The 69,629-nt window shown below is 49.0% G+C and overlaps 2 protein-coding genes and 1 long non-coding RNA gene across 4 annotated transcripts; 2 read left to right on the top strand and 1 right to left on the bottom strand.

The window, feature by feature from the left end:
• Window positions 1–53,504: 53,504 nt before the first annotated feature.
• Window positions 53,505–58,514, top strand: NEFM (neurofilament medium chain). Its single transcript, XM_050325828.1, has 3 exons — window positions 53,505–54,597; window positions 54,876–55,000; window positions 56,420–58,514. Exons 1-3 carry the CDS (start codon window positions 53,536–53,538, stop codon window positions 57,747–57,749), a joined length of 2,517 nt encoding a protein of 838 aa, XP_050181785.1. The 5' UTR covers window positions 53,505–53,535; the 3' UTR covers window positions 57,750–58,514.
• Window positions 58,515–62,380: 3,866 nt separating this feature from the next.
• Window positions 62,381–67,197, bottom strand: NEFL (neurofilament light chain). 2 transcript variants are annotated; one of them, XM_050325838.1, is made up of 4 exons: window positions 66,106–67,191; window positions 65,222–65,346; window positions 64,034–64,353; window positions 62,381–63,008 (listed from the first exon to the last, which is right to left on the bottom strand). In XM_050325838.1, the coding sequence occupies exons 1-4, from the start codon at window positions 67,156–67,158 to the stop codon at window positions 62,824–62,826; spliced, it is 1,683 nt and encodes a 560-aa protein (XP_050181795.1). In that variant the 5' UTR covers window positions 67,159–67,191; the 3' UTR covers window positions 62,381–62,823. The 2 variants fall into 2 exon arrangements, with proteins under 2 accessions (XP_050181795.1, XP_050181794.1); XM_050325837.1 differs by lacking the exon at window positions 62,381–63,008 and adding an exon at window positions 63,270–63,811 and having other exon boundaries at window positions 63,959–64,353; window positions 66,106–67,197.
• LOC126645444 (uncharacterized) lies at window positions 63,635–63,941 on the top strand. The gene is made up of 3 exons (XR_007630123.1): window positions 63,635–63,708; window positions 63,753–63,811; window positions 63,856–63,941. It is a non-coding gene; the product is annotated as an uncharacterized LOC126645444 (long non-coding RNA).
• Window positions 67,198–69,629: the final 2,432 nt, after the last annotated feature.

Here is a 69,629-nt window from a genome sequence, read left to right as displayed (position 1 = left end):
GAGCCACGGGACCCTTCCCTTGCTCCCAGCCCTAAAGAAAAGTAGTTTATGGCTGGTTTGGGGCTGGTTTTTTATTTATTTTGCTGTGATGCTGCTCCTCCATCTGCCCCAAAATATCTCTTTTTTTTTTTTTCCCTGTTGCTTTTCAATCCCTGAATTTATAGAATTAAAGATTTGCAGAGTGGTTTGGGTGGGAAGGGACCTGAAAGCTCACCCAGTGCCAGGGGGGGAACACCTTCCACTACCCCAGGCTGCTCCAACCTGGCCTTGGGCACTTCCAGGGATGGACAATCCACAACATTCCTGTTCCAACTTCCCACCTTCTTTCCCCTCCCTCCATCCCTACCCTGCAACACCTTTAGCCCCCTTTGCTCCCCCCAAACCCAACCCTCTCAGGGAACATCTTCTGGGGGGACTTCTTTCCCCCCTGGGCTATCCCAACAGCCCGAAATTCCCGCCGATTCCTTGGAATTTCCCCTCTTTCCCCGCAAATTCCACGCTGGCCGTTAGAGGGCAACGGGGCACGGACACGCAGGGGCTCCCACTCGCCGTGGCATCCCCGGCATCGCCCGCAGGGATCGATCCCCCAATTCCAGCACCCCCTTCCCGACCTCGGGCTGCGGGTCCCGGGGGCACCGCCAAGGGCATCGCCAGGGGTGGGGGAATTGGAGCCCTGGGAAGATTTTCAGACACGGAGGCACCAGCCAGCTCGTAAACAGCCTGAACCCGACCCTCCCGACGTGGCAGCACAGACAGGACGTGCTTGGGGCTCTTCGAGGCAAAAGAAGGTTTTTTTGGTTTGTTTTTTTCTTTTTTTTTTTTTTTTCTTTTAATCGATCCGGGTTTTACTGCCCAGGAAATCGAGTGTTGTCCCACCGGCCCTTCATCAACGTGAATCACAATCATCAGTACGCACTTGAAATTAAGCTTTTTTTTTATTATTATTACTTCCCTTCCGTCTTGTAGCAGGGCGTAAATCACCGCCTTCTGGGCAAGGAAGTGAATAAAAGGCTTCAGGCTGGACCCACTGATGTGCAGATCAGTGGGAACTCCTGGGAATATTGAAGATTTCCCTGCTGACAGTGCCTGAGAAGTCAGACCTCGCTGGTTGTCTGCCACCAAACTGGGCTTGGTGGTCTGCAGGGCTACAGAAGCAAATGGTTCTTACTGGGGCAGCCTTTGCCACTGGCTGATAATTGAGGAATCATGAGATGTGGAATATCCTGAGTTGGAAGGGGCCCACAGGGATCATCCAGTCCAGCTCCTGGCCTTGAGGAGGGGAATAATCCCACCCTGTGCTGAAATGTGAACCTCAGCCATCAGCCAGCACCAGGGGCTGAGAAACGCCATCAGTCATCAGATTATTGATTGATTAATTAATATGGCGTTGCTAAAATGCTTCTAATCCTCCTCTGGTGCCGAGGAAACAGGAGGCTCTGGGAAGGGAGGGGGGTGGTGCCAGCATTTCTCCTCTCATCACTTTAAACCCCCCACCAGAAAAGTGGCAGAGAGATTAACAGGCTGTTCCTGACATTAGAGCCATAAATAATTCCACAAAAGACACGGCCCTGGCCTTTAAGAAGGTCTCAGGGAAAAACAGGGGAGGCTGAAATATTGATGGATGTGTCTGTAAGGGCTGTTAGGAGAAAAGGGAAGTGCTTTCCGTGGGATTGGTGTGAGCCCCCAGCACCAGGATGAGGAGGGGGGAACCTTGGCCTCGTCCTGACAAAATAGATAGGAGGGCACAGCTCCAAGGAACAGCATGAACAACAAAAACACCACCACTCCAGCAGGACTTCAGGAAATGGGGGCCAAAATCCTCCTTAAACAGGCAAAAACTGTGGTGAAAGCACGGAGAGCTTTTCCAGCAGGAGTCAGAACAGGTGAGGACGGAGCTCAGGTGTGTTCACCCCGGGCTGCAGAGACAGAAAACATCTTCCTTCCACCTGTCAGTGCATGGAGAGAGAAATGAGCCTCTCTCTCTCCCTGCCATCCCCTGAATCTATTTTTGCCTGTCCTGGAGTGCACTGCAGAAATGTGTTTTCCATGTTCCATTTCCCAGCCACGTCCCCAGGTCCCACTGGTGGGCACATCAGAGATGGTTCTACATCAGCCACGCTCCCAAAATCAGGCCACCCTAAAAATCCCTCCCACCCAGCCCCAGAACGTGACAAGGCCCCACCAAAGGCTTCATGGAAAAAAAAAACCCATGAGATGCCTCGAGTAGAGAGGGAACAACAACCTTTGATCAAAGGTTGGGCTTGATGACCTTGGAGCTTCTTTTCCAGCCTTAATAATTCAGTGATCCTATGAAAGGGTCCTGGTTTTGTGGGTTTTTTAAGCTTTAATGGCAGGAATGACTTGCACATATATATAAAAAACTCTGCTGCTGCCACCTCTCAACACCCAGGGAGTGATGCTTTGCTGGGGTTGATCTTTGTTGGACAATCCCTAAACTGCAAAGGGAAAATAACAGGTCCAAGTCCTTAAAAAAAAAAAAAAAAGGGAGGGGGGAGAGAAATTATTGTAACATTTGGGTTGGAAAAGCCTTCTAAGACCATCAGGTCCAACCATTCCACCACTGTCCCATGTCCCCAAGTGCCACATCTTTTAAACCCCTCCAGGGATTGGGGATTCCATCACTTCCCTGGGCAGGACAACCCTTACCACGATGAATTTCCCCCTAATATCCATCTTAAACCTCCCCTGGCACAACTTGAGGCCGTTTGCTCTTCTCTTACTGGGGAGAAGAGAAGCCCCAGTGGGAACCCTGAGCCTGGTTCATCCCCCCACCCCAAGTCCCCAGAGCTCTGGATCTGCTGTGAATTTTTCCTGCTGGGATCAGCTGTGTGTGCTTTGCAGGCACGTCCTGCATGGGAAAAAAAATAATAAAAAAAAAAAAATCAGCCTGAAATATTGATGACCCAAGTGCAGAGAACAAGATCTCCAAATGAGGACAGGCAACCTCAGGCAGCCCTGCTGGAATCCACTGCTCCTCTTCTGGCCAAAGTACAGGTGAGTTCAGGGAGGATGAGCTGGCCCAGAGGTGCTGGGAAGGACAACCACTGGATTGCAGGTGTTGGGCTTGTGGGGACACATCAGGAGCCTGGCTTAGTTAAACCTTCCAGGCTGGCACTGGAGCTTCTCAGCCTTTTTAACACCTTTGTGCCTCATTCCTAAGGCGAACTCCTGCAGGTCTGAGCAGGACAAAGCCCACAGGAAAGGGGGAGGGAAGGAGAAAGGGGTCTAATGGTGCACTTATCAATACATCTCAGCTTCTGTCTAGACACCATAAACCACAGACTTCCCCCTCTGCCTGATAAAACCCGACCCCAGACTCGACAGATTTGATTTAACCCCGGGTGGAAACTCAAAACCTCAGCCAGAGAGGAGCAGAGCTCTGATTCCACCCCCACACCACGGCTTTTTTCGTGTTCCTGATTCCACCCCTCCTCCCCTTATTCATGGCACCGCTTCCCTGCCTTAAAAACCACCCTGCCACGGCTCTGGAGCCGTTTACTTCATCACTGCCCTCGTTAGCAACGCTGCAATCAGGAGAGCGGTGCCTTCTCATCACTTATTTAAGATGTGCCAGGCAGCACAGAACATGAAATGAAATACATCCCAAATTATGACCAGTGGAAAAAAAAAGGGGGGAGGTCGAAATTACATCTCCTGCCCACCTGCAGAGCATCCTCCAGCACACGGAGGAGCAGCAGAGAAGCTTCAATATTAGTTTAAGAAAATTCATGGGCCGGCAGCTGCAGAAATAAAACCTGCTGGCAAGGTGTAGCTCCCTGGGGAGGAGAGGTGGCACCTGCTGGGTTTGTTGCGCCCATGTCTTGCTGGGAAAGCCCTGATGGGATTTTTGGGGAGAGGGAGCTGCCTGGGAGCTGCAGAGCATCGTTTGCTCCGAGGGTTTGGCGAATTATTTACTCAAACCACGCAGCAAAGGCACAGAGGGGGAGGTTTAGCAGAAAGAACTGGGCTGCAGCAACCTGGGCCAGTGGGAGCCGTGTCCAGAGTCTCCAGGAGCTCCAGGAAGGGCCACCAGAATCAGGCAAAGAGCAGCAGGGGAAGCACAAGGCTCTGGTCCCACCTCAGACCTCCAACCAGGAGCAGAAACATCTGCAGGGTTTGATTTGTTCCCTCCTGGCAGCACCCACAGCCCAGTTCCATCCCTGTCCCTGTTCCCGTGGATTTAACCTTCCCAATCCCTGCCTGTCCCCCAGCCAAAGCCTGTTTTGCTATTTTTACTGGAACACTTAAAACTCCACTTTCTGCCTGAGCCTGTGTTGAGCTGCCTGCTGGCCAATAAATACAATCACACTTAACTTAATGGGCAGGACACCAAAGCCCAAAGCTTTTATTTTCATTAACCATCATTAGAAGTGGCATGTCTTTTATCAAATCTGTCTCCAATATTCACTTTATTAACAAGTCCATCAGCCCCAGACTGCTTAATGCAGTCTGCAAGGACGGGCAGGGAATTGATATTAAACACTTCAGCAGGTGGGGACAGAACCTCCTGTAAAAAAATAAATGTATTCAAACCCTCCTTTGGAAAGGATCTTGAAAGGACACGAAGAGAAATTAATAATTCAAAGTATGGGGGGGAGGGAGGGCTTATTTTGCAAACAGGAAGAAGAAATGACCTATTTTGGTTAAAAATGAAATAAAATACTAAAGGCTCCCCAACCCCCCACACGTGGTAAGAGCAGGGAGTTCGATTTAGAGTTGCCACCATTAACAAAACCCTTTTCCTTGGCAAGTAAAGAACTGCCAGGCTGGGGGGTTTGCCTGGTGTTGTGTTCACCTGCAAGGCCAGGACAAAGGATGCTTTTCCATGAGCTCAGCTCTTTGGGAATTGCTGAGCTGCACCCCGGGCAGTGCCGTGACCTTTGGAGCCCCCCCCTTAAACAAGCTGTCAGTAAAAGGGGTAATTTTCTGTGCCATCAGTAAAAGGGGTAATTTTCTGTGCCATCAGCTTTTGAACGAGGTGCCAGTGGCATTTTTTTGGCTGGAAAAGAAGACTTTTCGTGCCTCCAAGCAACAGAAAAGGCTGCAGGGAGGTTTTTTTGGTTGGAGTCAGGGAGAAAAGGGATGGAGCATCAGCACCAGGATTGTTTTCTGCTCGGTCACCCCAGGGAGCTGCAAGTATTAATTTATTGGGGGTGATATTAGGAAGTCTCATTTAAGCCCAGAATGGATTTCCCAGCTTGCAAGGAAAAGTCACTGCAGGATTTCACAGAACTTCCCTCCACCTTCTCCCTGCTTTTTCTGCCAGGACAGGGAGAAGGAGCAGCTGAACATTTTGGGATGGGGATGGAAGAGGAGGGGTCCAAATAACCAAGCAATTTAACAAAAATTCTTTAACACCACCCGAGATCTTTTCCTTTTCAAGGCACCCAGGGAGAGGCAGCATTTCAAGGCAATCTTGTCCTTCTTACACGAGAATAAAAAAAAAAAATTACAATGTGACCTCCAGGCACGCTCCTCTTATGTTAACCTGCTTTATTTTCAGAAAGGCTGACTCTGCAGAAAGCTTTGTTGGAACATTCCCAGAGGGAATTGGAGATTACACTGGGACAGCTGAAATGTCCTGCTGCCAAGACAAGCAATTAAGAAAAACTAACAGAAAAAAAAAAAAAAAGAAAAAAAAAGGAGGGGTGGAAAAAGCATCATCAAGAAACTTCGTGTCAAGGTTAAAAATAACAGATGGATTAAATGGAACCACACTCCAATTACCTCCTTTAGAAAAATTTATGGCCCTTGATTCCAGAGGGGAGAGGGATGAGAAACGACCCAGACAAGCACAGCAGGCTTGTTTGCCCATAATATTTGCTCTGTGTTCTGCATTAATCAAAGGCCTGTGGGCACCCAGCAGACAAATGGAAGCGTTTCCCAACACCCCTGTTCAAAAGGCCCCCTTTAATTGGCAGCAATTTGAGTGCAAAGCTCTGCCAGGCAAGCCAGGATGAAAAAACCACTTTGCAGGATGAAAAAGCCACTTTGCTCACAGGTGCCAAGGGCAGCCTGGGCTGGGGGGATGCCCTGGGGTTGGTCCCCCCACCCTGTAACTGCTTCCTGGGCTCTTCTTGGAGGGTGGGAGATCCCTTTGCCCCCAAAACGGGCACCTGAGCCCTGCAGGAATCCCACCTGAGCCCCGGGGAATGCAGGAATCCAGCAAATGCAACAGCTCAGAGGCAGAAATTCCCCTGTACTGGGGGGTGTGGCTGGAAATCAGCCCCTTTCTGAGTCACAGGCACTTTTCCCTGCCTGTGGAATGATAAATGTGCCCTCTCACATCACTCCCTGGCACAGCTGACGAGGTTTTCACCTGTGCTGGGCTCCCAAATGGAAAATCCACGGGTTGTAAGAGTTCCAGGCCCCTGGCACTGCCTGGGGTTAGTCTGGGGGTTGCTTGGTTTGGTTTTAATTTGAGGGTTGGAGCCAAATGATCTTCAAGGTTCCCTTCCAAAATATTCTGGGATTCTGGGATTCTGGGATCCAAATCCCAGCTGGGCTTCTCTTGGTTCTCCCCTCCAACCCCACCCCAGCCTGGAGCACACACTGAGGTTTTGGTCTGAAATGGAAATTTCTCAGCTCAGTGCAGTGCCCTGGGGTGGGTTCAGATTTAATTACCCACAATCTCATCTCCCCCACCCTCAGATCCTCCTGATCCCAACGCCCTCTCCCCCCCAGCCCTGCAGACACAGCCCTGCACCAGCCAGGCCATGCTCAGCCTCTGTCTGTCCCCCAAAAGGACAAATGACGTCACATTTCCACAGCCTTCCCACTCTCAAACACTACCAGAACAGCATCTCCTCCTCTCAGAAGAGGGGGACAAAAAAAAGAAACCTGCTGATGTCAGGAATTAACATGAAATACTCCACGGACAAGGGAAGGTACAGATGTAAATTAATTCTGAATAATGTATCATAAATCATGGATTACCCCCTGAATTTTCTGCATTGCAGCTGAATCCTGGCTATAACTCACTGCACTGCTGCCTGCAACTCCAGCTGTTCACTGAATTATTAATATTCTTAATGGGCTTTAGAAACAACATTTTAATTAGAAGTTAACGACCATCAGCCAAATCTGGATTCTGAAAAACACACAGGAGCTTTTCCAGGCTCCTGAACCAGCTGTGGGGAGGATTTACCCCGGAAAGGTGAAGGATGACAATTCCCAGGGACGTTGGTAACGGCTCAGACTGGCAGGGAAGCCATCCCAAATGTTCCAGCCCCTTAGTAGGACAGCACAGCCTCGTCCTACATTCCAGCACTCCTGACAAGCTCTTGAAGGTTGCAGGGATGAGTGTGAGACAGAAGGTCCAGCCTTCTGCACGGGGAGAGCGGAATAACAAGAGCTGGCACCGCGGCCCAGCCCCAGGGAGGACGTGGTTGTGTCAGGATGTTGTCAAATACGCCCGAGTCGCTCTCCCAGAGTCCCCTCTCCCTCGCAGGCAATCTGGCAGGTTGTTAAAATTCCCAGGCAAAGCTGACCTAACACGTGTTCAGGCTGTGAAATCACATAAACTCCCCCCTCCTTCCCTTCCCTTCCCCTTCCAAGTGAATTCTTACACTCTGTTATTGCCATAAAGCCAATTAAACTTATTGACTAAACATCAACCTGCAGGTCCCCATCACGGATTTCACCAGGCTCAGGTAGTGTTGGCTCTGAGAAATCTTAATTACAGCCCAGGGCAGGGAGGATGGATTTGTCCCCATGTTCTGGTGGGTGGCAGGGAAGGTGACAGCCTGCAGAAGGAATGTGCAGCCCATCGTTTAGTTCTTCAGTGCTGCCTCAGCTCCACACTCTGCTGCTTGAACAGCCCCTTTGCCTGCAAAAAAAATGGGGGAAAAAATAAAATCATTCCTGCTTGGAAGGAGGCTGAGCCTGGGTTGGTGCAGCTCCTGGAGAGGAGGGCAGCAGGACCACAAAGATTAGGGGGGAATGTATCACTTTGTTGGATTTTTCCCCCTTTTAATTTTTTTTTTATTAAAGAGATCAAGTGATTTCTCCAGTAAAGGCTTTCTTTCCTTGCCTCAGTTGAAGCCACCCAAAGTGGGCAGTCACTCAGCTGAAAAATCACTTTAATTCAGAGAGTTTTGGCTGAGATTTTTTTTTACTCCCAGTTCTGCCTCTCTGTGAGCCAGCCCAGCCAAATGTCAGCTCTGGATCTCCATTGATTAATGCTCTGCTCCCACGGCTAATTTTAGCACGTGGTAAAGGCTGGTAAACACAGCGGGGATATTTATAAAACAACACCTTACAAACAAAGGCTTTGTGTATTTACACAGCAAAGGACACACGGGGTGGGGAAAAAACCAGATGATTAAATGGAGGGGTCTGAACACACAGGATGCTCGATAAGGAATGATGGAAAATCAAATTATAGCCAGGAATTAAAGCAAATTGTATTCCCAGCCCTCCAAGATCCCACCTTCCCACCCAGCCCAGGGCACTGAGAGCCACGTCCAGCCCTTCCTTGGCCAAATAAATCCACTGGAAAACACAAACCAGACCGACCAACCAAAGCTCCACTGCAAACATTTGCCTCAAACAATAATCTTAAATTACCATTTGTGTTTCCCAGCAGCTGTGGGACAAAACCAACCCTCAGACAAGCTCATTTCTCCCACCCCCCCAGCTCTGCTCCTGCTGGATTTTCAATTTGCACACTTTTAATAACCGGACAAGGATCCATTGGGAAAGAGTTAAATCACCTGCCATTAGTTACTTATTGATTTACCAGATGGAGCAGCAGGGCATGAGGAATAGACTTTTTGCTTTCCACTGGCCCATAAAATTGCAGCAATAATCCAAAAGCAACGTTGCTTGGAGCTTCCTGGAGCTGTTCTGGAGACTCTCCCCCACCTCACCCCGTCGATGAGCAGTTTAAAAGAGAACAAATACTCATTAATTCCCCACTTAGCAGCTGCCAATGCTAAAGAAGAACATCCAGGGATATACATCTCTCCTAAAGTGACCAGAGGAATCACTCCTGCTATCAAAGGGGGGGGGGGCACAAATGAAAATTAACTGAGACAAGCTGCTCCCCCTGAATGAGATTGTTCATTACTCAACACAAGAGCTCTTCATTTTTTCATATCAAAGGAAACCCAAGCGCTGCATAAATCTCCATGCTGGTTCCAATCTGTGCCACTGACACAGTAAATTAAAGCTCCTTTACCCTTTTCCTTTATTATTTCAAGATCCTTCCTCAAACAACAACCAGCTGTTTCCCCCCTCCCCTCCTGTCAAATAAAGTTTCTTCATTGCTATTTATTGCTATTTTCCATCTTTTTTTTTTAACCCGAGGGAGTTGTACAACCGTGCCCTGGTGAAAAAAAAAAACACCCAACACATCATTATTAAACATCCCCAGCACTTAACATGCACTTTATGGGGCATGAAAGTTGCATAAAGCAGTACAAGCAAAACGAGTGTTGAACATGTTGATAACTTGGCTGGGAAGAACATCAAACACTTAATCAGGCGATTAATAATTACACCAAGCTCGGAACATCTCCCTCAACTGAACTCCCTGCGCTCCCTCCTTTTATCTGCCGAGGTTTTAGGGGGAATTTCTTTCCCCTTGCAGAGGTTTGGGCACTCCTTTTTTTTAATCTGCATTCAGACCATTTCAAGGGAGTTTTGTTGTTGTTTTTTTTTTTTTTTTAGCCCCAGTTTCCTGATACTTTATTAATATTATTAATAACAAAAATAATACTAGATAATAATTAATGCTAAGAATGCTACAGAATGGAAATAAGAATATGTAATGGAAATAATAATATATAATGGAATTAAGAATAAACAATGGAGTTAAGAATAAACAATGGAATTAATAATAATAATAGTAATAATAATAATAATAATAGATCAGTGACTATTCTCAGGACATGAGGATACAAGATCATGTCTGACTGGAAGTCCCCACCCCGTTAAAACTCCTCAGCACACACAGGTTTTTCAGGCCACCCCCAGCTCCAAGTGTGCCCTTAAAATGAAATTCCATCACATGTGCAGCCTCCTGGTCGCCAGGGTTATAAACCAAACTGATTTTGTTAACCATTAACAGCTCCAGGGTTTCACAAAATCATGGGATCATGGAATGGTTTGGCTTGGAAGGGACTTAAAGCCCATCCAGTGCCACCCCCTGCCGTGGGCAGGGACATCTCCCACCAGCCCAGGGTGCTCCAGCCTGGCCTTGGGCACTCCCAGGGATCCAGGGGCAGCCACAGCTTCTCTGGGAATCCCATCCCAGCCCCTCCCCACCCTCCCAGGGAAGAATTCCATCCCAGTATCCCATCCAACCTGCTGGGAACTGCCAGGTGACCCGGGCTGCTGAAGCCACTGGAGAAAGGGAACGTTCACTCAGCACCTTCTCACCCCATCCCAGAGATAAACCCGCTCAGGACACGGAGGAATGCAGCAGATTCCAAGGAAACCAATTAATGAAGTGTTCCTGGAGGTCTTCCAAGGTTATCAGGGGGAAAAAAAAATAAAATAAAAAAGAGTCAGGACTAAGAGCTCATTCAAAGACAAAGCCTGGCTGGAGTTTGGAGATGTTATCATCGCTCGCTTCCTTAATGAGACAATATTTGTCTGGATGGAACAGGGAGTTCCAGGCAGCCCGAATTTCCCTGTGAGCAGCTTTGGGATCAGTCACTGCGACAGGAGAGCGAAAATCAGGGCTCAGAGAACCCTCTGGGCTGCACAGAAATGGAATCTGGAAGTGCCCAAGGCCAGGTTGGAGCAGCCTGGGATAGTGGAAGGTGGCCCTGCCCGTGGCAGGGGCTGGAATTAAATAACCTTTAAGGTCCCTCCCAACCCAAAGCATTCTGAGATCCCCTGATTATTTCATTTTTATTTTATTTTCCCTTTTGCCCTTGGGTTTTTGGCCACCCCAAAGGCACCACTGGCCAAAGATCATGATGTGAAGAGGTGGAGTTTGGGGAGCAGGAACCACGAGCAGGAACCCAGACAAGCCCAGATCTGCCCCAGCTCCTGTCCCAGCCCCAGCTCAGGCACTGAAACAGATAATTTATTTAGGATTTTTTTGGATGAGGCTCCACCAAGACAACCAAAGCCCTGGAAGTGCTGCTGGAGGATGATGTGACGCTGCCCTTGAATCCACGGTGCAGAGGCCAAGCTTCACATCCCCTGTTCCACTGGAACATCCTCCTACCAGCGCTGCAGCGATGACATCAGGGTGTGATGTAAGCCCAGATTAATGTCACCTTCTCCTTGCCGGGGTCCTGCTGCTGGCATTGATTCTGGGCCCATTTTAAAAGCAGTTTTACAACTCCAGCTCTCCCGGAGCTGACGGAGCCCTCTGCTCAGGGAACGAGTCCAGAGAGGAAAAATAACAAATTCCCTCCAAACTGAAGTATTTTCAGCTCTAAAAAATGCAAATAATTCGCACACTCAGAGTCTTCTTGGTTGCAAGAAGCTCTTCTGTGGAGTGGCTGAAGCAGGAGCAGCTCCAGAGGGATGATGGGTTCAGCACCGTGTCCCTCCTTGGAGTGTTAGGAGCGTGCCCATCGGGAATGAATCTGCTGGGAACAGATTCCCTCGTGGGCTGCCACTCCACACACCTTCCAGATCCACAGAGCTTGTCCTTCAGATTGATCAGAGCCCATCCCAGCTCCCTCCTGCAGCTCCAAGGGGGGGGTTTAAGAGCATTCAGCCCAATTCCAGATCCAAATCCCAGATTCAGCCCTTGAACAGCACAAACTGCTTTGCATTCGTCAAGAGGGAAGTGCTTTAATTGATGAAGGAGATGGAGAAGGAATTAACAGCCACCCAGCAATAAAATCAAACACAAAGACTTCCCAGCAGTGGCTCGGAGCTCCAGGTGAGCCCAGGCCCTTGGTTTGAATTGCCACCCTTAACCAGATGCTGCCAAATTAAATAATCCATATTCATAAACAATATTCATGCAGATGCCCCCCTTGTCCAAGCTTTTGTGGACCCATCCCTTCCATAAAATTCCACACCCAAGCCTTCCATTGAAGTGTAGGAATCTCAGCTTCTCATTCAAGGACTCCAAGTCATTAAAGGCAGTTTCCCTGTTTTGATCTCGGCCTTCAGAAGCCACATCAAGGTGCCAACTTTTGCCCTTCCTGCATTCCCAGCCCCGCCGTGGAACGTGCAATGCATGGTAAAAAAAAAAAAAAGATAAAATAAGATATGTTAATAAAAGTCTTTTACAATCATATTCAATGCTTTTATTCCCCCCACCACGCCCCATAATCAGAAAAAAAAAAAAAGTGGTTTTAGCATTAGCATAATTTCCTGACTCATCTTCAACTGCCATCTTTTTCATGTGCCACTGCAATTTCCAGAAGAGGGGGAAAAAAAAAAAGCAAGAATAAAATTAATGTATTGCATTTCTAAAGGCAGAGAAACTTCAAAATATTTGTCTTCTCGTGGCACAGGAAGGTTATGGCTTTTCAGAAGGGATGTTTAATAATTTTATTACCCTGCCCTTCCACAGAACTCTGTATTCCAACAGACTTCAGCACTCGGGAGTTATGTCCCAATTTGCTTCTCTAAATGTCATTTTTTTTGCTGCATTCAAAGCCCTGGAAAACGTTCAAATCAGGAAAAACAATAAAGCAAAGTACTTATAGGAGCTGCCTCCTCCAGAGACAGAATGTTTTGCCCACGGGGAGCTAATGGGACTCTGCAGGGAACAAAGGCCCCTCTGGACACCATTCCAAGCGTGTCACCCTTCAAGTGACACCACGGCACTGGCCAGCCCTGGCCTTTGATTAAGGAACAGCCATCCCCTCTGGCTTTGATTTATTATTTCTCCCACTCTCAGCATGGCCCCAGCTGAGCCTGGCTCTGCTAATCCCCACCCAGCAGCAGGGAAAGGGACCGGAGCACCTCGGTAAAAACTCAGCGAGCCGGAATTGTTTCATAAATTGACACAAAGTCACCCAGTTCCTTCCTCAGCTCCAGGTTTAAAGTTCATTTAAGCCCTGATTTAGGCACCCCAGGGCTGGTTTCGTGGCCCATCAGTGGTGATTTGGGGTCACTGGAAATGCAGAGCTCGTCAGGGAACGGGAACCACGGAGAGGTTTGGGTTGGATCCAGGTTGGACCTTCCACCGGTCCAGGTTGCCCTGAGCAGCTCTTGCCCCCTTCCTGCACCAGTTCCTGCCTTTCCCAGTTTCTGCTCTGCTTAAAGCAGCAGCTCTCAGGGTTTAACATCCCCACCTCACCCCGTTTTGGGGTGGGGGTGTAACACAAGCTCCCGTTCCACGGGGCACACAAGGAGAGCTTGGAGGCTCCCACCTCCCTTCAGAGTTGTGGAACACGACTATTAACAACACCCTGAGGGCCACATTTCACCCCAGGGTGGTAAATTGAGGTTAATTCCAGTGGATTGCACCGATGTGTGACTGGGCTTAGAGCTGGGGAGCTCGGGTTTGGTCCTACCCAAGGATACAGCAGGCAGAATTCCAGGGGGACCAGGATAATTAGAGTACTGCAAAAATAGCACAGGGAGGGAAGAGAGAGCCCTGAGGTTGGGGAGGGAAAAAAGCACAGGAAATTGGAGAATTTGGAACTCTATCTTAATATACAGATCTAGGAGGAAAAGAAAATTAAAGTGTGGGCAGGGCCTGTTGGTGGGGAGAGCAGAAACAAGGAGTATTTTGATAGAGATTTATCTATTCAGGGCATTCTTTTTTTGTTTAGGAGTAGACAGAGGAGTTGTTGGAGAATTTCAGGCAGCAAAGGCACCAAACTCTGAGCCTGGGCAGCCCTTCTGCTGCTGAAAACCCTGATCAGCAGCCTCATCCCTCCTCCCTGCATCACCATCAGCTCTCAGCCTCCTTCCTCTGCTTCCCCCAGTGGCTTCCTGACCCCAGTCAATGCTGCATTAGCAAATATTCATCAACCAGCACCCCCACAACCTGCACACGAGGCAGGGGAGCTTTGCTGCTGCAGGGAATGGCACTTTGACAAGCCCTGCCTTGTGAAGGCATTTTAAGAGTTCTTAGAACCGCCGGTGGAGAGTCATTTCTTTCCTGGTACAAAGAAAGGGAGGGGAGAGAGTGGGGGAGGAAAGAAAAACAACTGCAGCACCGTTGGTCGTGGGCATCATCTGCAGGCTGATGTCAGATCTGCTCATGCTGACCTAGATGTCCCAGTGGACTCTCTAATTCACGCTGCAGATACTGCAGAGAGATGGGTGGGGTTTTCTATATGGGGAGAGGGGAAAAAAAAAAACCCACCACACAACCACAAACCAAAAGTCTAGTGGAGAATAAAGGGATTTAAAGATATAATCACCCCACTGGCCAGCCAGGGAGACGCTGTGCCTTTGAAGAAATGCACTGAAATTAGACTTACACCATGCAGATTGATTTGAAAAGTCATTCTGCAGACAGGTTTTTTTGTGGGGTTGTTTTTTTGTTTGGATTTTTTTTTTTTTTTCTTTTTACTTCTGTTTCACATAATTCAAAATTAATTGGTGCCATTTAGCAAAAAAGCAGAGACAACAGAGCAGGAGAACGTGGTTTAGCAACCCCAGGCATTCACCTTCTGGAAACTCTCCTGGAGTTTGAACCCAAACTTGCTCTTACTGCATTTTTAGTAGGTGGGGTTTTTTTGGTTGGTTGGTTGGTTGGTTTGTTTTAAAACAAATTTTGGGGTTTAGCAACACAGAAATGCTGCATTTTTGGGGTGGGGGTTGGAAAACAAAATGCAAGCAAAGAAACAGAAATAGAGAGAACACCCAGCTAATCAAGTAAAAATGCCAGTTTAAGGTGACACAACAGACCTCACAAACTCCAGCCCTGGAGGAGCTGCTTGGGGTTTGTTGGGATTGAGGCTTTTTCCTGCTCCACTGCAGGGGAAAAAAAAAAAAAAAGCTGCTGCTGGAGTGATGCAGCAGGTCCAGAAAGTGGGCAGAGGAAACCAGGCTGCAGCTGCACCTTCTGCCCTCACACAGGGCGTTCAGATGTCGAGTTTTGGGATTTCTGCAACGTCCCAACCATCCCCACGTCCCAATCCGGCCCTGGGAAGTGCCACCAGAAACATATGGAGGGAACAGATGGGAGGGAACTTCCTGTGAGCCAGAGGAGAGAGGGGAGAAAAAAACCCCAACCACTAAAGATAAAAAAATAAAAATATTAAACCCACTTACGGACAATTTACACTTCAATCGAATCCAGAACAATCTGAATTCTCCAGGGCCTCAAAAATCTCTCCATGCCCTGGGCAGGACAAGGGGCAGGGCTCAAGGACACATTTTGAGGACCATTCCTGGCTCTCCATCCAGGAGGTCTGATATTGTCTCAGGGACAGAGCCAAAAAAACAAAGTGACGTAATTAGAAAGGTGACTTAGCCAGGCACAGAACTCCCTGGGCCACCCAGCCCCTCTGATTCATTTATATTTGCACACCCAAATTAGCAAACCACCTTTGGATCTGGAGGACTGACAGATCTGCACCTCATAAATAGTTTTTCTAAAGATGCACACGTGACAGGCTCCCTCCATCCACCCCACCACGAAGCAAACTCAGCTTGAAGACCCTCTCAGGAGTCTTTCAGTGCCTCTCCCTCTTGGCACTCCCATCAAAAAAGGGCATTACATCACCCGTCTGGATGCTCTGAGCCATCAGCACCCACCCCGTGCATCCCAAAGCCCTGCAGTGCCTCCTGAAAGTGCCTCTGAAAAATATTCCCCCTGCTCCCTCAGCCCGAAATGAATCGCCTTTATTGGCAGGATGACTCAGGGAGCCGAGTCAGCCTCGTCTCGTCTCCATCTCCCTGCATTTGCAATGAGATTCCCCCTGATTTATTTTATCTGCAGTAATTAAGGCGCTTCTCCCTCGCTGCCACGGCGCTGGCAGGGTTTAAAAATAACCCCAGAAAAAAACCAGCAGGAGGCTCGACGGAGGGATCAGCAAGAAAACTGCTCCGGTGATGGGGAGGGGGGTGTTAAAATGTCACTTTAATACCCACACACGGCAGTTTGTGCTGCTCAGGAGCCCCACCCTGCCAGTGGAACCTGCTTGGTTTTGGGCTGCTGACCCTCAGCATCCCCTCAGGCAGGCACAGGCAGCGCCAGGAGCCCTTCATGCAACAATTGCAGCATCAACAAGAGCCTTCAAGGTGCCTCCTGAAAAAAAAAAAAGATGCTCCTGCACTGGGATTTCTGCAGCGTTACAGGGGCTCTGTCCTTGGGCAGCAGAGCTGCTGCTGCTGCTGCTGCTGCTGCTGCTGCTGATGATGATGATGATGCTGATGATGATCAGCTCTTTTCCTTTGGGAAGGCACACTTTTTGCCCAGTTTTGCCCTGCTGCTGATTTTTGCCCTTATTCCAGCAGTGGTTTTTTAATCCTTCAGGTGTGCAGTGATGGGCTCGGTGCCCCCAGGCCGTGATCAGAAACGGATTTATTACAGGGAGGATTTTCGTCCTAATATCCCACCTAAATCTACCCTCCAAAAGGCTCTGGATATGTAAATAACCTGTCAGTGAAATCACTCAGTTTCTGCTGAGTGATAGAGAAACTAATGCAGTTTCTGCTGCATTAATTGCAATAATCACCAAACTAATTTTTTTTTTTTTTTTCTGAGAGCAGAAAGTGCAGAGGCTGGAGGGGCAGCCTGGTTTATCCTGTACCTGCTGCATCACTCCAGCAGCATCTCTGGGCTGCACAGGAACAGAAAAAACCTGTTACAATAACCACACCAACCTCCATGGACTGATTATATTCTGTGTAATATCTTATATTCTATATAATATATATATATATCAAGGTTATTCTGTCACTGTAACGTTATCACTTGATGATTCTGGCGGTTTGTTAATGTTATTTTTCCTCTATATTTTTTCCCCTCACCATACAGGGCTGGATCCCACCAGTTCACCCCTCTCCTTCCCGGGAGAAGAGGATTTATTCCTCTCAGCCTTTTTTTTTTTTTTCCCCTTCAGTCCCTGCTCTCCGCCACTTTCCTCACTCTGAAAACTATTTCAGGCACTTAACAACTGAGCTAATTAAGGGAAGGCTCCGCGCTGCAACCTCTTGTGCTGATGGGAGGGGTGGGTGACTTGCAGGAGCTCTGCTGGGAGCGTCGCAGTCTCTGCAAAATAATCCCATTTTCCTGCGAGGGAAGCACAGGCTCGCTGTTCGCTGCCGGCCAAGGGCAGGGCAGGCTGTCAGAAAAACACGATCAGCAGGACCTGAACAATAAGCACAGCCTGGAACTGCAGGCTCACGACTAACAGAGCCTCCCAGCCCAGGGGAAGGGGCAGAGGGCTTGGTTTGGTTTTCAGACAACTCATGGGCTGCACCCCAAGCGTCTCCAGGAATAAAGTGATTTATAAGGCTCATTACGAACTCCTTCGCTGCCCTGCAGCGTTTACACCACAGGAATGTGCCATCCTGCTGATTTATTCCCAGTTTCCTCCCTCCCTCCCTCCCTCCGCGGGCTGAACAACTCGCAGAGCATCGGTGGTACCTGCAGGCTCCACCAGCTCCACCTGAGCAGGGCAGGCTTCTTATCTGATGGGGATTTTTAGGAGCCTGTCCACTAACCACGCTCCCTCAGAAGATGCACATCGTGTTGCTGGGACAGAAAGCCTGAACAGAAAGCAAAAAAAAAAAAAAAAAAGAGACAAATTCACACCATTTCAGGCGGTCCTGACTCAGCAGCAGCACTTTGTGTGCTCCATTTACTGTGCAGATTCCAGCCCTGGGTTAGCTCCATCAGTCCTTGTGCTGGCAGGCAGAACAGACAGGGAGGAAATGCCCACTTAAATTATGGGATCACATCCCGAATTACCCTCAGGGGTTGTTTTGTCCCCAAACAGGGGGCACAAACGGAGTTCGACCCCGGCTGGGTCATCCTCTGTGGCCAGAGCGGTGATTTCAATCTGTTCATGGAGCAGGAGCAGGGCTGAAAGGCCACTTTTAGCTCCCAACCTCCCCCCCTCCAGCCAGGAAACTGGGAGCTGAAACAGGAACTGGGCAATAAATGGATAGCTGAGAGAAATGATTCGATAAAAGGGCTCCTAACAAAGAGCTCTGGGCTGTGTTTTCATCAGTCAGCAGCTAAACGGGGATTAGAGCACTGGCAAACTGAAAGATGCCCAGTGTGTCAGCAAACAACCTCACAGGCTGCTGGAGGATCATATTATTATTATTACCATCTTTTCATTCCAGCAATTAGTTTGATACATAGAATAATTCAATATCTGCAACTCTGGAAGACAACTGTCTGTCTTTCCCTTTCTCCTCTTTTTCTTTTCCCCTTTGCTCCCCAGTTATCTTTGCTTGTTAATTTACAGAGCAATAAGCCCCAAAATTACCGGGATACAAGGAAACATTCCGTGCAGGGGAGGGGTTTGCAGTGAGATTTGCCACCTCTTTTAGAAAATATTCCCCAGCCACGAAAAACTGGTGCCTCTGGCAGCTTCCACAGCCCTCCAGCATCAGCAGAGCCCAGACAACAGCAAGAATTTGGGCAGCAAAATCTCCAGAAGTGTGGGAATTAAGGCCAGAGGATGTCATAGAATCAAGGAATGGGAAAGATTATTTAATTCCAGGCCCTGCTGGAGTTAAATTCCAACCTCCCACTAGCCCAGGTTGCTCCAGCCTGGCCTTGGACACTCCCAGGGATCCAGGGGCAGCCACAGCTTCTCTGGGAATTCCATCCCAGCCCTTCCCCACCGTTTTGGTGAAGAATTTCCTCCCAACATCCCCCTCCCCTCCCCAAAACCCATTTTCTGCCAATTTAAAGCCATCCTGACTCCACAGGGAGAGGGTGAAGCAGTTGCTCCCAGCCCTGTTTGCAGCAAAACAACACCCAAAAAAAAGAAAATCACTTTGTCACTTGTAGTTTCTCACTTCCCATCCCCAAAAAAACGAGCTCTGCTGGAATGAGCTGCCAGGGCAGTCCCTGGTGCCCAGTGGAGCTGCTGCCAGTCCCCCAAAAAAAACCACTTGCCTATATTTAGCCCCTCACCAAAGCTGCAGGTGAGGCAGCTCCCAGATTCATTCCCAGCTCCCTGCAGAGCATCATGCAATTTTTATAGCATTTTTATAGTTGCCTTTAGTGCTCCTTCCACTTCAGGGCTTTGCAAGTGGTTTTAATCCTGGCACTGCACATCTGCAAACCCTCCCCATGAAGGTTCCTCTCACGTGGATCAACCTTCCATGGGATGTGTAAACTCCCTGGAAGTGCAGGGAGAAGCAGCCTCCGGTCTTTATTTCAAATTCCCGTTTTTAAAGCCTTCATTTGGTTTTCCTGGAGTGGTTTTCTTGATTAATCTTAATTAATCCACTGAAAAAAAAAATGAAGTAAAGACTCTGTGCTGTGAAAGGCATCCCTTAAATCAGAGGAATGATGTGCCCACATCCCCAGATCCTTTGAAATCCCATCATTTCCAAAGGAATTCTGCATTTTAAAGAGCAGTTTTTTTGAAAAAGGCTGATGAGGAAGTCACAGAGCAAGGCTTTCTTTCACCAAGAATTCAGCACCAGCCAGGAGTTAAGGCTTGATCTGTAGAGCTTCAGGCCTTGCCTGCATTATTTTATTCAAATTCAGCGATGGTGTTAATTGGCACTGTCAGCTGCACTGACTTTAATTGCACAGTGCCAATTAACTCCACGAGCTGGCACCCCCATGCTGGGGATCCAAAAAAACACGAGAGAAAACAAAATTAGGGTTGGCTGATCTGCACTGGGAAAAATGTGCCTTTTGGATGAAGGCTCTGGACACCTAAAACAGTGGTTTTGTGGGACACTGAAGTGACCTTGAAGTCTTTAAAAGGCCAGATTTGTGTCCCCAGCTTGGATTGCATGCATTTGGAAAATTGTTGGTTCTATTTGAGGCTGTAAAGCAGACTGAAGACATCCCTGGCATTTCTCTGTGCTTTCTCTCCCCAGCCAAATGAAATTACACCTAAAAGTCGTATTTATTTACAGGATCTGCTTATCTACAATAGCTATTTATTATAATAATTACAGCAGGGCTTACAGAGCCACAGATCTAGTGCATTATTAAAGCCTGGAGCGTTGCAATTTCCATCAGTAAACGCCAGCCCAGCCCAATTGCAGGGACAATCCTTTGGGGTGTCACCAGATCTGAAACAAGGAGCACCCTGTATCCCAAATCCTCCAAAATCTGATGGGAGAAGGAGCAGAAATATCTCCAGCAGTGCTAAGATGCAGCATCACGGCTTCCATTAAGGAATATCTTGGGTTTTGTGGGGTTATTTGTGTAAAAAATAAACTCTTTGGGGGTTTTGGGCGGGTTAGAAATGCCCTTGGACCTTTCAGGCCGTGCTCTGTCTGTCTGGGGATGCTGCTTAATGGGTTTTGAGAGGGGTCAGGCTGCTGAAAGGCTGTTCAGGACATCCTGGAACTACAAAAACCTCATCCAAACCCATCAGCCAGGGAGGAAAATCCCATTTTACAGGAGGATGGACATTCCGAGGGCGAGGGGCAAGGGCTGGGTGAGGTTTTTGTGTTCAGAAAAACACAAACCAGTGGGGGAGAAAGGATTGTTGGGCTCAGGATACAGAGGGGGAATGGAGCACGAGGTGGATGGAAAAATTTCATTCCCAGCCTTGACCACAGTTGGAGCTTCCACCAGTAAAAATGCACAGTGGGCAGATAGATTTCTTATTCCTGGGTGAAAATATCAGTAATTAAATTAAGGATTAAACATCAAGCCTTAGGGCAGATCTCTACAGCAGCACTTAGCACACCCAAGAAAGAAATGCCAAATAAATCCATTAATTTATGGCAGCATCCACGACTTTCCCTTCTCAATGCTAATTTAATCAATAAGTCGAGCTTTTTGGTTGAATTTTTTTTTTTTTTTTTTGAAATGAACATTCTTCCCAATGTCCCTGCATTCCTGCATCATTTTTGTCCCAGGGCACACGGGAATCTGCCCCTTTTCTTCTTGATCATCACCAATACAGGCACAACTGCACCAGGGGGAAAGCAGAAGTGACTCTTTGGAGAATCATGGAATGATTTGGGTTGGAAAGGAGCAGGGACACCTCCCACCAGCCCAATTTGCTGCAAACCCCATCCAGCCAGGCCTGAATGTCCCTCCAGTGAGGAAAAAGGGGTTTTATTACACGGTGAAAGAACAAAAACCCCTCCCTCCCATCGTGTGTGCGGGAGGAGCTTTCTCAGGTGCGTCCACCGGGAGCATCCGCATGCCAGGAGCATCCAGGGGCACGGATTTGCCGCCCCCAGGGGCCCAGAAAGCCAGAGCAGCGTTTTCCACCCCAGCACTTTCACTCCACCTGTGCAGAGCAGCCCTTGCTGCTGCACCACATCAATATTTTAGTGGCTCTGTGAGCGGGAGCTGCAGGGGAGGGGGGGCCGAGTCACGCAATGTGTCAGAGCCACTTAGCCCAGAGCTGCTGCCTTCACCCCAGGAAACCCCTGCCTGCTCCTGGAGAGGCCGGGTTTGGGGGTTTAAAATGTTTTCTCGGGGTAATTTGAGCTCTTAATTCAAGGGGTGTATCCAGCTACACAACTGGGACACCTGGCAGGACCCAGAGGGATTGGGAGCTGAGGGAAGGAAGGGCTGTTTGACAGCAAACTGCACCCACAGGAGAGCTGGAGAGGGGCTTTTCACAGGGGCACACGGGGACAGGACAAGGGGAACTGGGTTTGAGCTGGAAGAGAGGAGGTTGTGTTGGGTATCGGGAAGGAATCCTTCCCTGTGAGGGTGAGGAGGGGCTGGGATGGAATTCCCAGAGAAGCTGTGGCTGCCACACCCCTGGAAGTGTCCAAGGCCAGGTTGGACAGGGCTTGGAGCAGCCTGGGCTGGTGGGAGGTGTCCCTGCCCATGGCAGGGGGGCAGAACTGTATGATCTTTAAAGTCCCTTCCCACCCAAACCATTCCATGATTCCGTGCTGGTGGCTTTAGGGAAGAGCTCCTTGCATTCCACAGGGGAGGAACTGGCACAGGAAAATGATGTAGGGATAAACCAAAGCCCAGAACAAGCCAAAGTCATCAGCAATTCAGCTGCAGAGCCAAGAACACAGACTTGGCAGGAAGACCCAGATCCATCCGAGGAGGAGACCCTTCCAAGCCCCAATTTCCATTTGCCTTATTAATAAAAAACCTCTTAGCAAACAACCAGGAGAAAAATTGATCCCATCCTCTAACAGGGGTAGGATCTAATCAGGTTACACAAGGTGACATCTCCAGGAGCCAGGGGTTTGATTGGGAGGGTGGGGGTCTAATTAACAGGCCTGGGCCCTGCAGCTCGAGGAAGGAGCTTCTGATTAGATCAAAATAACCTTGAGGGACATTTCGTCCAGGGGAGGCTCAAACTGCTCCACCATGGAAACCATGGGAAAGGACAGGGAGTTCAGGAGACCTCTGACTTCCTTCCCACTTGTAAAGCCATTTGATGATGTTATTTCCCCTCTGAAACAAGGAATGTGGCTTTATAAGACCAGGAATAATTCTGGCAAGCACACCTGAGCTATGTGAAGCTCAGGAGGAGGAGAATATGGACCTTTTATCCCATAAATTGGGGTATTTTATACCACAAAGACACAGATGAGAGCAAAGGATGGGAGGCATCAGGACAGGGATTTTCCAGCTGGGAATGGGTACCAGATCCTTTGGGGCAAGAAATCAAAGGCAGCCAAACGCTGCACCAGCCCCATCCCTGGCAGCTATAAAAAAACCTCCTGCTTTAATCAGCCTTCCCAGAAGATTCCCTTTCCATTGGAAAGCTCCAGATCTTTTGATCCACCTCCCCCCCAAAAATAAAACCCCAAAACACTGAGAGTCCTAAGGAAAAAGCTTGGGGGCTGCCTCAGCTCTGACATCTTGACCCAAATAAGCCATTCCCTGGGGAGATAATGAGGATATAATTTCCTCAGCTTTTGGAAATGAGTGGCCCCCAGGCTGGTTCTAATGCAGGAAACATCCCTCAGTTATTAGAGATAACACTGAATTTCTCTGATGATTCCACCCCAAAGGTGGAGAGACTAAAAAGCAACATTTCCTCTGCTAACTAAAGCACCAGAATGTGGGGGATTTTTTTTTCCAATTAGAAATGGGTATTAACAGAATCATGGAGTGATTTGGGTTAAAAGGGAGTTTAAAATCACCCAGTTCCACCCCCCTACACCTTCCACTGGCCCTCTGTGATCCCAACCAACCACCAGCCCTAGGAAATGGAGATAATAATTCTGCCTGGGTAAGCAATTTAGGACCTTTCTGATCTTGGCTGAGGCTGCAGAGCCTCAAAACCACTTTCTTCTTGTGTTTTTATATCAAATAACTAGGAAAAAAAAAAAAACTTCCTTCAAGAGAAAAAAAACCCCTCCTTCCTTCTCGTGTTTCCATTTTAAATTCCAAAGGAAATACCCTCTTCAAAGCATCCCCCTTCTAAAACATCCCTTTTCTTCCACTCTTTGGAATTGGAAAAGCCAAATTTCCACGAGTGACACACACGTTTTGAGAGACAAGAGATGGAAAGAGACTTTTGATTAAAAAAAATATACTTTGAAATGAAATTTCTATTCAAGTGTAGCTGAGGCTTCCTGAATTCTAAAGGTACCGAAGCAACAAACCCCAAAATAACATCTGGAAAAAGGGGGGAAGCAGCTCCCAGGATTTGAGGAGCTGGAGGACTTTCATATCAATATTTCACAGGATTAAATGCTAAGATGAATGGGCACATCTTTGACTAGGAGAAGGCAACTGAAACAAGCAACAGCAGCGTTTTTGCAACCCCCCAAAGTCGATGAAATTAGAAATTAATTGGCTGTAAGTCAAAATTAATCACTGTTTGAACACCACTTAAGTAAAACGCACAACAAAATCCAAGGGGCGTTACTTAGCACGAAATGCAGCTGCAGAAACCTCTTTTATAAAGCATTCATCTCCCCCAGCCTGGCTCAGACCTGGGGAGTTCATCCTTCTAAATTTCATTTCTCTCTTAACACCACGGGGGTGTTTGTGGAGAGCCTGGGCTGGGGTTTGTTTGAATACAACGAGGTGGAATCACTCAGGGCTCATCAGTTGTGTTTATCCAAGTGGAAACTGGATAAATATTGAAAACAATCTTTCTTTTTTTTAATTTCAGTGGAGCTCCTGGTTATCACAGCAGTTGGAATGAAGGCAAAGGAGAAGGAAGGAGGAAAAGGGGTTCAAGGGAAAGGGCAGGAGGAGAGGTTTTGGGGTTTTTTCTCCCTCTCTTTTCTCCTCCTTGCCCACATTTCAGACATTCATCAGAAAACCACAGGGATTTCTCCTAAATGAGGACTTTTGGGGCTTGTTCTTTACATGGGACCCAAACCTAGAGCTCAGCTGACACAACCACCCCCCACCCCAAATACTAAATGACACATCTCTGCCTAAAAACCCAAAAAATGAACCCCATAATGCACTTTCCTCTTGGTTAGCAATGCCAGGGATCCTTCTGGAAAGGGATTGTTCCCCCAACTCCCACGTTAAGAAGAGTAAAGTGCCCTGTCATTGCTTTTTGCTCACACAGATAAAGGGGAAATTGGGCCATAAACCTGATGAACCCTCTGTGTTCCACCCCATAAACTCAGAAGTCCAGGACCCCCATTCCTGATCCACCAAATCTCTCTCCAGGGACACTGAACTCCGTGAGCACAAAGCTCAGCAAATGTTGATAATCCCTCCTCTGAGAAGATGCTGCAGATTCTCATTATTATCTGGACAGAGAGAGAGGGAGATTTTCCTTTTCTTCAGGTGATGCCAGCAGATTAATCAGTGCAGTGTGCCCCCAGAGTGAAAACCACTGTCACTCAGCTTGTCTTAAATCCATCTCCTGCAGGACCCCCAAGCTCCTCCCTCCAAAGGAAGGGGCAGGATTTGTCCTCCCCCTCTAAAAAGCTTCCCAACACAAACCTGCCCCGCTGCCCAGCAGAAGGAAATTGTGTTTTAACCTTCTAATTACCACGAATGGAGAAACCATCCAATTAATTGAAGGTGGGGGGGGTGGAGGGGGGAATGCAAAGCAGATTTGACCACAGGATGTCCATCAGCATCCCAGAACAACATTTAAAGGAGTTTAACGAGGCTAATGAATGATTAATGGCCTTGCATCCTGCCTGGCACAGAAAAACCAGCGCTAGATCACGGAACAAATCATGTCTGAGGACACAGCAGCACGTCCCAGGGCACCAAGGGGTGACTCTGCTTTTCCTCTCCATCAGCAGATCTGCTCCTGCAGCTTTGGCTCCTCATGCATTTTTTAAAAGCTTCCGTCTCTCTCCTTCTGTGCTCCACACATGTCTCCAAAATCACTTTCCAAGCGCAATTAGCACGTGAATTAATTATTATTATTATTATTATTATGCCTTCAGATTTTTGGTGTGGGGTTTTTTTTTTGGTTAATAAAAGCAGCAGGTTTTTTTGGGGCCCCTGAAGCCCCACCTCTGGTCTCTGCCCTCCACAGCAACCCAAGGAGGGAAACAACAACCTCCAGCTCTTTATCCCAAGCCAGCATCACTCCACGCTTCAGAAAACCTGTTTTATCTCTCTCACGGCCCTGAAGGTCTTTAATTCCTTCTTGCAATTTATGGTGCTGGCTGCAGGAGCAGAAACCTGCAAGGAAGGTGCTCAAATTCCACAACAGCCACTCCTGCACCGACTTTGCCACGTCCAGGAAGATTTTATCCCCTGGGGGATAAAAGGGATTGATTCCTTCAGGGGCCTGAAGGTGGGAAGTCTTTTTGTTGAGACAGCTCAGAACCCTGAAGTGCAGCAACTGCAGACACTGAAAATGATCCCTGTTTGGAAATAGCTCCATTCCCTCACCTCAGCTGAGTTATTTTAATTTAATGCTCTGTAAAGGAAAATCCTGCTTGACTGGGGCACAGCCTTCAGTTCTTTGGGTTGCAGTGGGACACAGGCTTAGAGCTCAGCCTTGTTTGATGGAGGCAGCTCTCAAAGCTGCAGCTCTTCCCTCTGGGGGGGAGAGTGAGTCATGCAAGAAAAGAACTCATTTCCCCACGTCTCTGCTTCTTGGAGTGGGATATGAAAGCTTTCTCTTTTTAATTAAAGAAAAAAAAAAAAAAGGCAGTTTACAGCTGTCTTGCAAGATCACACAGCTCTGATGTCTCACCTTTGATTTCTCCTTTTTGTCTTTGGCAGCCAGGAGAATATTCAGGATTGAGTTACATCCCTTGCTGCTGACACACTGGAGCCTTAAAAAGCACAGGATCAATCTCCAGCCACGCTTCACCTTCCTCTGCAAAGAACTGGACAAGTACTAATGAATTCTGCTCCATGACAGGCTTGGATTAGCCTGAAGAGAGGGGAAAAAAACCTAAAAACAATTAAAACCCAGCACCTTAATGAAGAGGCATGTCAGGATGAGTTGTCCCAATCCATTAGATTTTTGTCAAGGATTCCCTTCCCTGCTGCTCATGGACCAGATGTGTTCCACTAGGGGGGAAAAATCAATCCCAATTACAGCTGTGTGTCCCCACCAGGCTGCCTCACCCCCCATTCAAGGACAGGCATCCTGAAAACCCAGGGATAACCCAGCCCTGCCTCTTCCCTGGATCATTCACCAACTTGGGTGAGTGGTGTGCAACTGGTTAATTGATTTTTGGGCAGCTCTGAGCCAGCTGTGAGCCAGCTGTGTGCTCTCCTCCCCCCTCTGTGCTGGGCAAGCCTTTTCTTGGAGTAAATTAAACCAGCAGCCCTGCTGGAACAGCCAGGCTGCTGTGCTTGACAAGCCCTTCGTTCCTGGCTGATGCCCAACAGCTTGGCTGGCCGAAAAATAAAGGCAAGATCTGCCTCAGCATCAGCTGAACAGCCAGTGGCAAAAACCAAGGCGAGAGAAACGGGTTTAAATTCACACATCTGCTCCTTGCCAGGCTCTTCTCCTCCCCAGCTCACAGCAAGGAGAGCCTCGGACAGCTCCACGTGCTGAAATGAGGACGTTGAGATCATGCTGATCTTTGAGCAGAGGAGGAGCCTCAGAGAGAGGGATTCACTTAAATAAACGACTCCCCAAACAATCATCTCGTGGTGATTATTCTCGTTTGTTATTGTGAGTAACAACAAACAATGGGAGGTGTCATCAGCATCATCAGCAGAGAAGCTGTGGATGCTTCATCCCTGGGACTGTCCAAGGAACAACCTGGGCTAGTGGAAGGTGTCCCTGCCCGTGGCAGGAGGTGGATCAGGTGATATTTGAGATCCCTTCCAACCCCAATCATTCCACAATAATACGAAAAAACTCTTCTGGATAATTTAATTCCTGAGCCTGGAAGGACGTGGGATCTTTACCCACCACACAACCCACCCACCCTACCCGCCCAGGACATTTTATTCCCTGTTTTTCCAGGATCCACGTCGTTTTCCATCCCAGTTGTGCTGGTTAACAGGTCCTGTCAGCTCTCAAACAGTGTCTGAGACTCCAGCCGGGCAAAACCCCAAACTCTGATAATCCCGGGCGGGGCCAGCACTTAACACAAAGAATCGCTGATTATCCTCAACTCCGCCCTTTTCTCACTAAATTGTTCTATTTGTGGGCCTTTTTTTCCCCTTGTTTTTTCCTCCAGGTGACAGCAAAGCGAACTGTGGGAAACCGGAGTGACACGTTTGGGAAGCACAGACTGGGGAGCTGCCGCTCGAAGCTGTAAAATCACATTTATTTTCAGCTGACTCCAGCCCTCCTGCAATTAAATCTTCCTCCTCCTGGTTTTTTAATACTGGGTTGCAGGGCTTTTATTATCAATAATGCAGAAGGAAGGTGGGGGGGTGTAAAGCGGATTTTCTGCACCTCTGATACTCACACATCACCTTTCAGGACAGCCTCGTGGCAACGGATCAAAAATTATATTAAATAATATAAAAATATAGAATAGAAATAATATTTAGGAAAAAAATGTTCAGTGGGAGATGGATTGAAAGTGAACAAAGCAAGCCCTAAACTGGGAATAATTAGAACAACAACATTGTGAAGGTCAGAAAAGGCTTTTAAAATTATCAAGTCCAAGCAAATAAGCACAAAAGGGATAGTGGAGAGAATGAGTTTCACTCAGGATCGTTTCCAAATCCACTTATTAAAGTGGTGGGAATAACTATTTGCCCAGATCCAATAACTCTGTTGTTGGATTCCCATCCCATCTTGCTCCAGGATAACTTCTTTCTAACGAGCTGCAGGAACATTTCTCAAGACCAAACTGACACATAAAATAGGGTAAATTATATTATTTGCCTGCTGCACAAGCAAAATTCTCCCCCTAGAAGAGGATTCAATGGATAATGTGTAGATAAAGGAGTTTTTAATAAGAGTTATTCATCTGCAGCAGCCCCTGCCCTCCCCACTCAGATTCTCCCCTAAAAAAAAAAGCCTTTCAGAAAACTTTGGAAGTTCCACATCCCCCATCAGAAGGGGTTGAACCTGCATGAAGGTTTTTATGCATTAAGAAATGGGAAGAAGGTGAAAACACCTCAATGAACTGCACTGCTTTAAAAACTCTTTAAAATCTGCCCACTGAGCCAGTCCTGCCACTGCAGCAGATTCCTGAGTTGAATCCTTTTCTAGGGGGAGAATTTTGCCAGGAAGCTGCTTTTCCTGGGGAATATCATTGCACAGATATTTCCCAAGGGAATTTCTGCCCCCTCTGCTGAGGCAGCACAGAGTGAGCACGGTCCCCAGGGGGCTGGGCTGGCTGGAGCAGGGGGGGATCAATAAGGTAATTCCTGGCTGGCTCCTCACTTTCCCCAAGGTGAGAGCAGAGGGCTCCACGCAGCATTTTCTGATCTCTCCAAGTGTCAGATATTGTGGTTCATCAATTCAGTCGTTTTTAGCCAGTGAGACCAATCGCTGTGAGGAGTTCACAGGCCTGTCAAGAACAGACCTGAGTGTAAAACAGGCATAAAATCAAATATATAGAGATAAACCCCCAATTCTCCTTTAAATTAATATCCTATCTCTTTGCACGACGACCTAAATGTGGAGTGTAAAATAAAGACAGGACATTTTACTGGAGAAACACCTCTCTTTTATTGGAAAACACTTCTCAAGGGGTGGGAGACAACAGGCCCTGCTGTGGGAATAAGGGCTTGGGAAGCCTGTACTGATTTCCCTTGGCACTCCCTGGGAGCTCTTCCATGGAATCTTATCACTGCATTAAGGGCCACGGGACTTTTTGCATTGGGATTGAGGTTCCAGACGTTCTGGAAGCTGGGAGAGACAGGGAATGTCCATTCCCATGTGCTCAGACCTTGCTGCTCCTGAGGAGTGTTGGCTGCAGCCACTGAGCCTCATTAACCAGGCAGCATCTTCACATCACACCACCCTCTCCTCATCTCATCTCATCGTCATCTCACAACCCTCTCCGTGCCATCCTGGAATTTCAGTGATTAACTGGGTGGAAAGGAGCCTGGGATTGTCCTTGGACAGAGCAGAAGAAGAAGGGACAACAGAGAAAGCAGGAAGGAAAAGGGGAACAATCAAGTTTAAGAGTCCTGTGTTTTCAGGCACTTTCAGGGAGCAGAGTCAGCAGGGAAAGAAGGGACCTCCAGATCATCTGAGATCTTATAAAGCTAATTTAGAGGACCCTCCTGGAAGGGCAGGGGAGGGGAAGCAGCGCTGACAAAATGCTTGGGCAGAGCATCCCATCCCTTCCACTTGAAGGTCACTCAGCAACAAAGCTGCTCTCCCCATTAACTCAATTCCCTTCCTCTGCCAGACCATTGGAGATCATCACCTTGCAGAGCACTCCTTGGCTTCGTTTCTACTTCCTCCAGCTTTTCCACACCCCCCCCCAGGGGAATTTTCCCTGCCTACCCCTCGAGAGGGTGCAAAGGAGCTCCAAAAGCAGCGACAAAAAGCCCAAAATGTTCTCTCACCTCCCAGTAAAAAAAAAAAAAAGGGGTTTCGCTGCTGCCACTTTGTCTGAGCTGAGAGGTCCCTGCAAATCACAATTCCAGCCCTCGGGAAATCTGGGATTTCACCGGGGTGGCTTTTTGAAAGCGTCTTCTTGGCAAAGGAAAGGCAACATTAACACGATTTGAAGTGATTATTATCAATTTAGCTGGGAGGGGGGAAGGGATTCACCCCCTTCCCATTTGCAGCATTTCCACAGGGAAGCAACAGGCTGGGAGGGAAATTGCTGCTGTAAATAGTTATTTGAAGATTCCCCCCCACCCCAAGAACTCCCATCCAGCAAATAAAGCCACGACTGAAAAGCCCTGAGAGGGTTTTAAAGGGTGTTAAACAAGAGCTGCAGCTTAACCAACCATCCCATTTACCAGCAGCTTTTCCCTTACAGTAGTTAATGGTGGTGGGGTTTTGGTGTTTTTTTTGGGAGATAAAACTGTGCTGATTAATTCCTCACACCTCCTAATTCACTGTGGAGTTTTTTCACTCACACTTCTGTGGGGAATGGCCAGGAATAAATGCAGAATAAGCAGGGAAAAGGATGTAAAACACACGCTGAGGGGGTTGCACAGGGATGTCAAAGTGCATTTTTGGGATTGCTCCGAGAAAAAATACAAATGGAAAATCGTTAATGATGGGATAAAGTGTCTTTTCTACAGAGGATGAGGACGGGATGTATTTTAGGGGGAAGAGAAAGAGATAGGAAAGTAAAAAGAAAAGCAGCAAAGCAGGACAAAGGGCAGGAATCTTGTGGAAATAGCACAATGTAAATTGTTGGGGATAATAAAAATGTTGGGGAGAAGGTGCTGCAGGAATTCTGTCCGGGAAGGAGCCCGTGTGGAGGTGCTGGAGGAACAAACAGGACCTTCCACACACCCCAAGGACACGAGCAGAGGGTTTTTAACCCCCTGTCCTGCCCACAGGAGCTGCCAGCGGTGCCCACACCCACACAGCAAAGATCATTTTGAGCCCAGGGCATCGATCCCTGTGGCTGCTGCTCCACCAAAGCCGATTTTCCCTGTCCCTCAGGTGATGTCAGACCCAGCAGAGCCTTTGGAGCTGCTCAGAGCCCATTTACACCCCTCTTTTCCAGTCTGAAATCCAGCGTGGTGCCTGCAGCTCCTTCCCAGCCAGCACAGGGCGAGCAGGATTGAGAGAGTGCCATCTGCTGTCACCATCTCAGCGCTTCCCGCGGTTAAATCATGGAAAACAGGGATAAAACTCAGTTCTGAAGAGCCCCAGAGCGAGGACAGGCTGGGCTGGGGGAGCTGCAGGAGGTGCTCACATTCCCTGATGAACTCCAAGGAAATGAGGGAGCAGCAGAGCAAGAGGAATTTTTGTTGTAGGGACTGAAAGAAAAATTAAAAAATATTAATGATAATAAGAAGAAGAAGATAAAAACAATTTAAAAATTTAAAAGAATGAGAATAAATAAGTGGGGTGCCAATTTGTTGTAGGAAAAGACGTCCAGGAGCACATTCCCATCAGCATCCCTGTTTTCCAGGAGGATTCCATGCCCTGAGCAGCAGAGCACAGGGCAGGTATCGAGCACACAGCTCAGACAGAACCCCCTGCACCAGCTGCTCGTGCTGCTTTGGCTGCTTCAAGCCCAGACAACACTTGCATAATTTCCATCTTCTGTCTGCTCCCTCCCTTCACCTCCTCTGCTCCCACTTAGGGATGGAACAGAGGAGCAGTTTAGTCAGGAGCAGTTAAGCACTTAGGGCACTGATGAGCCACTGATGCCTCCCAAAATGGCCATGCTGGCCCCAAATGACCCTGGCCCAGCGTTTTTTTGGGGGGTGGAAATCACAAACCCTGTGTGAGGACACAGAGCTCCAGCAGCTCCCACAAAGCTGCTCCTGGTCTGGCTCAGCAAAGGAGGGCTCGGTGTCACCCAGTGCCACCCAGTATTATTATTATTATTATTATTATTATTATTCACTCTCAGAATCATCAGAAAGCATCCCCACACCTTCCACACCCTCCTTCCACACCCTCTGGTTCTCCCCCTAAGAGGGGAAAAAAAACCCAGGGTTAAAGCTCCCAGAGCTCTGAGAAACCTAACAGGGAGTTTGGCTTTAATTCTGGGTATTGATTTGTGCATTAATATGCCATTACCTGCACGATATATGATGGTTGAAATCTAGACAATGTTCAGATTTATTGCTGCCTTCTCTCTTTTTTTTATTTCCCCATCTTGCTAAATCACTCTTATTGTTTCTTCCCTCTCTCCAGAGGCACCTAATGAACAACCTTCGAGTCAGACATTAAAATTTCCAGGCAGGAAAAATGTTAACTGTGCAAAAAAAAAAAAAAAAAAGCCCGTTTTTATATCTATCATAACGTTATAAATCTTGATAACTTTAATTTTTTTAATTTTTTGATCTTCAGGGTCCTTTTACCATTAATTTCAGCTTGGCTTGGAGATGCTCGAGAATTCTGCAGGTTAAGGAGCTGCAGCTGTCAGGAAACTGTGGGAGGTTTTGCCATGGATTGACACACAAGGGAAAATAAGGGACTTAAAACCCCCAAAAAGAAAGTTTCAAAGGCTTCAAGTGAAATATCTGCATCAAGGAGTGATTTGCACCCCCTTGGGTGTAAATACCCCTTGTATTTTAGATCCAGATTGTATATTATATATTATATAATATAAATCCATCATTTTCCCAGTCACCTTTGACATCGAAAACAGCACTCAGAACCCTGCAGAAAACATAAAGATCTATTAAATGAGATTAATTTATTATGGATTCATCCACCTGCAAATCACCCAGCCCTCAGACAGGGGGACAAAATGAGCCAGGGCCTTGCTTTGGTATTAATCTTTCCCACCTCTCCAGCCTCCAGCAGGATTTGGGGTGGTTGTTTTTAAGTAAAACCCTGCTTACCCTGAGCAAAGGATTTCTCATGTCACACCCCCACGTGCCTTTGTGGTTTTTAATCTCATTTTTGTTATTATTATTCTATATTATAACCAGAGCCATGAAGTGCCAAGGTAAATTCTATACTGGGGCCACCTATAATAATAATAACCTTAAAATAATAATAATAATCTTAAAATAATAATAATAATCTTAAAATAATAATAATAACAATAATAATAATAATAATAATAATAATAATAATAATAATAATAATAATAACAATAACCTTAAACCCCCCAGGAAATCTGGCAGTGGGCACAAATCCCACCCCCCTGGGGACTGTCCCTGTACTGCACTGAGTTTTCTGTGCTGTATCAAAACCCCTCCCACAGTCACCCAGGGCTGTAATTTGAAATTATCTCCACTCCAGAAGTTTTCTTTGGGGTCAGGAAGTTGGTTTTTGTTCTGCAGGAGGAGCAGCAAGCCAAGAGTTCCAGCTCGAATGCAGCACCTGGGTGGGGAGGCTGCAATCTCTGCACAGGCAGTGGGAACAGTGCCAAAAAAAAAAAAAAGAGAAAAAAAAAAAAAAAAAAAAGCTGCACAAACTACTGATGCATTGCAGATAAAAACGTGGATCCAGGAGCTGGGCTTGGCAGGGAGCCCCTTGGAGGTGGAAACACATATGTGTCCTCCTCCTCCTTCCCTGGTCCCAGGGAAGGGCCCAATTTACTTAAAAATTCCAAAAATAGGCTTTATAAAGCACATTTGTGCAAGTAGCCTGTGGTCACGTCACGGATCTGAGGCTTTGGGGCTGTTTATTCCAGCTTTGCTGTCATATTAATGTAAATAATCCGTCTTTAGGAGCGATGTAATCATTTAATTAGGCAGCACTCCTGTGTAATTACATTAATTGTGCCTTTTACCATTCAAATAGCAGCTAATTGTACACTAGGATTCTATCCATCTGCCTGGGGAAAGGGCATAAAATCATCTTCAGCCCTCTTGTACACCCAAATATTCCAAGCACTGGAGTTCTGCAAGGAGGGTGAAGCCCATCAGGACTCTGAGCTCACACCTGGTGGAGTGGGGAGATTTTAAAGCTGCTGAAAAGTTTCATTTTTAGTATTTTACCCTTTGGTTTTTTTTTTTTTTACCACTTCACTTATGATCTCTCTTACTGTCCTTGATCAGAAAACCACGAGGAACCTCAGTGGTCCTGCAAGAGCTCAAGCTTAAAATTCCTTTTTACCTCTGGGAAAAATCCATGTTTGGTGCTGCCTTTTCAATAAATTCAGGGGAATTCTGAATGCAGAGCCACACCTGGAGGTCAGCTCTGAGCACCCCACTGTGATAAAAGAACAGAGGGGCTGAGAAACAAATCTATTTTTAATTTATAGCCAGAAATATTTTCTCAGTGAAAAAAAACCCAATAAAAAGTCCTGCTCTCCTCACTTTCTGCTTGCTTGTGCTGCCTCATGACTTTTTCATTGGCTCACATTTTGAGCTCTGGTTTCTGTGAATTTCTGTGAATTCCCTGATGCCCCCCAGCCCCAGCTGAGGGTTTCTTGCAGCACGAGCAGAGCAGAGCGAGGTCAGGCTTAAGGCATTAAAATAAAATAATTATTAAAAAAAAAAAACCAAACCCACAGGTCAGCAAAATGGGCTTTCTTTGGAATCACTTTGGGCTGGCTGAACATCAGCAGCAATCAATAACCCCCATCTCCAAAGCCTGGCATCCGTGGGATAACGAAGAGCAGGGATGTGGCAGAACTGTGGAGTCATGCTGCTGCTGCAGAGCCCTGCTCACACTCCCCAAAAAGTGCCTTTTTTACCCCAAAATTCTTCCTCTGCAGGGCCTGAGCAGTTTACCTCCCAGCTGCACTGATCTGGCAAGGTTTCCATGGAAGGATATTTTAGTGCCAAGCTCCTGAGGACCAGCCTTGTGTGGCACTGGGCACTCCACGGCCCTGAAGGTTTAAATCTCAGACAATAAAAAATAAAAATAAAATTTTAAAACAAACAAACAAACAAACAAAAAACACCACAAAAAAAAACCACACCCACATTTCCTGAGGATACCTGGATGAAGGAGTGTCCTCCAGACCTGGAAAAAGGGAGCACAGGGAAAGGAATGGCCTCAAACAGCCCTGGAGCGTTTCCAGAGCAGCTCTCAAACACATCCAGGGGTTTTTTTATTCTCCTGGGTGCCCAAATTAAGCTCCTAACCCCGGGGATGAGGAGCAGCACAGCCCCTGCCTGAACTCCTTTGTGACAAGGAGAAGGTGCAAAAGGAGCGAGGCATTGACACCTTTGTATCTCATCCAATATTTGCTGGCCAGGGTAGAAACTCAGAGTGGACAAAAGAGCTGCATTAATTCCAGCATAACTGGAATTAATCAGTATTAAATTTCCCCTTTACAGGGAGATGGACAGGACAAGGAGGGTGGCTTTGAACTGAAAGGGAGGAGGTTTAGATGGGATATTAGGGGGAAAATCCTTCCCTGGGAGGGGCTGGGATGGAATTCCCAGGGAAGCTGTGGCTGCTCCTGGATCCCTGGAAGTGCCCAAGGCCGGGGTGGAGCAGCCTGGGCTAGTGGAAGGTGTCCCATGGCAGGGGGTGGAATGAAAGGAGCTTTAAGATCCCACCCAACCCACCCTGGGGTTGAGTGACACTGATTGCAGTGGACAAATCCATCCCAGCTCAGAGGGTTTTCCAGTAGGTTTATTGGCTGTAAACTGCTGCAATTGGTTCCTCCAGGAGGTGGTTCTTGCTTTGCACCAGCTGAGGCTTTTCCCCAGGGGTTGGGAGCAGCTGGTTCCTCTCCCTGTGCCCATTAACAGTGCTGGAAACCAGGCTTCAAAATATTCCTGATCAATAGCAAGGATCACATCCCAAGTGATTCCATCAGCACTGACACATCCCGGCCCAGACCCTCCCAAATCAATTCAAGGAATTCCTTCCAGCTCCTTCAGGGAAAAGTATGGCCTGTAAAAAAAAAACAAACCCCAAAAAATCTTCCTGCAGGGTTTTTCCACCATCATTTTGTAAGGGGAAAAACCCCAAACCCTCTATTCCTCATCTCCCTGCTCTGTCTTTCATCAAAAATATTCCCCTGCCTCAGACAGATGGATGTGGCGTGGCTTGGTTAAGCTGGACAAGTTAAAACTTGCTAACTAACTGCTGTTAAAAACTCCATCTTTACACAAATACTGATTGCTTGGAGGGAAAAGCCATGATTTTCCTACACTCAAATGGAGGGTTTCTCGCCCCTAATTGCTTTTCCTCTCTGAAATTTGCTCCTCTGACCCTCCCAGCTCCTCCCTTCCCTCTCTGGAAGTGCTTCCTTGGCAAAAGAAGGAGATATAACTTGTGTGACGAGGCTTGGCACATAGAGAAAAAAAAAATACAACTCCCCTCGTTTCGTTGCTTCTTTGATTGAAAATAGTTGCATTTCTATCCCCCCTTTCCATCTGTCAGAGGCCATTAGCCAGAAATCTCATCACAATTCCTCAGACAGTCCGGGAGATGAATTTCTTTTTATGCTCCGTGGTGGTTCTGGGAGACAAAGAAAATGCACTTGTGCTGATTTCTTTCCCCCCTCGCTGCGGGGGGATGATGAAATGCTGCTCCATCCCTTGCCTTTTGCCAACAATCCCAAGTTTCCAGGAGCTGCAGGTGGATTTTGCAGGGGGGGGCTCTGTCCAGACTCAGGATTTGGCTGCAGCGGGGACAGGAGGAAAATCAGACTCCAAAAAAAAAGTCCCCAAAACTCGTGGTTTGAATATTCCACAACCCCTTCCTGAGCTCCTGGAGGGTTTGCCTCACCTCAGCACCCCAGATTCCCAGGGACAAGCTCAACCCCGTGATTCCCTCAAAGCCAGATTTCCAGGAAGCGTCAAATGCTTCCCCCCCCCAAAATCCTTGTGAGTTATATTTTTAAACAAAATGCGTGGAATTGTCCTGCTTTCTCACATTTTCCTGCTGCCACTCCCAGCCCTCAGGATCTGATCCATGCAGGAACTGAGCAAAGCCACCCTGCACTCTGGGAGCAGGGATTTATTCCATCAAATCCTCATTTCCATGTCAGCCCGAGCCCACACGACACGACCCTGACTTGTCCAGGGCATCTTGGTCAGATCTGGAAGGTTTTGACAGGCAAGATGAATGTTTTCTAATATTTTCACCAGAGATCTGAGGGCCTGTGATGTGGAGGGAAGCATCAAGCAGTGAGTGTTTGGGTTAGAGAGTCTGGGACTCTGAGGATTTCACTTTTACCTTCACAAAAAACACATTTTTAGCTACGCTTTGGAATTGCAAACACCCTGCAGCCCCCAAAATGCAATTCCTGTGGTGGACTCTGTGCCATTACCTGCCCTGTCTTCAGTGTTAGGTTTTCTCTTGCAGAGATCAAGGACTTTGCATCTCCCAGCAGAAAAAAAATCACACGCCCTGAGACCCCCCAGACCACTCAAACCAGGGCAGTGCTTCCTGTCTGGACAAGGAGAAAAAGCTGCAGGTGCACAAATAACCCTTGAAAAACGGCCCAGTAATGAACTAGCCTGGATTTATCCCCCATGCCTTGACCTCAGCTCGTTGGTGGAGGACAGGAGATAACCAAATCACTTATCAGCAGCCAGGCACGGGGGCCCTGCTTGAGATAAACATCACAACAAGATGTTTCCTGCTTGCTTCAATACAATTAATTAATTCCTTGCCTGGGAAACAGCCCTGTCTCAAGACTCATCCCTTTTGGACTGCTGACTGAAGAGTTTCTGTAACTCCACATATCATTAACCTGAGTATATAAAGCCTTTTCCTGGGGGAAGCAGCATTTGTTTGCTGAGCAGCAGCAGAAAAGAGCCAGAAGAGATCAATTTTCCACTTCAAGACTTAGAAATGAATTAAAGAAATCCTTCCTGAAGGCCATGTCAAATAAAGACATCAACTGCGAGGCAGCTGAAGGAAGCTGTGAACCAAAAATAGTCACTTTAGGGCTGGGTATTATCTGAGTTCAGATGTTACTACAGGTGCCAAATGTGACACACACTGCCCTGAGGGGGGAAAAAAAATCCAGGCTGCAGCTCCATTCCCTGCCCTGAGCAATGCTGCAGTGCCTGCTTTCTGCATAATCCATATTTTATTGGCTAATGAAGGTTGTCTGGTGCTTCAAAGCTCAAGTGGGAAAGATGCTCTCGATGCTCGTGCTTTAAACCCTCGGTGCCTCGAGCCCAGCTCCCGTTTCTGCAGCCAGGCTGGGGCAGATCAGGGTTCAGACCCACCAACCATCCCCACCTGGCTTCAGGTGAGCTCCTTGGCACGTCCAGGAAGGTCCCAAACGTGGATAAATCACTAATATTCACTTACTAATAATTTTTTTTACCTCATTTGACACCCAAGACCAGCACCTGGTTCTTTTGCATACAGTGAGTCAAGTAAACTGAGAGCAGCACCTCACCCATCCTGATGGAAATGAAAACCATCATTTATCAGCTTGCCTCGAGTCTGAATTTTTATTTTTTCCCCCCTCCCTTAGCTACTAATCTTTCCTGACAAGCAGCTTTTGATCATCTGCTTGGATGAAACAGAAAGGCAGCAAGCAAGAGTTGGGTATTTGGGAAAGGTTCTTCTCCCAGACAGTGGTTTTGGCTCCCACAAGCAAAATCTCCCTCCTTCCTCCCCCTGAAAAGGACTGGAAATGCCAAACAGAAGATGCTCTGACCTGAAGAAAGGGGATGGATTCCTGCTGGTCTGTGTGTGCCAAGCATCTGTTTGGGGGGTGCAGTCACAGCTGCTCTGCCAGGGCCAATATCAAGCTTTAGGAAAGCTTGGATTCAGCCTCGAATCCACTGCCTTTGTACTCAGACCTTGCTTTATTGCCCAGCACTTACTGAAGCCTGAATTCAAGCCAACCCCCTCATCAAACCCCGCTGTGCACGCAGGGAAGTCACCCTCCCTCAGCCAAAAGGGCAGCAGCTCATTAAAATATGATAGAGAGGTCTTTTTAGTTCACCTTTAATGTAGGAAGTTGCTTCGGTTTTCTCAGCTTCCCTGGGACTCGGTGGCTCCTGCCTGGGAAGAGCCTTTGATTGATTATTGCATCTCTCCCCACCAACTTTTAATTTCCTAATGTTTGATTTCTGCCTTGGTGTGAAGAGAGAAAAAGCCAAGTTAAAACAGGCAGCCAGTGCTTCCCCCAGTGACCTGTGAGGGAAACCTCAATTAACACTTGGAAACCCCTCCCATCTCTCAGCATCTGCTCTGCCCTGGTGGCCGGGCTGCCTCAAACAGGGGCTGCAAGGGGAGTGTTTCAGCTGAAACCAGGATTAAAATGCCTGTTCATAAAGATCTCAACATCCCTCGTGCCCAGGCCAGCAGTGCCAGTGTGGTTTTGGGGGATAAGAGAAGTGGGAGGTGAAATAAAGGCAGAAGACTCTCGGTGCTGCTGTGAAATTGGGAGTGGTTTGGATCAGGTTTCGGGCTTTGAGAAGCCCATACCCCCAGGTTTGTGAAGTCACCAAGCTCGAGATGAGGCTTAACATTGCACCTGGACTCCAAAATTTACTCCTGTGAAAATCAGGATTGCCCAGAGCCACTCAAAACACCCCCCCCAGACCCGGAGGAATCTCCATCCCCTCCAGCCAGCCCCTCAGGATGCTCCAGAACGAGCTGCCTCCTGGATTGCACAGCACTGCCCAAAATCTGGGCTGATTTGAGGTGCTGCAGAGATTCCCAGGCAAGGAACAATGAAAATCACCTTGGAAAAGCTTGACCACACTTATCAATTGTGCAGCATTCCCCAAAAAAAAACCCAGAGCTCCCATGACCACAGGAAGAAATGAGCTGCTGGCCATGCAGGGGGATGAAAATGCCCCTGGAGCAAGGTGGGGCTGGAATAAATGCACTGGTAAAGTAGGATGGGTCAGAATTGCCTATCTTGGCACTGGGTTAAACCTCCAGCTGCTACAAATTGGTGTGGTTTAGGCTGAAAACAGGATTGCAGTGGGTAAATTATGGAAAATAAACCATAAGGAATATCTAGCTCTTTCTAGGGACACTGATAAATTGCTTTAGAATGCCGGTGTCCTTCAAATATCTGAGAGTCAAAAGTTAAATTTTAATCCTGGGGAAGTTTTTTCCAAGGTCAGGAGTCCATGGATGCTCTGAGCCTCCTCAGCTCTGAGCTTTGTTCTCTTCTCCATCTCTAATCACCTTTTTTTTTAAGCTCAGTCAGAACACATCGGGGTTTAAGCCATCCCAGACAAGGGAGGGGATAAAAAAGCCACCCTGAGGAAGTGGCACTGGCACAAATAAACAATCAGGGGAGGCTGAAACTCTTTTATTTCTTTTAGATTCGCTTAGAAAGCAAAATCAACTCGGTATGGTCACAGAAATCTGGGCTGGGTGAATCTCCTTTCATTCCAAGGGGGTTGCAAAGTGTGTCACACTCCCCTTTGTTCTCCCCCTTCCTCGGGGCTTTAAACTTGGACACAGCCAACAAATCCACTCAGAACTGAATGCTGAGCCTTGGCAGATCAGTTTGATATTAAAATGAAGGATTTGGGCTCCCTGCACAAAGAGCAGGGCAGGCAGAATAGGGGTGAGCGTGTCTTGAGCCTGATTTGCATTTCCAGAGCCCGGCAGTGAAATGTTTGCAGAGTTGCATTTTCCGGGGGGATGAATAGACTTGTACAGAGTTCATTCACTGTGGGATAAATATTCAAGGTTTCTTGATAGCATGAGGGAGAATTTGAGTCTTTGAAGACACCGAAATTCAGCTCAAAGTCACCTGGAATGACCAACTAAGTGCAAGGGACACTCAAGGCTTTCTGGCAAGATCGTGGGGTGGCTGATCCAGCTTTGTCCTGACCCAAAGCACTTTAAAAACCCACTCAGGACAAGATTTGGGCTTTTTGTCTCAAACAGCCCCAGTGCAGGGGATAAATTGCCAGGGGATAAATGCATTTCTTAAAAAGTCCCTGGGCTCCCATTCCAGCTTTCCAGCTGAATTTGTGCTGGTTGAAATCGGGCTCCTCGGGTTATTTTCATCTCTCATCCTCCTCCATCTGTGACTTGCGGATTTGTCCCTCATAAAGGTGCCAGTGGGGCATGTGAGTGGTATTAATAGAAGCAAATGCTTTTACAAGCTTCAAAAAAAGGGCCATAAATCAAACCCTTCGGAGCTGAATGTTCACAGCAGTCGGGGTGATGTCACAGCTGGGAGAGCTGCTGGGAAAAGGAACATTTTTTTTCCCTCGCTGGGTTTGCTCAGGGAGGATGAAATGACGCCTCGAGAGAGAGCTCCAGTGAGGTTTTGCTGGCTCTTAAATTGCAGTCTGGCTCCTGTTTGGTGGCTCCTGGTGACCAGCTTGTCAGCTGCCAGCACATGAACAAGCTCCTGACCGATCAAACCTCACCTGTGTCAGTGCCAGACCCAAAGGGTTTTCTCCCCCTCCAGTGCTTTGTGGTGAAAAAGAAGCAAATTCCTTCCTTTTTATGGTAAAACCCCCAAAATTACCTGCAGGGAAGGGCCAGTTGAAGGCTTAGGAAATGAAGTGACAGTGAAGCTGGAGATGAACAAGTTTCGTGCATTTTTCTCTTTTTATGGGAAAAAACACCAGACTGGTTTTCCAATTTTTCATTTTTTCATTTTTCATTTTCTTATTTTTCATTTTGGGTCTGAACTCCCTGCACTTGCTCCCCTGGCTTTCAACAGGCAGGGCCAAAATGAGGTGGTGTATTTTGCAAACACATTTATTTTTATTTTTTTTTCCCCCCATACTTTATAAGCTCCCCTCGTGCTGACAACAGAAAGCAACTTGAATTCAGATTTATGAAAAATCCCTTGCTGATGTCAGAAGTACCTGGACCAAGCATGGAGTTTCTTGTCAAAAGGAGGGGTTTTTGTGGTTTTTTTTTTTTTAATTATTATTATTATCCTTTTTTACTGAGAAATGAAAATTTAAATAAGAAAAGTCACTCGGGGGCGACTCTGATGTTTTATTCTGAGCGGGTTTTATGCTGATAAGAAAAGCGTGTCCATCTTCATTGATTTTTGCAGCCTGCAGCCTGAGAGCCGCCCTGAGCCCCCTCCACTCCATTTACCCCCTTCCTGCAGGGAAGGAGCTGCTTCTCCAGCCTCTGGTGATCCATCTCCCCCCCGGGAATGTGGCCTGGAAGGCCGTCAAGAGCCACTTTGGCTGATTGGAATCCGGGCTTAAAAGCATCCAGGGTGCCTAATGCAGGGCCAGGGGTTAATGCACGATTACACGGGAGCATTTAATCTTCCAGAAAGGGATGGGCAGGGCCACCAAATCCTGTAGGATGAGCAGGGGCTGACAGCAGGCCATGCAACATTCCCAATTCCCAGTTTCCTTGGCTGGTGTAACAGAGACAAAACAGAGCTTTGCCTCCAGGCAAAGCAGGAAGCACTTTGGGGCTCAGAGTCCACCAGGTCTGATCCTCATCTCCACCAGTGCCGTTTTCCACCTGCCCCTGCGTGTGGCCACTTGAAAGATCCTGCCACAAATCAGAACAAGATCCATCAGCTACCCCTGGTGCTCACACAGCTCATCCTGTCCTCCCCCGTAGCCCATCCCTGAGGGAACATTACCCTGCTAAGAGCCAGAATTCCCCCTGAAACCCTCCTTGCCATTAGTGAGACGTTGATTTACCAATAGATCTCTCCTCAGGACCCTCCCTGCATCGATCAGCAGAGGGGGCAGGGAGCACCTGCTCTCCTCATCTGCACCCCTGCGGCCCCAGAGCCTTTATGAGGATGGATGGAGGGGCTGTGGGGAGCCAGGCAGGCGTCAATAAAGCCCTTTTAGCAGCACAGCTGCCACCCCAGCCCCCCTGGCTGGTGCCTGAGGAGCTGGGAGGCTGCTCCTGGAGGGGGGGATCAGCTGAGCTCCTTCCCTCTGTGGTGCTGCCAGGGGGGTTGTTCCTGTCAGGGCACGAGGCTGAGGGCACACGGGGCAGGATTCCCAAAGGGCAGCCCCTGCAGGTTGAGATGAAAGAATCAGCTGAGCCCAGATTGCTTTATTTAAAAATAAATTAAAAAAAAAAAATAAAGAAAACCCCACAGTTTTGTGGCTAGTTTGGCTCTAGAGGTGCAAAAGGTAAGAGCAGAGGCATCACACCCACACAGGCACTGATGGGAACAGGCTGCTCACTCTCCCCTGCAGAGTGACTGGGATTTCAGTTGTCTCTATTTTTAGGCTCAGCTTGAAACAGCTCAGAGGGAGATGAGTGTGGAAGGAGAGCACTTTGGGGGGGCTCTAAAACACAGGCCTCTAAAACAGCCAGGAAAGGCACCCACCCCTCCCACCTCAGCCCCAGCCCCAAAACTCTGATGCTGGATGTGCCTTTTCACCTCCCAGCTCCTCCCTGAGCCCATGGGACACCCAGACAGCACTGAAAAAAAACCAAAAAAAAAAAAAAACCCACCAAAATGAATCAAGGAGGAAGAACAGGGTGACTCTGTCATCTATATATAGCCCAGAAGTGGTGCCAAACCAAATGTAGGTTAGTGTAACACGTGAATCATCCTGCTCTGAAGAGCCAGGATGGAAATAAAGGGATGTGAGAAGGGGGTGGGGGCAGAAGTGGTTATAAAATCCTGCCTTGATTGACTACAAGTTGTGGTTTGCCAGCAGCAGCCTCTAGACAGGAGTATGGAGCATGTGATTCTCCTGTTCCCACTATGCTGGAGAGGATCTGCCTGCAATTCCCAAGCAAAATGTGCCAGCAAAATACTGCCAATATGCCAGCCCTGACAAAAGGAATCAGAGCAGCTTCTCTGGCTGAAAATCCGTGGCTGGTTCCCCCTGGAACAGATGGGAGTGTTTCCTCGTGGGCAGGGCACGAGACTCTTGGTGTCTTTCCTAATTCTCGTTCTTCCCTGGGTCTGGGGAAGGGGTTTAAAGACAGTGACACCACAAACCCCTTTTAAATCCCTTCGAGGCTGGGCAATGAAAAACGAGTAGAAGCAGACACAGGAATCCCGTGCAGCTTGGCATTTTAGCTTAAATTCATCCCACTGCAAAGGGGCAGTGCTCACTGTGATGCAGGTGTTTGATGACCCATGTGCAGATGAGGTGGTGGAGGGGGTTGCTGGGACTGTTCCTGCATAAAATAACTGCACAGTGACTCTGGTGTCTGGTCCTTGGAGTTTAAAGCTTCGTGTCTTAAAAAGAAAGAAAGAAAGAAAAAAATGATCTATTTTTGTCTCCGTCTCTCAGAACGTGCTCTTTGCATTCCACAGAAACGCTATCCATTAACGTTAATTAGAATTCAAGCCCATTATCGCTTAGGCATCCATTATCGCGCAGAACATCCTCCACACCCTCTCTTCCCATCGTCTCCCGGGTCACAGATCCCTTCAGGATGCGCGGCAGCACCACCCGACTGCTCCGTTCGGGAGTTTCTCACAGTTTCTTAAGGACTGAATTGTAGAAAACCCCCTCCTGGAATCAGGAATTTCTGCACGGAGCCGCCTTCCCTCTGAAATCAGCATTTCCCTGGGAATTCCACCTTCCCAAGCTGCACATCAAGGGCTTCCCAGCTTCTGTGTCTCGTTTTCTGGAGGTGGAACATGAAAAAAAAAAAAAAAAAAAAAGAAGCCTCGAAAGCAGCGGGGTGGGAGCTCGGGGATGGAACCGGGGCTTGCCCATGTTTAATTCATCAGGAGCAGCTGAAATCTTTCTTTGGAAGGAGCAGATCCAGCCCAGGCTGTCGTGCTGACTCACAGGAGTCTGCTTTGGGATGGGAGGGGGAGGAGTGACCCCAAATCCATCCACAGGGAGAGTCTGATAAAGGTGCAGAAAATAATGAGAAATGACCCCCCCCTTGGGCTCCAAACAAAGCCCAAGGACAAGCAGGGGGAACAACAAGATCCTTACCCAGGGGAGTTGAACCCTCCATAGGGATTTTACACTTGTATTTGGTCCCTCATTGTCTGAGGGTTCCACCAATGCAGGAGCTTTTGGAAACGTCTCACCCGTGAAATGCACCCCTGAACACGTGGAATTTTCGGGGGGCTTTAACAGCACTGAGCCTGAAAATGCAGATAGCCTGAAACACAGGTTTAAAAAAAAAAAAAACAGATTAAAAAAAAAAAAATAAAGAAGCTATTCAGAGAGGGTGCTGCAGACCTGGTCAAGGCTGTTCTCAAGGCCGTGGCAGATGTTGTGCTCAGGGGGCTGGCAGTCCCCGCAGCTCCACAGGAGAGCAGTGCTCAGCTGTGGAAAACACGGAGGCTCCGGATAGCAGCAGGAGGAGGAGGAGGAGGAGGAGGGGATGGCACCCAGCACTTCACCTCCCGCTGCTCAGCTCGCCCCCCTGATTTATATTTATTTAGAAAAAAACGTTTCAAAAGCACAGATGTTTTGTTGATTTTTTTCTGTCTGTGTGTGTGTTGTTTTTTTTGGTTTTTTCCCTTGACCTCTGGAACTTATTGATTGCTGCTCTGAGGAAGGAATCAGGCTTCATTTACGCTCCCAGGATGTCCCTCTGTGACTGCAGAGCAGCATCTGAAGGTTATATTGAGCCCTCACACACACAGTTATCACATGGAGCTGCCTCCTCTCCTTTCCATATTCCTTCCCAAACATCTTCATCCCCAGTAAAAGTTATTTTTCACCTGCAAGGATGTTTAAAAACTGCAAATGCAGGTGAGATCTGGCAGGTAGAACATTTCCTTTGTGTGTTTAAAGGAGGCAGTGCAGTTCTTGCAGGGGAAAAAACCAACAATCTGAAAGGATCCCAGCCCTTTCTGCAGATGGGAATGAAAAAAAAAAAACAACAAAAAAGCTGCTTTTGGCATTCTTGTTTTAATCCTAAAAGTGGATGTTTTTGGCCTGGCTGTCTGTGTCAATAAGTGCAGGCTGTCTCAGCAGGATTCCATGCTGGAAGCAGCAGTGGGTGGCTCTGCCTGGCCCAGGGAGATGCCTGGGGACACAACCCCAGTGGCAGCAGGGACAAAGGTGATGTCTAAAACCATCCCAGCCATCACCTCTTCCTCTCTTATTGCTGGCAAAAGGCGTGGGATTAAGGGAAGCCCTGAGAACTGTGCTAATAAGGCTGATTTTGGGAAAGGGAAATGCTTTGGGCCTCAATCCCAGACTTCTTTCTCCTTGTGAGCAGGACAAAGGATCAGGGAAAGCAGATGAGGGGTGAGAATCATCAGCCCTTCATTCCAGCCCTGCACCCTGACAGAGGATTCCGTGTTGCACCTTTTGATTTAGTGACATCTTCAAACAATGAAAAGCAGGTTGAAGCCATTCCCCCTCATCCTGTCCCTCCAGACCCTTGTAAATGATCTCTCTGCATCCTCCTCAGCAGCTCCTTCAGGTCCTGGATGGTTTTAAAGGTTGCAAAGGTTGGGGGTGATGGCAGAAAAAATGATGGATCCGCTCCTGCCTTTCCCTGGGATGAGCAGGAAGAGTCTGTTCCAACCCCCAGGGCCATTCCTGACCCTTTTGCCTCCTAAACCTAAACCAGGCAGAAATCAAACTTTGGAAGAGGGAGCAGCAGCATCTACAGGTGGGGTGTTGTTCCTGCCACTGGGGGTTGCACGGGAACAGGGAAAAATCAGTAGGAAAACCAGTGGGAGCCACTGTGGAAGAAGATTGTTGCCATCCTGAGGGGTGCTGGAAGGATGGGGGGATCACTGCGAGGCACAGACAGGGGAGTAGAGGGAGCAGAGTGTGGATCTCAGAAGAAATGAGATTATCAGGTGAAGCTTCCTCTCTCATTCTGCACAAACAATCCCCACTGGATGTGTAGGAAAATCGAGTTAAGAGATCAGTTGGGAGAGCTGGTTTTTTGCCTCGCTTTTTAGTTCCAAAACCCCACACCCGACAAAATTCCAGACACCACCAGCTCTGCCAAGGCCAGGAGCATCTCAAGGGACAATGCAGGACATTCTCACCTTCAGACTCAATGTGACAACTTCCAAATCCTCTTCTCCAAGTGTTTTCCAGTTGCAATTAATTGAGGTGGGAGTCAGTTAATGAGAGACGACGTCAGTCTGAAGCTTGGAATTCAAAAGCAAGCAGTGCAGCAGCTGCACCAGGTTGGCACCTCGTGGGCTTGGGGCATCGCTGTGACCACAGAAATCACTTGAAATTCTCTCTGCTGAGAGGTTTTCTACCCCTGCAGGTCCTTCTCACACTCACTTGAGTGGGGAGGAGGAAGAATTCTGCGTGGTGGTGGTGGAGGGTCAGCCAGACAAAGACTTAAAAACCAGGAATGTTGGAGCCTCGAAGCCAAGAGGAGCCTCCAGGACTCCAATGAATACAATCATTTCAGGGGATATGAAAAAATTACATTTTATGCTGGCAAATTAAAAAAAAAAAAGCAAACCACATTTTTGATGAGCTTTCCTTCCACCCCAAGTGACAAACAAGCTCCTGTCTGGTGAGCACCTCGGTCATAATCCAATGTACAACTGTCCAGAACAGGCACTGATTTAAAAAAAAACAACATTAAAAAGAAGCACTTAACAAATACCTTTGTTTTTCCCCATTTTTTGAAATCAGATTACGGAATAATTTCACAATTGCCACGGGCAGCTCCCTACAACCATCCCATTGCTTTTAAATTGATATGAAAAACTTCTGATTTTTACCCCCAGCTGAGGACCTCGAGAGAAAAAGGGAAGACTTAACAGGTCCTGCTTAACCAAGACTCGGAGAAGCCACGTGGATTGTTTCACAGGAACGTGAGTTTGCAGAACACGTTGCTAAAAATTATTGATTTTCTTCCCGTGAGTCTCTGCATGACTCCATTGGATTCGTATTTATTGCTTCCCCCTAATCAGCTTATGGTTATTTCTACTAAGAATATTATTTAGATGTTACAAGAATAAGACTGGAGAAATTGCAGCCAAAACACAGCTCAGGTTTCTGTCTCAATCAGGTTCCTCCTCTGAGCTCTTTGGCCAAGCTGATAATTAATATTTGTAAATTGTCAGGTTTTTCCACCCACACACAGCACAAGTCCTCCAAGGAAGCACCACTTTAATGGTCCCTTTTTTAAAAAATTTTCTGTGGAATGCTCTTACCTGGAAAAACCTCTCTGCTCAGAAAAAAATAAACAATTTTATGTGCAGCATCTACTCCATCACTGACCCCAACCCCCCAGAGCTCAGCAGGCTTTTGCAAGGCACACCCTGCCTTTTGCACTGATTAAAAAGAAAAATGAGGGGTCTCTGCAGTTTTGTGGAGCTGTCACTGAGCTGCAGAGCCTTCCAGTGGCTTTCAGCACACAAACCAATTAAACATCCAGCGTGAGAGCAATTAACCCAGATACAAATGAGCCTGGCAGGGGGAACAGGGTGCCTGGTGCTGGCTCTTTTTTATTTTAAAAGTCAGAATCGGCCCCTTCCACCCGCCCAGGATGCTCCAGCCCAGCTTTGGGCACTTCCAGGGAGCCAGGGGCAGCCACAGCTTCTCTGGGAATTCCCTCCCAGGGAAAAATTCCTTCCCAATATCCCATCTAACCCTACAGTTACAGGGTCTGTTCCCAACCAGAGCAAATTTAGGCATCTCCCTGAAATCACTGGAGCACCACTCAAATTTTTAACTTGGATTTCAGACTGGGTTTTAATTTTGATTTTTAAACTGACTTTCCACTCTGCCAAGGGCTCCCCACCTCCAAACCTGGACGCTTCCCAGGGCTCTCAGCCCCCTTTTGCACCACCAGCAGTTTTCCTGTCTTAAAATCCATCATCCCAGACTCTGTGTCAGGTCCAGAATATTCCGAACGAGCCTCTCCATAGAGGGGATATTTGGGAAAAAAAACTGATCCTGAATATTGGTGTGGTTGCACATCAAACCAGGCAGGTTCTCCCCATCCACGTGCTGCCACTGTGCTGAAAAATGGGAATTCTGTCCCAGCAATTCCCCTGGCTGCTGGAATGACACCCGTGTGTGATAACCAGGGGCAGAATTAACTGTTACCATCCCAACTTCCCCTGATTTCCAGTAATTTCTCCCTCTTTTTTTTTTTTTTTTCTTTTCCCCTGGGAAGCAGCACTCTAAAAATAGCTTTGCCCTATGGCAGCCTTGTCATATGGGATGTACAGCTCCAGGAAAAGTGGTCATAAAAGGCAGAATTGCAGCCACTTTTCAAAGGGATATTTTTAGAAAGGGAAGACTGGGAGAGGGAAAAAAAAATCATCCCTCTCCAAACGAGGTAGGAAGAGCTATTTTTGATCATTTTATCACCAGAAGATTTCTATCCTGACCTGGATATCTATGTTTTCTGGCTGGCAATTTTCAGTTTGAAACACCAGGCAGCACATGTAGGAAAAAAAAAGGGAGCAGTGAGAAAACTTGGGGAAGCACCAAGGAATTAAACCCAGAGGAAGTCACTCCCTTTGCTTTCCATCCCAGGCAATTAAAGCTGAGTTTATCTGGGCCTGGGCAGGGTTTTGGTCCTTTGTGTGCCTGAATGGATCAGCTCTGCAGGTGATGATGTCAGAGAAAGGAGACTGAGGCTCGGTGTCTTGCGTGGAGTTCACTCCTTCCCTCCACAGGTGGGACCTTCCTTCTGCCTCATTAACCTTCACCTCCAAACTCTTTCTGCCTTTAAATAACAATAAAAAAAAAGCTGTTCTAGGCAGTCTGGTTTCTGCTGTGTCAGTTTTTGGCTGCTCTGGTAGGAGCCAAGTTCTCCAATACCTGTCTCTGTTCGTGGCCATCGCTTCGGGAAGGGTCACGGTTCTCGTTCGGGTGCTGAGTCTGCTCCTCCCTCGGCTTCAAACTGCCAGAAGGATGGGAGGTTGGGATGCAATCCTTCCCTGGGAGGGTGGGGAAGGGCTGGAAAGGAATTCCCAGAGGAGCTGTGGCTGCCCCTGGATCTCTGGAAGTGCCCAAGGCCAGGTTGGGGCAAGGGACGGAATATCTGTCACGAGAGTTTCCCTCTCGCCCAAGCTGTGTGCTGTTATCCCACACAACACCAGGGGAAGCTGCAGCAATCCAGAGAGCAGGACCTGAAACTTTCATTGGATATATTTTTTAAAAAAAAAAGAGGCAGGAAAAATATAAATCCCTTTAAAAATTCAAGGAGCATCCAACACCAGCCAGGACGAGGCCCTGGATCCATAAATCCCACTCTCTATTTAAATCCTCCCAGGACTTGTGCTCAGCTGGGCTGAAATGCCCATCCTTGCCCTCTGGGCTCAGCTGGAGTGAGACCAATTTCCACCAGCTGGGGCATTATTTATTATAAGTTTAGGGGGGACCACAGAAGGTTTGGGGATGTCAAGGTCTCCAGCTGACATTAAAGCATCATAAAACCCCGGGCTTGCAGGGTCTCACCAGTTCACATCGCTCCGTGGTGTGGAATATAAAAGTGGCCCAAATTCTGATTTCCTGCCTCTTCTGCCACTCTGACAAAATTCCTTCTGATGTTCCTGTTTGCTCCTCCTTGCACAGATATCACTAAGACCTATTTAGGCTTAAATTGCTTAAGCTTAAGCTTAAACCAGGCTTATATTAAAAACAGTCAGTGAATGACCAACACCCTTTAAGCTGATAAATGATTTTTTTTTTTAAAAATAGTTACAACCAGGTTGTATTATCTGCCCAGTTGTCCTCATTCTGCTGCCTCTCCATAACATAAAAAATCCACCCCAAACCCCCTTTTATTCTGTTCATCTGATTTAATTTTTTTTTTTTTTTTTAAAGAAGAGATATTCAAGTGAATTCCTTATGTCTGGCTATATTTGATCTCCTCTCCCTGACAGCAGTCAGGCTGTTGTCTCACTCCACCTCGTGTCTTTTCTTCCCTTTTCCCAATTTTTTAAATTTTTTTTTATTTTTAAGGCAGCTGCAGGACTCAGGCTCGCCCTCCTGGAGCGTTTCTTCGCTGCAGGTTTGTCAATAGTGAATAATCAGGATCCAAATCGGTGCTGCCGCTTCCCCACTCCCGTGGGAGCCGCCCCTTCCTCCCCTTCTCCTGCCTCAGAGCCCCCACACCAGGTTGCTGTTTGCTCCCTTCAACTTCCAGGCCAAACCCCGAAGTTCCCCAGAAGCAGAAAATGTTGGGGCTGCATTTCCAAATCTCCCCAAGGGGAGGGTCAGAAATCTCCTCGAGGAATAAGGCGACGTTTCAGGCTGATTTCCCTGACTCATTTTCACCTTCAGGTCACCTTCAGGAGCCTTGTCCACCTGCACCTGCTCCCGGATCAGAAAGCCCCCTTGCAAGGCTGTGTTTGCTCTTAAAACAGGGTGGTTTTCTTTCAGGAGAAAGCCTTTCTTTCTCCTCTAAATACCTTGATTTTTGAGGAGATCCCAGTGTCTGGTGTTCTATAAAAGTTAGCGTTGCTTGATCTCAGCATTAAATAAATAAGTCAAATGCTGTCGCTGCCTGATTATGAAGCAGCAATTTATTCTGCATCCTGGGTAAATGGAATTACGAGGTCTTTAATGAAAGGGAGGTTTATTACAGAGTTCCATATGCCCCTCCTTACTTGCTGTTCAACGCCATTCCCTTGTTTTCAGAAGATTAAATGGATAATAAAAGCTCCCAAGCACCTCTGTTACCCGTGTGTTTCCTTCTACAGTAAGTTTTCCATATGTATAAAACATGGATCTGTTCCCCCCTCCCAATCTTTACTTACCAGGGGGGAAAAAAAGAAAAACCAAAACATTAATAAACCAGATCACAGCATATCCTTTTTCCCTAAAAGGTAACAAAACGCAGTGCCCTAACAGGCAGTAATTTTGTTTTGACTTCCAAATGAATTCCAAAGGGAGGCTTTGCGCCTGAGGAGAAAACTTGGAGCAAAATTAACGGAGCAGCTTTAGAAGCCGTGATTGCTTCATTAGAATAAAACCTTTTCCCCGTGTCTGTTCTATGAAACTCCAGGGGTTGAGCAGCAGCCGGAGCTGCCTGTGCTTGCAAATCCCAGCCAAGCAGATCCAGGGATAATTCCGAGTCCCGCTCCCGACTGCAGTGCTGCAGTCCTATGACAGCATCATATTAATGAGCCAGCAGAGGGGTGCGATGCTCCATGTGCTCGCAAAGTTTAACCCTGTCCCTCAGACTTGCCCGGCTCTCCCCGGCAGCCTCCAGCCGGGAATTGTGTGTGTGTGTGGCCCGGGCTAAAGGCACCGAGGCGATTTTGGGAGGAGGATTTTTGCCTGTTCGGATAAACCTGCTTAAAAATTCAGGCTGTGAGCACGCACAGACCCTTTTCAGCAGGGTCTGACTGACGAGTTAACTCTCCCCCCTCAGCACCCTGCTTTGCCATGGGAGCTGTGGCAGGGATTTTTCTAGCACCAGCGGGTTTTAGTGGGGTTTTTTTGGCTTTGGGTAGTGGTTTTTTTTCTCTCTCTTTGCAGCTTACTAAACAATTTCCTCCGTAGCTGTAATCCCTCCAAGAGGAGTTCAGAGTCTGGATGGTGGCCAGGCACGGTAACGCAGCCCATACGAAGTACATTTTGTCGTGTAAACATCATTTTTTTTTTTTTAACACGGTTTCAAAGACGAATTTATTCCCGAGCAATGCACCAAGCGTTAGAATCGGAGTGGGAGGGAAAGGGAGCGAGGAGGAGAAGGGGAGAAGAATCGAGATGAAGGATTTGGGATGCCGGGGGAAGTAGAGGGGAGTTGAGGGGGGTGTCTTCCAAACTCTTGCTGCTCCAGCCCTGCCAGGGCTTCCCCCCGGTGCTCCCGCAGAGCCCCCAAAAGCCGGAGCGGGGAGCGGCCGGTGCCGCAGAGCCGCCGCCTCCCCCCGCCCGCTGCGACCTTCACACGCCAGACCCCGCCTGGAGAAGGGGGGACAGGGTGGGCTGGACCCTTCCCACACATCTGGGGGTCCCTCTGAGTCATAAAACCCCTTAAACCCCCCCGTTAAGGGCGGGCCCCCCTCCCCGCCCCCATCCGCGCTGCCGGTGGGAGCTGTCCGTGGTGATGAAGCCGCCGGTCCCCAGTCCCAGATCCCGGTCTCCCAATCCCAAATCCCGGTCTCCCAATCCCAGATCCCGGTCTCCCAATCCCAAATCCCGGCCCCCGACCCCCGGCCCTACCCTGCTGTGCGACCCCCGCGCTCCGCTCCGCCACGGCCGCTGCGGGAAGGGGGGGCTGGGGGCGGAAAAGAGAGAGAAAAGAGGGGGAAAAGAGGGAAAAGAAATGAAAGAGAGGCGGAAAAGAAGGGAAAGGAAAGCAAGAACAGCAAAAATGAATAATAGAAAGGAAAGGGAGAAAAGAAAGGGAAGAACGGAAAGAAAGGGAAGAAGAAAGAAAGGAGGGAGGAAGGGAAGGAAAGAAGAGGAGGAGGAAAGAAAGGAAGGAAGGAAGGAAGGAAAGAAAGGAAGGAAAGAAAGGGTGATGGCCTAGGGAAGGGGGGGAAAGGGAGCAAGGCAAGAGGGAAGGAACAGGGGAAAGGGAAAGGGGGGAGCAGGAGGGAGAAAGGGGGGAGCGCGGCCAAGGGAGAACGGGAAGGGGAACGGGGAGGGAGGAGCCGTGGGAAAAGAGAAAGGGGGAAAGGGGGGAAGGGAGCGGGGGCAGCGAGGGAAGGCGCAGTGGGGAAGGGGCCTCGGGGGGCTTCAGGGCCGGGCAGGGGAGAGCCGGGACGAGCGATGGGAAGGGCAGGGGCAGGGCAGGGGCGGGGCGCGGGGCCGGGCCGGGGGGGAGCCGCCCCCCGCACACGTGTGCGGGGCCGCCCCGCAGCCGCCCGGCGGGGCTTTATAAGGGGCGGCGGCGGCCGGAGCAGCCCCGCACCGCCGCCCCCAGCGCCCCCACCATGAGCTACACCATGGAGCCCCTGGGCAACCCCTCGTACCGCCGGGTCACCGAGACCCGCGCCACCTACAGCCGCGCCAGCGCGTCCCCCTCCAGCGGCTTCCGCTCGCAGTCGTGGTCGCGGGGCTCGGGCAGCACCGTGTCCTCCTCCTACAAGCGCCCCAACCTCGGGGGCCCGCGGGCCGCCTACGGCTCCACCGTGCTGAGCTCCGCCGACAGCCTGGACGTGAGCCAGTCCTCGCTGCTCAACGGCGCGGCCGAGCTCAAGCTGAGCCGCTCCAACGAGAAGGAGCAGCTGCAGGGGCTCAACGACCGCTTCGCCGGCTACATCGAGAAGGTGCACTACCTGGAGCAGCAGAACAAGGAGATCGAGGCGGAGCTGGCGGCGCTGCGGCAGAAACACGCCGGGCGGGCTCAGCTGAGCGACGCCTACGAGCAGGAGCTGCGGGAGCTGCGCGGGGCCCTGGAGCAGGTGAGCCACGAGAAGGCGCAGATCCAGCTGGACTCGGAGCACATCGAGGAGGACATCCAGCGCCTGCGGGAGCGCTTCGAGGATGAGGCGCGGCTGCGCGACGAGACGGAGGCGACGATCCGCGCCCTGCGCAAGGAGATGGAGGAGGCCTCGCTGATGCGGGCGGAGCTGGACAAGAAGGTGCAGTCGCTGCAGGACGAGGTGGCCTTCCTGAGGGGCAACCACGAGGAGGAGGTGGCCGAGCTGCTGGCGCAGCTCCAGGCGTCCCACGCCACCGTGGAGAGGAAGGACTACCTGAAGACCGACCTGACGACGGCGCTGAAGGAGATCCGCGCCCAGCTGGAGTGCCAGTCCGACCACAACATGCACCAGGCCGAGGAGTGGTTCAAGTGCCGCTACGCCAAGCTCACGGAGGCGGCCGAGCAGAACAAGGAGGCGATCCGCTCCGCCAAGGAGGAGATCGCCGAGTACCGCCGCCAGCTCCAGTCCAAGAGCATCGAGCTGGAGTCGGTGCGCGGCACCAAGGAGTCGCTGGAGCGGCAGCTCAGCGACATCGAGGAGCGCCACAACAACGACCTCACCACCTACCAGGTACCGGGGAGGCGGCCCCGGGCTGCCCCCGGCCCGGCGGGGACGCGGGAGGGATGCGGGAGGTGCGCGGCGCCGGCTCCGCGGCGAGGGATGCGGGAGCAGGGGTGGAGGATGCCGGGGAGGGCGGTGGGAGCGGGTGGGTCCGGCTCCGATCCCGGCCCTGCCTCCCGGAGCGGCGGGGAGAGTTTCTCAAAGTCCCTTCTGGCAACTTTTCCCCGCTCTGTCCCCGCGGGAGGCGAACGCCCGTGTCACCGAGGTTTTCCGCCTCTCCCTTGCAGGACACGATTCACCAGCTGGAAAACGAGCTTAGAGGAACGAAGTGGGAAATGGCACGTCACTTGAGGGAATACCAGGACCTCCTCAATGTCAAGATGGCCCTGGACATTGAAATTGCTGCGTACAGGTACGGTAGGACCGTTGCAGACATGTCTGGAATATTAATAGCACTGCAGATGCTGCTGGCTTGGGGAAGCTTTACCACAGATAAGAAAATATCTGCTCGCAGCGGACACGAGTGAAATCAGAGCTTGGCTAAATCACTGCAGCCGTTGTGCAGAGCAGTGAGAACCCCGAAGGTCATTAGGGACCAGCTAATCAGTGGCAAAGCTGCCAGCAAGCCCCGTGGGCACAGGACGGCAGTGACTCAGTGCAGCGGCACCCCTGTGCCGCATTCTGTCCTTGGCTGCAAAAAAAAAACAAGAGCACGCAGCAAAAGACCGGGTTTATTTTTAATTCCTGTTTGCTTTGCATATGCTAAGCGAGCCGGGCTTGTCACTTGAATTCCCTTTTATCGCCTGGGAGAGACAGGGCACTTGCTTGATCATGGTTTCAAGCAGGGAGTGCTAATCTGCCTGTCACAAACACTTTTGCTTTTCTTGCTCAACTTTCCTTCAGAGGCACCCGCTCTAATCTGCAGCTGAGCGTTGCTTGCTGTTGCCATCACCTGGCAGGTTTTTTCAGTCTCCTTTGTGTCTCTTCAGAGCTCTCATCAGAGAGCTGCTGATCTTTCTGGGTCACGGGCTTAGATGGCAAACGTGCATGTGAATAGAAGGAAAGTAAAAACAAAACAAAAAAAACCCCAAACATCTCCAGTTCTGTTTAAATTCCCGAGGTTGTTCAGACAGACACACAGATAGCAGGGTCTGCAGCTGGTTGCTCCCACAGTTAGCTGAACCAAAGCCTCCAGTTCCCACATTCACCCAAGAAAGGGGTGAATTACTGAACCAGGACGTGTGCTCTGATCAGCTCTGAGTGGCTCAGCCACAGTGTTTGGTTTGGGTCTCTTGGCTGGGTCTAATCCCGTTTGCCTTAGTCACGATGCATCCCATGAAGTTGGTTCCTTTGCCCTTCTCTCTGCTGATTTGTGCCATCATTAATTTTTTTGGACCTCAAGGCTGGATTTCAGCTGGTCCCTGCAGGGGTTACACCTGCACCAACCAAGCTGACACAGCTGTTGGCTGAGCAGGAGCTTTTTGCCAAAGAGGAGGCTGGAGGAGAGCTGGCCCTGGGGGCTGTGAGCCGTGGATTGTGCTGGACGTTTCCAGCATGTTCCACGTGCAAACTGGCTCCATCCTGCTGGCAGGGCAATGTTGGGGAAGCATGGAAGGGTTTTGGTTGGAAGGGATCTCAAAGACCATCTTATTCCAACCCTCTGCCAGGGCAGGGACACTTTCCACTAGACCAGGTTGCTCCAAGCCCCATCCAGCCTGTCCTTCAGCACTTCCAGGGGTGCAGCAGCCACAGCTATTCCAACAGCTGCCCCTTATGTGGGGTTTTTATGCTCATTTTCTTGTGTTTTTTTTTCTCCTCCTGATTCCCTTAGGAAGCTACTGGAGGGTGAAGAGACAAGATTCAGTGCCTTCTCTGGAAGCATTACTGGTCCCATATTCACACACAGACAACCATCTGTCACAATAGCATCCACCAAAATCCAGAAAACAAAAATTGAACCGCCAAAGCTGAAGGTCCAGCACAAGTTTGTAGAAGAAATCATCGAAGAGACGAAGGTGGAGGACGAAAAGTCTGAAATGGAAGACGCCCTGGCAGCAATTGCAGAAGAAATGGCAGCCAAGGCACAGCAGGAAGAGCAGGAGGAAGAAAAGGCAGAAGAAGCAGCTGCAGAGGAAGAGGCTGTTTCTGAGAAGGCTGCTGCAGAACAACCTGAGGAAGAGGAGAAGGAGGAAGAGGAAGCAGAGGAGGAAGAAGAAGCTGCCAAATCTGATGCAGCGGAAGAAGGTGGTTCGGAAAAAGAAGAAATCGAGGAAAAGGAAGAAGGGGAGGAGGCCGAGGAAGAGGAGGAAGAAGCTGAGGCCAAGGGCAAGGCCGAAGAGGTGGCAGCAAAGGCAGAGAAGGTCAAAACCCCTCCCTCAAAGTCACCCCCTAAATCCCCCCCTAAATCCCCCGTCACAGAGCCGGCCAAGGCCGCCCCGAAGGAAAAACCCGCGGAGGCAGCGAAAGAACCCAAGGTGGAGAAGGCCGAGAAAGCAGCCAAGGAAGAGGAGAAAGCAGCGTCCCCAGAGAAAGCTGCAACACCAAAGGTGACCTCCCCAGACAAAGCTGCCACCCCGGAGAAGGCCGCGAGCCCGGAGAAGGCGGAGAAGGCGGTGGCCCTGGAGAAGCTGACGCCGGAGAAGCCGCGCTCCCCGGAAAAGCCGGCGAGCCCCGAGAAGCCCCGCACTCCCGAAAAACCCGTGAGCCCAGAAAAGCCCCGTTCCCCTGAGAAACCCCCGTCCCCGCTCAAAGACGCCAAGGCCGTGGTGGAGGAGACCGTCACCGTCACGAAGGTAACCAAAGTCAGCGCCGAGCCCGAGAAGGAGTCCAGGAAAGAAGATATCGCGGTGAACGGGGAGGTGGAGGAGAAGAAGGAGGAGGAATCCAAGGAGAAGGAGGAGGAGGACAAGGGGGTGGTCACCAACGGGCTGGACGTGAGCCCCGTGGACGACAAGGCGGAGAAAGTCGTGGTGACCAAGAAGGTGGAGAAGATCACGGGCGAGGGAGGGGACGGCGGCACCACCTTCGTCACCAAGTCGGTGACCGTCACCCAGAAGGTGGAGGAGCACGAGGAGAGCTTCGAGGAGAAACTGGTGTCCACCAAGAAGGTGGAGAAAGTCACCTCCCACGCCGTGGTGAAGGAGATCAAAGAGGCCGAGTAGAACCAAAGCAAAACAAACAAACAAAAAAAAGGCTCAATCTGAACAAATCCAGGAGCTTGGGTCGGTGCGAAAGGTTAAGCCATATGACAAAAGCTGCAAAATGCATGTGGGGTGACAGCTTCAAAGCAGAAAGGGTTCTCTCATGGAGGCTCTCCAGACACACAGTATTTTAGGTTGTTTTTTTTTTCGTTCGTGCAATATTAAGGGAAAGCTGGGTGGGGAGGGGGGGGGAAATGCATGCAGCAGGCTCAAGGTGTAACTCTCCCTCCACAGAGCTTGGGGGGTCTACCCCCCCAAAAAAAGAAAAAAAAAAAAGGAAATAAAAAATAATGCTAATAATAGTGCATGAGATGAAATGTGCAAAGGAAGCTTTTTTTTTTTCTTTTTTCTTTTTTTTTCCTGAATTTCCTGAGCTGCTGTCGGAGGGAGGACGTGTCTGAGGGACGACTTTAAGATGTATTATGCAAAAGAAACCGACTGAGCCAAAAAAAAAAAACCAAACAGGAAAACAGTGGTAGGATATTCATGAGAACCAGAACTCTCCTAGCCTTAAAAAATAAAAATAATAATAAAAAAATTATTAATAATAATAATAATAAAAAAGCTACTTATAAATCATTATGTTTACCTCACTGGTGCAATTATAGGGTGGACTTTTGCTCGTGGGAGAACCTTGTTGACATGCACAGTGCGCAACCTTTTGTTGTTCGATGTAAAACAGTCACAGCAGTTCTTGCTCAATAAAGGTCAATACTGAGAACACGACTTGTCTGGTGGCTCTTTTTTTTCCCCCCCAATTCCAGCCCTTCCCGAAGTTTGGGGCTCTGTGCTGGCTGGGAATGCAGTTGGAGGGGTTGGAAACTTGCTTGGTTTTTGTGTTTTTTTGTTTTTTTGTTTTTTTTCCTTAGTGTTCTCTTTTTTTCCAGGAGTTGGGCTTTGATAATCTCAACCTTCTGATTCAGGAAGGCTTAGAAATTGGATATGCTGAGGAAGAAATTTCCTGTAACATGACACAAATAGTTGGTTTAAATACCTAAAAGCCACTATCCCCTGTTTTCTGGAGTAAAGAGGAATCCACTGACCTCTTCTGTCTGGTCTTGAGGGGCTCAGAGGGGTTGCAATCACTTTTCCTTGGAAGGGGGAGGTCTCCAAGCCATCAGTCCTGCTTGGGCTAAGCCTAAAACTGTTAAAATCTGCTCTAAGTATCATTTTCCTCCTTGCACACCAACCTCCACATGACAGGAGAGCCTTAAAAATGTGGCAATTTCCAAATAATTCCTTGAGTTTTTGGGTTTTTTTTCCCTATGGAGATAACCTGTGTGAGCCACAGGTTAGCTGGTTTTGGTACCAGTTTGTCACTTAAGTGTGCCAAGACCCATTAAAGAAACTCAACCAAGCCACTCTGAGGTCATCAAAAAGGGGTTATTTCTGATGATTCTGCCCCCTCTTGCACTCCTTGTATGGGAACATCCATCCTAATTCTCCCAAATGATCAATCTGCTTCTGAACAGAGAATTCTAAAATCAAATCTCAAAGCATTTTTTTAATTTAAGGACTCCCAAGTCTTGGTCTTTTTACTGCCACTGCCAGGTTGACTTTCATGAAGAGCAAAGCCAACCAAAGGGCCCTCTAAAATCCCTCTAAATGGAAAATAAAGGGAGACAAACAAAACAAAGGGAAGAAGAGGAAGGCCCCACCTCCAATTTGGGAAATAAGAGGTTGGTATGGGATTCGTGTTGTGTTGATTTTACATTTCCAAAGGAAAGTGAAGAGCATGGATGATGCCCCACCTCCCCCCCCCAAAAAAGAAATGCAAATCATTTTTAACCCTGGGTTCAGGACAAGGACTGCCCTCAAATCTGTCACCTAATTGAGGGTCTGATCCAAACCTATGATTTTCATATTCCTTCCAATTCTTTATCCATAATTGAAGATCAAGCAGCTTTTAATTGCAAGGCTTCAGCCTGTTCTTCACTGGAGGGGTGATAAAAAAAGTCCATAGCAGATAAAGCCTTCAAATAAATCCAAGGGTGCCTTTGTGCAGCAAAGCAGGGGATGCTTCTCCTGCTGCTATCAATAATGGAAATCTGTGCTCACCAGCTTGGGGGGCTGAGTGAGGTTTAATTAAAGCAGAGTTAGCAAATTAAATGGCAGCTTCTCCGTCCTGAGCTTATTTGTGAAAGTCATGTGTGTGTGAGTGACACAAAAATGTCTTTACCTTTAGGAATAAAGTCACAGTCCCCCATTTTCAGCCTCAAAGTGCCAAACCAGCCCTCAGCTTGGAAAGTTGGGCATCTTCAGCAGGGAGGTGGGGAAAGGTCACCTTGTACTGTGAATTAAATGTTGATGGCAGCTCAGCAACACTGTTAACGTGGGTTACAAGGGGCAGGGGGGATCCCAACCAGGCTGGTTTTTGGGTTTAGGCTTCCTTTTCACTCTTTTCTCTTCAGTTCTGGTAGGACCCAGCCCCAGGGAGCCCAGAGCTGGGGTTTGGGTTGGTTTGCTCCTTGTCTGCACCTTGGCAGTTCCCTGCACCAGGGGGTGGGTTTGGGAACCCACCTGGGTGGGAGGCAAACTACCCCCTGGAACAAATCACAATATCCTCATTTCTCCCCCCTCTCCCACCCAGAATACATCCCAGCCTTTAGTTATACCCACAACTGCAATTTTTTTTTCACCCTCTGCTCTAACACACAAAATTTGTGAGTTTAATCCATTTCCCACTGCAAATGTTCCCACCAAATCCTAAGAGAACCAAGCAAGTGGTTAACACACTTCTGGATGTTTATAAAAACCATAAGAACTGATTAATATTTCATGGTGCCAAGAGGTTTTGTCTACTGACATCTGCAATCAAAGAGTTTCAAAAGCGAGCAGAATTCCCGGGCAGAGATGCATAAATAGGATGTCATTTGCCTGTTCTGCACCAATTACTTCTCCAGACTGCACATAACCAGTGAAGGGAATAATTATTTTCAGGCAGGGAAGTTCATTAAATAATACAAAAGTCCACGAAGGGAAAAACAATAATTAAAGGGAATTTGGAGTGGAGATTTGTGAGTCTTAATTTAAGGTGGGATATCAAGCCCCCTTTGACTCCAGGGCTCTAAAACAGGATCCTTTTACTGTCCTGTGTTGGGGAGATGCTACAAGGAAGAGGTTTTCAACCTCCCAGAACTAAATTCCAGGTGGAAACAAGCTGGGAAGTGTTACAAAACACAGATAAGGCTGCATTTGCCAGGGAGCTGAGCCAGGCACTAGAACGTTCTCCAGGCATCGGGGTCTGCACTTCCCTCATTCCCATGTGAGCTTTTATTCCTTCTCTGCTCAGGATTAAACCACCCTGGACTGATCCAGGAAGGCAGCAAACGATGAGCTGTCCATTCTTTAGCCCCCAGAAGGGACGGGATCTGGGTGTTCTCCCTGCCCAGGGCGTTCCCCTGGCTGAGTTTAGGGCTTGGGGCTGAACGTGCATCTCAAGGGAAGCATCCAGGACCTCCGTGCATTTGTGGGATCTCACCCTGAGCCAGCCCCCCAAAATTCCAGGGGCACCCCTGGCTCTACTTGCAGCTGCAAGTTGGGGTTAAAGTTTCTCCCGAGCCTCCCTCTCTGCCAGCTTTTACTGCATTGCGTCAAAGCAGCTCCCGCTTTCCCGAGGTAAGAGCGAGTTGTTGGCAGCAGGATCCATCCCAGAGCCCCGGGAGAGCCTGGACACACGAACCCAGAGCTGCAGCCTCCCTGCCAGCACTTGCAGTGCCCAGGGGGGTGCCAGACCGGGCTGGTCAGCCCTGCCCATCCCTGCCTGCAGCTCCTGCAGCTCCTGCAGCTCGAGGCTGACTCGCAGCTCCTGCAGGGCTGGGAGAGCTCTCCCCAAGCTGTCCAAGCATCCCCAGGAACGGGAGCAGCCGGGATCGGGCAGGGGAAGGCTGCAGGGAGAGGTGTGTTTGCTGGTGGAGCATCCCTGGTGACACCTTGGAGGTGTTTTTGCTTTTCCCCGAAATGAGAGGGGGAGAGAAGGGCTGAGTGAACAGAGGGGGGATTTATCTGCAAAATCAAGAAAAATCAAGTATTGATAAGTTAAAGCTGAGAGTGCTTGCAGAAAGGCAGGATGGAGGAGTGGGGTGGGTGTATCATGGAATGGGTTGGGTTGGAAGGGATCTTAAAGCCCATCCAGTCCCATCCCCTGCCATGGCAGGGACACCTTCCACTAGCACAGGTTGCTCCATCCTGGCCTTGGACACTTCCAGGGATCCAGGGGACCCACAGCTTCTGATTTTAAGTGCTTACCTCATCCATCATTATCTTCTTCATGGCTCTTCCAGCACTGAAAAGGGAGATGATGCCTTTGGAACGCCATAAAAATTCGAATAAAAGAGAAAGATTTCCTTTCTCTCTGGACAAAGCCACTGAGGAGAGCCAGTGAAGATAAACAGATACCACAAAATCAGCAGATAAATGCAATTTTACATCTCCATCGAGACATTTTTGCCCAGCTCTTGTTCCCCCAAGAATCTCCTCTAGGAACAAACCAGCCCCCCCTTAACCTGTCACACAGACTTCAAAAAAAGTGGTTTACACCCCTTTATCAACCTTTTAAGAGCATCTCAGTGACACAAGACACACACAAGCACTCCAGGTAAGCATTTCTTTATTGACTTAGCTTTATTGCACTTTATTGAAGCCTCCATTATTCCACCCACCCAAGGTTTCCATAATTATTTTAAATGCAAGTTAAAGGTAACTTTCATTCCCAGGACTTTTTTTAATTTATTCCTCCCCCCCCCCATCATTTTTAAATGTTAAGGTTCTGGATCCCCCCAGGAAAGACAGAAGCCCTGAAATCATCCGTGGAGACCATGCAGCACTCAGGGAACAAGCCAGTGGGTGCTCTGCAAGCAAACTCAGACTCTGCACAGAGAGAAACATCATGATCATTAACTTTAAACCCCAGTGGTCACTGAATTAAATATGTGGGACTGCAATTTTAGCTCAGTCAATCATCATTTATATTCTGTTGGCCTGATGGGAAGCAAAGCTGCCTCAAAAAAAGCCAATCAAGCCATTCTTCTTCACTTCACTTCTTCTTCACTTCACTCTCCTCCTTTCCTGCTGCTTCTTTCTCCTCCTTCTCTTCCTTCTCCTCCTCACCAGTTTCCTCAGCAGCTTCCTGAGACTCCTCCCCTTCTTCAGCTGCTGTTTCGTCCCCTTCTCCTTCCTCCTCCTCCCCCTCTTTGGCTTCTTCAGATTCTTCCTTTGCACCTTTGGGAGAGGAAAAAAAAGGAAGATATTTTCACCTCTGTGTACCCATCCCAATTTAATGGGAGCCAGTGGACCTGCACACCCCCAACAAAACTGCACAACTCCTGCATTTCAGGAAGGGAACACTTCATTAAAAAATCATGGCCTCAGAAAATATTGATTCTGGACTCACTGCTTAAAGCCTTGTTCAAAAACGTGGGTTCAAAGAGCAATCCTGTCGCTCTTCAGTTGTAATTAATCATTGTAATTAATCTTTATGCTAATAGATGCCTCAAATAGCTCAGTGGCAACCAGAGCACTTCAGATATGTAATATTGCCACCCACTGACCCCGGTAATTCCGTCCACAGGCATCAGCTGCTGTTCCCATTATTCCAGGCTACCCTCTGGGAATTAATATTTAGCTCAGGATGTCCTTGTTCCTCCTTTCTGAGGGTGCCTAACAGCTGAGTGCTGCTCTGCTGCCACCTGAGCATCACCACTCTGCTTTTTGGAACCCCATCCCCTGCCTGACACTGGAGATTTAACCTTATCTTGCACCCAACACTCAGGCTTTGCTGCTTAAATGCTTAATCCTCCCACGGGCGGGAAAGGGAAGAGGTTTAATCCTTAATAATTGGGATTTCTGAGTTTCATCCCAGATGAGCGGGGTGAAGCACGAAAGGAAGGGATCTGAGAGGTGAAAGGAAGGGATCTGAGAGGTGAAAGGGAGGGATCTGAAAGGAAGGGATCTGAAAGATGAAAGGAAGGGATCTGAGAGGTGAAAGGAAGGGATCTGAGAGGTGAAAGGAAGGGATCTGAGAGGTGAAAGGAAGGGATCTGAAAGATGAAAGGAAGGGATCTGAGAGGAAGGGATCTGAAAGATGAAAGGAAGGGATCTGAAAGGTGAAAGGAAGGGATCTGAAAGGTGAAAGGAAGGGATCTGAAAGGTGAAAGGAAGGGATCTGAAAGGTGAAAGGAAGGGATCTGAAAGGTGAAAGGAAGGGATCTGAAAGGTGAAAGGAAGGGATCTGGAAGGAGTTGTACCTTCCTCCTCTTCTTCAGCCTCTTCTCCTCCCGCTTCTTCCTCGCCTTCCTCCTTCTCTTCCTCCTCGCCCTCTTCTGCAGGAGCTGCCTTGGCCTCCCCTGCCTTGGCAGCCTCGATTGTCTCCTCTATCTCAATCTGCTCCTCCTGCACGTGGCTGGAGTAGTAGGTGGGGAAGGCCCGTGCTGTCATCAGGTAGGAGCTGGACTGGAGCCCGGTGTAGGCAGATCTGCCGAAGCTGGGGGCACTCTGGGTGTAGCCACTGGTGATGCTCCCAACGCTGGTGAAGCTGAGCCTGGTCTCTTCCCCTTCCAGCAGCTTCCTAGCAGGGAAAAAAAAAATACAGGGTTCAATTATTCTGCAGCTCCAGAGCAAGAAACTGGGGTGCTTTGAGACTCGAGGAGTGCAGAGTTAGCCCTGAATTAATAACTTGGGGCAGTGCTACCCTGCCTTCCTGGAATGATTTAAGGTGTCCATTACAGATGAATTTACACTTTTCCTTGCTAGAAGAGACAGGAAAAACCCTCTAGAATCAGGTTCCTGTGGCAGGTGAAGTCAGGAGGAGTATTTTGGCAGCCTGCAGGGTTTCACAGAGCGAGGCAGAGCCAACCATTCGAGGTTTAGCTGCTCTAATCCCTCTCTACCGGCTTTCTCAGTATTCCCCCTTGTGGCATTCCCAGAAACTCTGCTTCAGCATCAGAAATGCCTCGCAGGAGCTGGGACAGAACATCACACAGCCATCCAGCAGCAAGTGAAGATATTCCCTGGCAGATCTGCAAGTGGGAAACAAAGCCAGTGCTCTTCAGGGGCGTTCGAGGGATTTCTGAGAGCCAGAAATCTGCACTGAGAAGTTGCACTGCAACAAAAATCACTGAGCAGAGAACGGGTATTTTTATGTGGGAAGCTGGAGAAGTGAGATCATGGATTGCCAAAGGGTAAAAATTCTGGATGTATATACATACAGATATTGCACTCACTAAAAATTTTGCTTTAAAGAAGTATTTTACCTCAGAAACAAACAAACAAAAAATCAGTTTCTCCCAATAACACAACAACAGAGAGGACCTGATTAAACCTTGACACCTATCCATGGAAATTCCTACTGGAGGAATGACAAGTAACGTGAATTCTCTGGAAGAGAATGGGAACCTGATCCGAGTTCTGGCTTCCTAAAACATCCCCCACCGTACCTGTAAGCCGCAATTTCGATGTCCAGGGCCATTTTCACATTGAGCAGATCTTGATACTCCTTCAGGTACCGAGCCATTTCACTCTTTGTGGTTCTCAGCTCGTTCTCTAATTTGTTGATCGTGTCCTGTCGGATGTAACGGCACAAAATTCTCAATTCTTCCAAGTCTAGCAACAATTACAACGGATTTCTCCAATCCTATTAATCTTGCTTTAGCAGACAGGAAAAAAGGACAGTTCCCACTCCACCTCAGCCAAAAAGGCAACATTTTAATGCCTTCCCTGGCAGCATTTTCCCAGCCCTGTATCTACACTGTTTATTCCACTGCTATTTGCCATAAAGAATCCACATGAAATCTGTGTGTAATTTCATTTGGGTTTTAGCCTCTCTGTTCTTTCTCTACTTTTAGCTTAACTTTTTTTTTTTTTTTAATTAAGGATATCCACCGAGTTGGACTCACTGATCCTTGTGGGTCCCTTCCAACTCAGGATATTCTACAATTCTATGGGGTTTTTTAATAAGAAATAATAAAGCTGTATTGGTGTATAGATCCATTCTTAGTAGCTCTGGGGCATTTGGCACAACGATTTCATGACACCTCGCAGTTTAGACACAAAGCACAGCCCTGGCACGAGCTGGCATCAATGCCCCATCTCCAGGATCAGATGGATCCATGACATTTATAGCTCTGGGGCATTCTGCATTACAGTTTTGGGATAACTTAGGAGCAGTACAGGTACAGCAGGAGCATCTCTGGGATCCCATCTCCGGGATGCTCCTGACAACCTCCCCCTTCAAACCCCCTCCACCTGCGGGGACCCTTCAAACCCCGAGATCCCTCACCTACAGAACCCCACCATCCCCGACCCCCCCCCCCTCCATCACCTGCAGGGCGGAGATATCGGCGCTCTGCTTTTCCTCCAGCTCCTGCAGCTGCTTCTCCAGCGCCTCGTTCATGCCGCGGGTGGCCTCGATCTCCAGCGTCTTGGCTTTGAGGAGGCGGCGGCTCTCGGACACCTCGTCCTTGGCGGCCCGCACGGCGTCGGTGTTCTTGGCGGCGCTCTCGCTGAGCACGGTGAAGCGGCTGCGGAACCACTCCTCGGCGTTCTGCATGTTGCGCGCCGCCAGCTTCTCGTACTGCGCCCTGATGTCGCGCAGGGCCGCGGACAGGTCGGGCTTGGCCGACACGTCCATCTCCACCGACAGGTGCGCGTACTGGATCTGCGCCTGCAGCTCCGCCAGCTCCTCCTCGTGCACCTTCTTGAGGAAGGCCAGCTCGTCCAGCAGGCTGTCCACCCGCTTCTCCAGCTCCGCCCGCGCCAGCGCCGCCTCGTCCGCGCCCTTGCGCACCTCGAGCAGCCTCGCCTCGGCGTCCTCCCTGCTCAGCACCTCCTCCTCGTAGCGAGCCTGCAGCCCCCGCAGCGTCTCCTCCAGGCTCTCCCGCTCGCCCTGCAGCGCCTGCTTCTCGCTCGTCGCCTCCTCCGCGGCCAAGCGCAGCTCGCGGATCTCCTGCTCGTAGAGGGCGCGGAAGCGGGAGGGCTCGGCGTGCTTCTGCCGCAGCACCAGCAGCTCGGCCTCCAGCACCTTGTTCTGCTGCTCCAGCTCGTGGACGCGCTCGATGAAGCAGGCGAAGCGGTCGTTGAGGTCCTGCAGCTGCGCCCGCTCCTGGCTGCGGATGGACTTGAGGTCGTTGCTGATGGCGGCCACCTGGCTGAGGTCCAGGCTGTCCACCGAGTGCAGGAGGGAGCCCGAGGCGCTGGAGGTGGCGTAGCTGCGCCGCACGGACACGGAGGACACGGGCGCGGACAGGCTGGAGTACGCGGAGCGCGCCGAGCCGAAGCCGCCTCCGCTGCTGCGCACCGACACGTGGATGCGCGGGCTCTCCGCGTACCGCCGCTTGTAGGACGGGAAGAACGGGTCGTAGCCGTACGAGCTCATGGTTGCTGCCAGGAGAGACCCCGCTCTGCGGCGGGGCGATGCCCCGGAGCCGGTATTTATCGGCGGCCGCGGGGACGGGGAGGAGCGCGGCGGCACCGCCGCGGTGAGGAGGATGCGGGGAGGGGACTGCCCGCCCCGTCACCGCGGGGAGGGGATGCCTGGACCACTCAGGGCATCGTCGCGGGGAGGGGCTGCCCCGCCCCCGGCGCTCTGAGGTGATGCCTGGAGCGCTCCGGGCATCGTCTCGGTGAGGTCCGCTCCGGGTTGCTCCGGGCGTCGTCTCATCGCGGTGATGCTCGGAGCGCCCTGGGCGTCACCGCGGCCACGGGGGGGCTGTGGTCGGGCTGCTCTGGAACGGCCCCTGCTCGGACCTGCCTCTGCCCTCCGGGTCCCCTCTGTGAGGCTGGGAGGACACACAGCCCTCTCTGCACCTCAGAACCCCCAGACACGTGTAAACAGCATTTTTTCCCCCTTCAGTTTGCAGTTCCCACAAGGCAAGAGAGGCTTTCGAGCCCCTGCATCCTCACCCTGTGCTTTGTTGCAGGTGGTTCCTAATCACCGGGTAATTACAGAATCCCTGGACGGTTTGGGTTGGGAGGGACCTTAAAGCCCATCCAGTGCCACCCCTTGCCATGGGCAGGGACACCTTCCACTAGCCCAGGCTGCTCCAATCCCCATCCAACCTGGCCTTGGACACTTCCAGGAGAAGCCTGGCTCTGTTCTTTGTTCTTTCATTACGTGAAAGAAGCAGCAAACACAGGGTGGCTCCCAGTCCTGGCAGGATGCATCAATACCTGCTTGCCTGGCTTGGCTTCCTCTGTTCCTGGAGATTGCCTGGAGCCAAGTCTGTGTGAGACAGGGATCGTAGGGACTGAACCTTTATCCTTTCCTAATCTGGCTCCTACAGAGATTAAAACTGGACAGCTGCATTGCAGCTACCTCACAGGCAGGTTGGGAGCCACTGGTGGATTCAAAGCAAGGCAGTATTTCTGTAGCAGAGCTTCCTCAGAAGGAGGGCAGGGCTGTGTTGAGCACAGACTGCATGGGGTGGCTCAAAAGGCCGTGGTAAATTCATCTCCCTGAGCCAGGAGGGCAAACAAAGCAGACTCTGCAAAGTTTCCCCGAGCAAGGAATAAATGTAGGCGTGGATTGGGGGACATTTATTGACAGAGACACCACAGAAAGGCTTCCTGCAGGAAGGGGGAGGACTCAGTAATGTGCATAAATTAATCTGCCTGTCACTAATTGCGAGGCACTTCGGTGTTTCTGGCACAAAGAAAGTGTTTGCTTAATACCAGTCACCCACTGAAGGCAGAGCAGGGCTGATTCAATGTGTTCCCTGCTCTTTCCTAGTGACCCCAAACAGGACATTACCTGTTGTGTGGCATCTCTTCCCTAAGTTTCAGGGGTATTTAAAAATGAGGGTTATGAATCTGGGAAGGGCAGTGGAAACCTCTCCTTCACCTGAGCTCTGCCAGATGGAATGAACTGTACCAAGAGCTCCTAAAGGCTTGAGTGTGACCCCAGTTCTGGGGTACTCAGCTTCTGCAAGCTGAAACACCTCTCTTCATGCCAGTGGGTTTATGCTAATCACCCCCACAGCAACTTGAGCACGAGATTTAATTATTAATGCTATCATTTATTAATAAATCATACCCCTCAGCTTGTAAAAACAGCTGCACTTCAGGTCCCCAGGAAAACAAGCTCTGCAATTGTAGGCTGTTAATATTCCTTCCCACGTTGTTTTAGGGAGGGAAGAGGAGTGGAAAAGCCTTTCCTCTGTGCCAGCAGTGTGTGCCAGGAGGGATGGAAGGTGTGTCTGCAGACAGCCCTGCAGGGTAGAGTTTCCCTGTGACTCAGAGCTAAGGAAGGAGCTTTGCTACTCCAAGGGAAAGAAAGCTCCTCCTGGAGGCATCCCTACTTCCAGCCCTTGTCTTTGCAGGGCCAGGGCAGTGCTGATTGAATTCCTCATTCCCTTGGCCTCCACTTTGGTGCTTTTTGCCATCCCTGGAAGTGTCCAAGGCCAGGCTGGAGCAACCTGGGCTAGTAGGAAGGTGTCCATTAATATTTAGATTATTACTACTCCATAAAGCACTGAGGGAGCAGGGAATCAGGCACTGCCTGCTTTAATTAATTTCTATTTAATTGATTTACATAATGATATAATTTAGATTTAATTTATTTGATGTTGAAAACATTCCTTCCATAGCTCTGACGTGTTGTACAACCCAATATCTAAAATGAGATATATATAAAAAGAGATCTGTGTCCCTCAAAGAGGAACTAACACAGAGCAAAGCAGGATTAAGGACATTTCCTTCCCCAGGGCTCTATAATTGTGAATAAATCAGTGCCAATTCAAAAATCAACACCCAGTGGCACCGTGTTATGGATTGCTGGATTTTTATGGATCAGAGGAGTTCTGGAGGAGAAAGGGGAGAACTGGAACAGGTCCAATATAGCAGTCACTG

The sequence above is a fragment of the Myiozetetes cayanensis genome, unplaced genomic scaffold (assembly GCF_022539395.1).
Source record: "Myiozetetes cayanensis isolate MyiCay16 unplaced genomic scaffold, myiCay2020 scf30, whole genome shotgun sequence".
Lineage (NCBI taxonomy): Eukaryota > Metazoa > Chordata > Aves > Passeriformes > Tyrannidae > Myiozetetes > Myiozetetes cayanensis.
Note: the sequence above shows the minus strand (reverse complement) of the source record. Positions and strands in the feature narration are given on the sequence as shown.

Bases quoted from the DNA above. Each gene is read 5' to 3' on its own strand.
- NEFM (XM_050325828.1), top strand. From the start codon at position 53,536: ATGAGCTACACCATGGAGCCCCTGGGCAACCCCTCGTACCGCCGGGTC. The intron at 54,598-54,875 runs GTACCGGGGAGG...TCTCCCTTGCAG, and splicing joins ACGACCTCACCACCTACCAG to GACACGATTCACCAGCTGGA. The intron at 55,001-56,419 runs GTACGGTAGGAC...TGATTCCCTTAG, and splicing joins ATTGAAATTGCTGCGTACAG to GAAGCTACTGGAGGGTGAAG.
- NEFL (XM_050325837.1), bottom strand. From the start codon at position 67,158: ATGAGCTCGTACGGCTACGACCCGTTCTTCCCGTCCTACAAGCGGCGG. The intron at 65,347-66,105 runs GTGATGGAGGGG...TACATCCGACAG, and splicing joins CCGATATCTCCGCCCTGCAG to GACACGATCAACAAATTAGA. The intron at 63,812-63,958 runs CTTTCAGATCCC...CCTTCCTTTCAC, and splicing joins TTCAGATCCCTTCCTTTCAC to CTCTCAGATCCCTTCCTTTC.